The sequence below is a fragment of the Zingiber officinale genome, chromosome 5B (genome assembly GCF_018446385.1).
Source record: "Zingiber officinale cultivar Zhangliang chromosome 5B, Zo_v1.1, whole genome shotgun sequence".
Lineage (NCBI taxonomy): Eukaryota > Viridiplantae > Streptophyta > Magnoliopsida > Zingiberales > Zingiberaceae > Zingiber > Zingiber officinale.
Window position 1 is genome coordinate 7,375,074 of NC_055995.1, and position 72,089 is coordinate 7,447,162.

The window sequence follows — 72,089 nt, forward strand, 5'->3', positions numbered from 1 at the left end:
TTACAACCCTCCCACTATGACGGGGCACAGTCTGTGGTTGTGTATCATGTGTGACACGTGTTGCAGTCTCTTGTGGTACTTCATCTTGTATTGTTGGTACTAAAGTAGACATGCCCTCTCTAAGTTCTTCTAAAATAACTTTGCTACTGGACTTGTGATCCATTATATAGTCTTCTTCTAAAAACTGGGCATTGGTGCTAACAATGACCTTCTGGTCTTTAGGACTATAAAATAAACCACCTTTCGTTCCTTTGGGATACCCCACAAACACGCGAACTTCTGTACGAGATTCTAACTTATCAGCATCTGGTTTCAGCACATGTGCTGGACTACCCCAAATCCGAATATGTCTTAGACTGGGTTTTCGCCCATTCCACAATTCTGTGGGAGTAGAAGAAACTGATTTAGAAGGTACTAAGTTCAAAATGTACACTGCTGTTTCCAGAGCGTATCCCCAAAACGAATTTAGTAATTATGAGTAACTCATCATCGATCTAACCATCTCCATAAGAGTCCTATTCCTTCGTTCTGCCACACCATTCTGTTGGGGTGTACCAGGTGCAGACAGTTGGGATTGAATCCCAGCCTCTGATAAGTAATTCCTAAACTCTCCTAAGAGGTATTCGCCACCACGATCAGACCGTAGTGTCTTGATACTTTTACCTAGTCGTTTCTCCACATCAGCCTTGTATTCTTTGAACTTATCAAAGTACTCGGACTTGCGGCGCATTAGGTAAATGTATCCGTATCTTGAATAATCATCTATGAAAGAGAAAAAATATTCAAAACCACCTCTTGCCTGGACAGACATAGGACCACACAAATCAGAATGAACCAATTCTAACACTTCTTTGGCTCTATACCCTTTGGCCTTGAAAGGCCTTTTGGTCATTTTACCTTCCAAGCAAGATTCACAAGTTGGAAAATTTTCCAACTCTAATGAACTCAAAAGTCCATCGGTTATAAGCCTCTGAATCCTACTTAAGTTAATATGACCAAGCCTTAGATGCCAAAGATATGCTTGGTTCATTTCCGAAGGTTCTTTTCTCTTATTAGAGTTAGAAAATGAGTTATAAATTTCCATGTTTTGCTTTATGGGAGAAATTAGATTTAAATTATACAAATTGTCAACTAATGCACCAGAACAGATAATCACTTTATTTCTCTTAATAATTACATCATTACTAAAAGAAACTGAATATCCATCCAAAAACAGTTTAGAAACTGAAATTAAATTCTTTCTAAAACTGGGTACATAAAGACAATTTCTTAAAACCAAATTTCTATTTCTATTAAAAGATAAGTAGACATCTCCCACTGCAACAGCCGCCACCTTAGTAGCATTGCCCATGTAGACGGTAATCTCTCCTTCAGATAGTCGTCGAGTTTCCTGGAACCCCTGCAAGGAATTGCATACATGATCAGTGGCTCTCGTATCTACACACCAGGTGCTGGTAGATAACACCGCTAAACATGTTTCAACAACTAGAGCATGAGATATACCTTTGTTATTCTGATTCCTACGAGGACAGTCCTGACTGCTTGCAGATGAAGCACTTGCCCTTCGGCTTCTTCACTCCAGCTTTAGGTCCTGTACTCTGAGATTTATTCACTTTCTTTGCTGAACCAACTTGTTTCTTCTTCTTCTTTCCTTTCAGTTTAGAAGTAGAACCATTTTCATCATAGTGAATATGAGAATTGTGACGAAACAAACCTTTTGCTGCCTGAAGTTCTGTCAGTAGTTCCGCCAATGAATATACCCTTTTGTTCATATTATAATTCAGGCGAAATTGCTCAAAACTTCTAGGTAGTGTTTGGAGGATCATATCGATCTGGGTTTCCCCATCAATTTCTCCTCCAAGGATTTGTATTTCGTTCAGATAAGTCATCATCTTTAGGATATGATCCCTCACAGGAGTACCCTCTTACATGGTGGCTGTCATTATCTTTCTCATAGCTTCTTGCCTAGAAGCCCTATCCTGATGACCAAAGAGTTCCTTGAGATTGTTCATAATATCATAAGCTGTTGGTAAATCTTGATGCTAATGTTGCAATACATTTGACATTGAAGTCAAAATGTAACACCGCGCCATCTCATCTGCTTTTACCCATTTCCTATGATATTCAATCTCCTCTTGGGTAGATTCACCAGTGAGTGCATCAGGACAAGGCTCAGTCAGTACAAACTTATAGCTTTCAGCAGTAAGAACAATGTCTAGGTTCATTTTCCAATCTATGTAGTTAGGACCAGTAAGTCTATTCTGTTGTAGTATGATGGACAGTGGGTTGAAAGTCATTCTAAGAATCACAAATAACTTTTGGTCAGAACTCTAAATTTAGAATAATATTGATTCCTCAAACAATACTATTTTAAATTAACCAACACCTCAAAACACCGCGAATATTATATGCCATGATAGTGTGGACGTATACAAATTCAACATTTGTAAAAGGAGGGTTTTAACCCATTAATTTTATTATCTTGTCAACCTAACTTTTTGACAAATAAAATTAATAGTTGGTATCCTTTGGCCACACAAATAATAGCAGTGCCTCCGATGGGGAGGATACTATTAGATGTGCCTAAGTGTATACCATTACTTGACACTAAGTCCATTAATAAGATTGTGCCCCTTCCGATGGGGAAGATCACACGCTCTTAATTAATTTCCTATAGTCATCCTAAATGGAAGTTTGTTCTAGTGATCCACAAATAAGCTCATCCGATATGGAGGAAGGCACTCAGAGCCAATGCGCAAGCTTGTTTGCATCACTTACAAACCATTAATGGAGACCGTGGAATTTATTTAAAATTCCTCTCCCACATAGTTATTTATAAATGAGGAATTTTAACTATGCTAGTCTACTGGACATGTATACTAACACACAGCACAATATAAAAGCAATAAATGAAAAACTATTTTTCAACTATTATGACTTTTATCTATTGTTGTCCTCCATGTGTTGTCATCCCAAGCTGTTGCCATATTTGGCCACCGCCACCGGGTCTAGCTGTCGCATCCATCTTGCTCCTTGTTCCGCTGCGCCTCTGGTCCTCAAAAGGTTCCACGCCTTGCAAGATTCGATCCTCGACATAAATAGAATTTTACATTTTTCGATCCTATATTCCTCGAAGGAATGTACATGTAAACTAGATCGAACATAAAATAAAAATTTACATCCATCGATCCTATATTCCATAAAAGGAATGTACATGTAACTAGATCAAAAATAAAATCCTAATTAAAAACTAAATATAACTCCTGCTGTATTTTATAATACAATCATGCACACACATATAATTGCCCTTGACATGTCCAAGGGTCCAATCACACACATAAAGAAAACTATAAGCCATAATAGTTGGATCCTGCATCCACAAAGTTAGCACATCCTACTATTAACCTTCCTAAATTATGTATGACATGTGCATAATTAAACTAATACCAAATACACAGAGGTAAAACCCTAGCTCTGATACCAATTGTTGGTTTCTACTCGGAAAACCTATAGGTTCCACTGTACAAAAATTTTATACAAAGGTCTGAACATTTTTCCTAGCTACCATGTGTTCTTTTAAATTAAATTTCGGATCGCCTGCGGAACTTAACACGTTTGATCCAAAACTTAATTTATTTGTTCTTTTAGGTTTAGACTTGGATCTCATGCGGAACTTATCACGTTCGATCCAAATCACCCAAGTTATTAATTCCATTAAATATTAATTTCCATAATTGGTTCCCAGTACTGACATGGCGAGGCACATGACCTTCTTGGATATGGGAGCAACCACCACCGACTAGACAAAACCTTTTAAGGAAAGATAATATTTAATTTCCTAAAATAACTTTAGGTTAACCGAAAGGAACAATCAATTCACAAGGAAAAGTAAAAACAAAAGAACACAACATCAAAAAACATATTCGAAATACTAGAATCGTAAGCCTCTTGTATTTGGTATTTATTTCCAAAAATAACTAGTATGATGCGGAAAGGAAAAATTACTAGTTATACCTTTTAGAAAGACCTCTTGATCTTCTACCGTATTCCTCTTCTAACCTCGGACGTTGTGTGGGCAACGATCTTCCGAGATGAGAAATCACCAACACACCTTCTTCTCCTCCTTGCCAGGTTCGGCCAAAACAAGAGCTTCACCAAGGATGAAGAAAACCACCAACCAAGCTCCAAGGGATGCAAGCTTTCTCTCCTTCTTCTTCTTCTTCTTCTCCAAGTAGTATCCGGCCACCACAAGAGCTCCAAGGGAGATGAAGAATTCGGCCACCATAAAGAGGAAGAGAGAAAGAGAGGATGGCCGGCCACAACACCAAGGAAAAGAGGGAGAGAACAATAGAAGTTGTAACCCATGAAGGCACCCCTACCCCTTCTTTTATATTCCTTGGCTTTGGCAAATAAGGAAATTTATTTATAATAAAATTTCCTTAACTTTCCTTGACAACAATTAATTAAGAAAAATTAAATAAAATTTCTTAATCAATTAATCATGTCCGGCCACCTCAAATAGACAAATTAGGAGAGTTTCAATCAACAATAAAAACTTCCTTATTTGTCTTTGGAAATTTTAAAAGATAAAATTTCCCTTTAAAATCCCTTCATGGTTGATAAAAAGAAATTTCTATAATTTTAATTTTCAACATGTGAATAATTTTCAAAGAGAAAAAAATAAAATATCTTTCCAATCTACAAATAAGGAAAGAGATATAATCTCTTTCTTTTAATCTTTTGTAGATCCTTTAAAGAGAGATATTTTAATTTTAATTCTCTGTAATAAATTATATCTTCCACATAATAAAAATTAAAATTAAAAATCTTTTTAATTTTATTATGGCCGGCCCCCTTCTAGCTTGGGTTCAAGCTAGGGCCGGCCACCCATAAACCAAGCTTAGGCCGGCCCTAGCTTGATTCCCAAGCTAGCTTGGCCGCCCCCCTTTAGGTGGGTATAGAAGGTGGGTATAGGTGGGTATAGTACTCTATAAATAAGAGGCTACGATAGGGACCGAGAGGAGGAATTGATTTTGGTCTCCCGATAAAATTAAGCATCCCGTGTTCGCCCCGAACACACAACTTAATTTTATCAATAATAATTCATTCCACTAGAGAACTATTATTGAACTACCGCACCAATCCCAAATTACATTTTTGGACTCCTTCTTATTATGAGTGTGTTAGTCTCCCTGTGTTTAAGATGTCGAATGTCCACTAATTAAGTGAGTTACTGACAACTCATTTAATTAATATCTTAATCTAGGAATAGTACCACTCAACCTTATTGTCATGTCGGACTAAGTCCACCTGCAGGGTTTAACATGACAATCTTTATGAGCTCATCTTGGGGACATTATCAACCTAAATTACTAGGACACAGTTTCCTTCTATAATCAACAACACACACTATAAGTGATATCATTTCCCAACTTATCGGGCTTATTGATTCATCGAACTAAATCTCACCCTTTGATATATTAAAGAAATAAATATCAAATATATGTGCTTGTTATTATATTAGGATTAAGAGCACACACTTCCATAATAACTGAGGTCTTTGTTATTTTATAAAGTCAGTATAAAAGAAAACGACCTCTGATGGTCCTACTCAATACACTCTTAGCGTACTAGTGTAATTATATAGTTAAGATAAACTAATTCCTAATTATACTACGACCTTCCAATGGCTTGTTCCTTTCCATTTTGGTCGTGAGCTACTGTTTATAATTTATAAGGTACTGATAACATCATCTTCTGTATGTGACACCACATACTATCTTATCTACAATATAAATTAATTGAACAACTGCAAACAAATGTAGATAATTTGACCAAATGTGATTCTTTATTCAAAATAAATGTTTACAAAAGCTTAGGCTTTTAGTATACACTCTAACACAACGACCTTCCAGGTCGGGTCCCAGACTCTCGCCTTAGTGCGAGTTATAAGTGAGTCTGCTCTCACGACTAATGACTTTCTCGGTCGGTATCTCCTACTCTCGCCTCAATGTGAAGCCGCGAGGTATACTTTCATGCTCAACAGATCTGCAGCCATACTTTTATCACCAATATGAGATGCAAACAGGCGAGTCCGTATGAACCACAACTTCCCACCCCTTATGGTAAGAAAAAGGTGTGGTAAGTAAATTGCCCTTTCTAAATTATATTTTCTAGCAAATTCTCTTGGGAACATGCGCATATGGAACGTGATAATAGGAAAGACAAGGAGATACAGACCCACAACTTAATAGGTAGATAAGGCAGAGAACAAGGTTTATTTAATAAGAGTTGGGCAATATTTGTCAAGGGTTCACGCTATTACAAGAACAAGACGCCTGATTCCTCTTCGCTAGATGAGCCTGCACTTTAGCCAGTTCTTCCTTGATACATTAGATATTGCTTTGCAGATGGGTGATGATTTCATCTTTGATCCGGTTTTCCTCTTGCAGGAGGGTTACAGTATCCTCATGCTTTAATTTCAGATAGGCAATAAAATGAGTTAGACTCCTCATGTCTGAATGAGCCTTATGCTTGAGAACTACCTCGGCTCGAGTTTTGGATTTAGCCGCCAGCCAAATTTCTTCCATTTCCTGACGGAGAGAGGATTGAAGGTCCCTACTCTACATCATGTCAAGCAGAGCCTTATCTCTGTGAGTTAGCAACTGGGTCAAATGAGCGAGTTGATGGCGCATAGAAAATACCTCGTCTGATTCCATGAGTACAAAGGGAGCCTGAGGAAAGTGAAGGCAACAATATACGCGGTCCCTCTTTTAAAGGAGGGCAATGTGAAGAGTTAACTTCAGAACAAGCTAGATACCAAACCTGTGCTAAGGAATCCCACTTAACTAATGTAAAAAGAATTTTTAGATATTTAAAAGGAACACCAAATGTAGGAATTTGATATCCTAGAACACCTAATTTTGAATTAATAGGCTACTCAGACTCTTATTATGCATGTTGTAAACAAGATCATAAAAGTATAAGTGGTGGATGTCAATTACTTGGATCATCACTTGTTAACTGGTTTAGTAGAAAATAACACTGTATTACTTTATCTACTACTGAAGTCGAGTACATAGAAATGGATGAATGTATAGTACAACTGTTATGGATAATACACACATTAAAAGACTTTAACTTAGAATATAAAAAATGTAAAAATCTATATTGATAATATCAGTTCAATCAACTTAATCAGAAATCCAGTACATCATTCAAGAACCAAATATATTGAAATAAAATATCACTTTATTAGATATCACGTCGCCAAAAGAGACATTAAACTCAACTATGCCGAGTCTAAGTCAAATTTGGCTAACATCTTCACCAAACCATTACTAGAATCTGAATTCAGTAATTTACGAAGACGACTAGGAATGTGCATGATAGACTAGGACTTTTAATATCAAACAAATTTTCAAATGATTTGCAAATTCTAGGAAAAGTATTTACTTATGCTTTCTAAAAATTTTCATTTCTCTACTGTTGTAAAATTATTTTAGCCTTAGTTTAGATCAAATTCAAAGAAAGTATAATCCTATAGATCTAGGAAATGAGCATCCCATAAACACACTAGGTCTACCTTAGTTGTGTATTCAAAAATATAGAATGACGTAAGATGCGTAGGCCGCTTACCTGGACTTCAGATGCTGATATTTGTGTATCAACATAAGTATGGGCGTAAAGTACTAAAATACAGTGATCAAGTTAAGCAATCATTCTCAGTAAACAACAAGTTGGATCAAATCTTGCTTAACTTGACCAACCAAGTGAATACTGTTATCCTCTACATAGTTAGTTAGTAACAACGGTTAGATATGTACTAAAGATATTGATAACTAAATGATTATTTTTTAAATAAAGATATCAAATTAAGGGGGATGATTTATTCAGACAATTTAAAAAATGATTTCATTTTTTTTCACTTTAAACATCTTTCTAACTTTGAAAATTTTCCTTGTTTTTTTAGTTAGTACTTTAAAAATTAGTCATAAAAAGTTATTTCTTTAAAAGTACTTTGAATTTTTCTTAGAAAATTTTTCTTTGCAATTACTTGGCAAATAATTTCCTAGAAAAGTATTAAAGCATTGAAAATTACTTTTATAATCTCCCTTAGAAAAGTTTTTTTTAAATCACTTTGAAATTGTTACTTTGGAAATTATTTTGAAAATATTTTTAAAAATTTTTAAATTTGACAATCTTTTTTAGAAAAATATTCTTCAAACTTATTTTGAAAATTTTGACAAATTTAATTAGAAATCTTTGAAAAATCGGATCTTTTTGAAATCATGTACAAATTTTTTCTGAAATCTTTTTTTTTGAAGGTCTAAATGGTTTCAAGGAAATATTTCTTTTAAAGTCTTACTTAGAAAATAGTTTTTGCAAAAGCTTTACTTCAAAAATGCTCCTTAGAAGATTTTTTAAAAAGAAATTACATAGAAAATGTAGTTTTTGAAAATATTTTTAAGCCTCTCCCTAAAGACTGAGATATACAACATATGTGCTTACAGTTATATTGTTTGCATTTATGTCTGTCTTTTATATTTCTGGGATATAAAATTGTTGCCAATTTTGTCAGTACTTTTCCACTATTATGTTGTCTTCTATCTTAATATTTTTTTATGAATGTCAAAGGGGGAGGGTGATGGTTAATATAGAAAAATAAGCAAACTAACTAAGTAAAACCCATCAGTCGTTTGTATTTAACATATTATTTTTAGTATCGTTATTTTCTAACTTTAACCCAGGTCGTCATTACATCAAAAAGGGAGAGATTGTTGATGTAATTTGTACTAATGGTCTAACTCATATTTGGATGAATGATAAGGGGTCTAAAGTTATAGTGTTTTATTGTCTAACCTTTCTACCAAGTGTGCAGGAGTTGACTGGTCTGAAGGAACTGACATCAGGCTGAAATTCAACTAGGTATGCTGGACCCGATAGCTGATGGGAAGTCCAGATAGGTCCATGGGGCCCGATATCTGGCGAAAAGTCCAATTGGGTCCGCGGGACCTGACAACCGACTAAAGTCTAGTTGGGTCTATAGACATGACAACTGGAGGGAGGACTTGGTGGGTCAGAGGTAAGTCAAATGATTGCAAGTGGTAAGTGAAGGTAAGCAACTGGAGGAGAGATCCATTGAAGATGTGTTCCCCATTGAGGGAACTGTAGGCGTCAGTCCAGCTTAGGTCTATTTGGGAAGCCTAAGCTAAAACCTTGACTAGATCCTGATCTTAGAGAAACATGATCTAATTACTACTCATATTTTATTATATTGTGCTAACTCTATTTTGCAGGGTAAATGTTTTTTTATTGCCTAGACTAACCTTTTCTTATAAGGAGGAAACTGCTGAAGAAAAGGAGTTCGAGCGCCTGGAAGGGATATGGGCTCCTGAACTCTGAGTGCCTGGAATAGTCACACCTAGGCGGGTGCCGCGGGCACCCAGGCGCCCAAAGTTAGAATAAGCGCCCAGACCCGAAAAAATATCCACAAGCTGATGTATAGCGCGTTGATTGGCCGAGCCATGTGGTCCAGGCGCCCAGAGGGGTTCCAAGCTTCCGGAATGGACCTATTTAAAAGCCTTCGGCTAGGAGCTTCAGAACAATAACTACAATAATTTTATGGCTCTGAAAAAGCTCTGACGACACCACAAACAAGCGAACTTCTATACGTGATTCCAACTTATCAATGTCTCCCATCAGCACATGTGCTGGACTACCCAAAATCCAAATATGCTTCAGACTAGGCTTACACTCATTCCATAATTTTGTGGGAGTAGAGGGTACTGACTTAGAAGGTACCAAGTTTAGAATGCACACTGCCATTTCCAGAGCATATCCCCAAAACGAATTTGGTAATTCTGAATAACTCATCATTGATCTAACCATTTCCATAAAAGTCATATTCCTTCATTCTACCATGTCATTCTGTTGGGGTGTACCAGGTGCAGACAGTTAGGATTGAATCCTGACCTCTAATAAGTAACTCCTAAACTCTCCTAAGAGGTACTCACCACCACGATCAGACCGTAGTGTCTTGATACTTTTACCATGGCGTTTCTCCACATCAGCCTTGTACTCTTTGAACTTATCAAAGCACTCAGACTTGCGGCGCATCAAGTAAATGTGCCCGTATCTCAAATAGTCATCTATAAAAGAGACAAAATATTCAAAACTACCTCTTGCCTGGAAAGTCATAGGTCCACACAAATCAGAATGAACCAATTCTAACACATCTTTGGCTCTATACCCCTTGGTCTTAAAAGGTCTCTTGGTCATTTTTCCTTCCAAGCAAGATTTGTAGGTTGGAAAATTTTCCACCACTAATGAACCCAAAGGTCCATCAGCTATTAACCTTTGAATCCTACTTAAGTTAATATGACCTAGCCTTAGATGCCAAAGATATGTTTGATTCATTTCTGAAGGTTGCTTTCTCTTATTAGAATTAGAAGATGTGTTATTAATTTCCATTTGTTATATCATGGGGGTTATTGGATTTAGAGTATACAAATTGCCAACCAATGTACCAGAACAAATAACTTCCCTATTTTTCTTGACAACTACTTTATCATCAAAAGAAACAAAATATCCATCCATAAAGAGTTTAGAAAACTAAAATTAAGTTCTTTCTAAAACTTGGTACATAAAAATAATTTCTCAAAATCAATCTTTTATGCCTATCAAAAGACAAATAAACATCTTCCATTACAACAGCCGTCACTTTTGTAGCATTGCCCATGTGGATGGTAATCTCCCCTTCATGTAGTCGTTGAGTTTTCTGGAACCCCTGCAATGAATTGCAGACATGATCAGTGGCTCTTGTATCTACACACCAGATGTCGGTAGATAACACTACTAAACATGTTTCAACTACTAGAGAATAAGATATACCTCTATTGTTCTCCTTTCTACGAGGAAAGCCCACCTTTCAATCTCCAAACTGCTTGCATGTGAAGCACTTGCCCTTCGGCTTCTTCACACCTTCTTTCGGTCCAGTCCCTAGAGATCGATTCACTTTCTTTGCTGAACCAACTTGTTTCTTTTTCTTCTTTCAACCTTTCGGTTTAGAAGCAGAAACATTTTCAGTAATGTGAATTTGAGAGCTTTGACGAAATAACCCTTCTGCTACTTGAAGTTCTATCAGAAGTTCCGCCAATGAATAAACCCTTTTGTTCATGTTGTAGTTCAAGCGGAACTGCTCAAAACTTTTAGGCAATGTTCGGAGAATGATATCAACCTGGGTTTCCCCATCGATTTCAGCCCCAAGGATTTCTATCTCATTTAAATGAGCTATCATTTTGAGAATATGATCCCTTACGGATGTCCCCTCAGTCATGGTGGTCGTCAACAAGTTTCTCATAGCCAAGCAGTAGGCATGGCCTGATGTTGATGTTGCAATACATTTGACATAAAAGCCAAAATGTAACATCGCGCCATCTCATCTGCCCTGACCCATTTCTTATGACACTCAATCTCCTCTTCACTAGAATCACTATTAGGCAAGCTTGGATAGATCTCATAAATTACGAACTTGTAGCCTTCAGCAGTTAAGACAATGTCCAAGTTTCTCTTCCAATCTATATAATTGGGTCCAGTAAGTTTGTTCTCTTTCAATATAATAGCAACAGGATTGAAGGCCATTTGAAATCCTAAGAATCACAAAACCCCGTGAATTTTATATGTCGCGTTAGTGTAGATGTATACAAATTCAAACATTTGTAAGAGGGGGGTTTACCCATTAATTTTATTATCTTGTCAACCTAACTTTATGACAAATAAAATTAATAGTTGATTTTTCTTTGGTCACACAAATAATAGCAGTGACTCTGATGGGGAGGATACCATTAAATGCGCCTAAGTGTATATCATTACTTGGTACTTAGTCCATTAAATAGGATTGTGCCCCTTCAGATGGAGAAGATCACACAAACCTAAATAATTTCCTATAACCATCCATAAAGTAAGTTTAATCTAGTGATCCACAAATAAACTCATCCGATGTGGAGGAAGGCACTCAGAGCCAATGCGCAAGTTTGAATGCACCACTTACAAACCAGTAATGGAGACCATGAAATTTAAATAATTCCTCTCCCACTTAGTTATTTAAAACGAGGAATTTTAACATGCACACACACACGCAGCACATATAGACAGCATAAAAAGTAATAAATATGAAAAATAATTTTCCAACTATTATGACATCATCCATAGCTATCATCCGTGTGACACCAACCCTAGCTGCCGCCAACGAGTCATGTCATCGTGTCTATCTTACTTCCTTTTTCGCTGCGCCTCTGGCCCTCAAATAACACCATGCCTTGCAAGGATACGATCTGCAACAAAAATAAAATCTTACATTTATCGATCCTATATTCCACAAGGGAATGTACATGTAATCTAGATCGATCAAAATGTAAAATCCTAAAACTAATACAGCTTCTGCTATATTTAATAATTACAATCATGCACACACATAAAATGCCCTCGACATGCCCGAGGGTCCAATCACACACAAACACAATAGGGTCATAATAGTTAAAACTAGGATGTCTGCAACCACAGAGTTAATCTATTTACACATCCTACTATTATCCTGCTTAAATTTATATATGAACTATAAATAATTTAACTGAAAACTAAACACACAAAGGCAAATAACTATCTCTGATGCCAATTGTTGGATACTACTCGAAGTTCCGTTCTGCTTCCCCTGTACAAAAATTTGTACAAGCATGGAACTTTCCTAACAACCTATGTGTTCCTCATGAGTTAAACTTGAATTGAAAATGGAACTTAACATTTTTACTTCAAGTCCAACTTATATGTTCTTCAGTAGTTAAAATCTGGATTGCAAATGATACTTAACATTATTAATCCAAGTTCATCTCATGTTATAGAAGTTGATTAAATATCTATTTCAAGAATTGACTTCCAGGTTAAACATGGCGAGGCACTCGACCTTCTTGGGTATGGGATCATCCACCACTTCCTAGACAAAGCCTTTCAAAGAAATTGGATATTTAAACTTCTTACAATAACCCTAGGTTTAACTACAAAGACCTCAATAGAAGTACAAGATCAAAACACTAAATCAAAACACAAAAACCATAACACGAAATGCTAGCCTCTTGTGTTGGTATTTCAGGATCCATACAAAGAAAAACTAGTTTCACTGCGGAATTAAGAACTAGTTATACCTTTCTTTGTAACTTAAAGACCTCTTGATCTTCTGCTGTATTCCTCTCCTTCTCTTGGACATCATGTGGGCAACGATCTACCAACATGAAATCCACCCAAACAGCTTCTTCTTCTCCAAGAAATCCGACCACCAAGGGAAACCAAAATAGGAAACTTCCTACTCTTCTTCTTCCTCTCCAAGCAACCGGCCACAAGAAGACGCCACTTGATGTGCCGCTGGCCCTAAGGAAGCAAAAAAGAAAAAGAAGAGAAAAAGAGAGAGTGTCGACCACCAGTAGAATAGGAAGAGGAGGAGTCAACCCTTATGGAGCAAGAGAATTAAGAGATGTGTACATCCCAAAAGGCACCCTCTACCTCTCTTTTATAATCCTTGGTCATGGCATAAAAGGAAATTTTAATAACAATTAAAATCTCTCTCTTTTAAATTTCCTATTGTGATAGTTACAAAAGGAAAGTTTTAAAATTAATCACTCTCTTTTAAACATTGTAGATGACTACAAAAAAAAGAAAGATTAAAATTAAAATTTTTCTTTTAAATCATGGTTACAAAAAAGGAAAGTTTTATCAAAATTAAAATCTCTCTTTTAAACACTATAAATAAGGAAAGATTTTAATAAAATTAAAATCTATCTTTTAATCCTTTATAGATAGCTATAAAAGGAAAGATTTTAAAATTTAAAACTCTCTTTTAAAACCATGTGGATGGCTATAAAAGGAAAGATTTTAATAAAAATAAAATCCCCTTTTAATCCTAGTGGTCGGCCCCTAGCTTGGGCACCAAGCCATGCTTTGGCCGGCCACTTCTTGGGCTCCAAGCTAATGCTTGGCTGGCCCCCTTGCTGTTGGAATGTATACTAAAAGTCTAGCTTTTTGTATAAATATTTACTTAGAAATAAGAATCATATTGGTCAAATATCTACATTTATAAGCTAAGTGTAGTTGTTCAATTAATTTATATTATGGATAACATAGTGTGTGGTATCACACACAGAAGATAATGTTATCAATTCCTTATAAATTATAAACAGTAGCTTACGACTGAGATAGAAAGGAACAAACCATTGGAATAGTCGTAGTGTAATTAGGTATTAGTTTATCTTGACTGATAAATTACACTAGTACACTCTGAGTGTATTAAGTAGGACCATTTAAGGTAAGTTTTTTTTATACTGACTTAATAAAAGAACAAGACCTTAGTTATTATGGAAGTGTGTGCTCTTAATCCTAATATAATAACAAGCACATATATTTAGTATTTATTTCTTTGACTTATCAAAGGGTGAGATTTAGCTCGATAAATCAATAGACCCGATAAGTTGAGAAATGATATTACTTATAGTGTGTGTTGTTGATTATAGAAGAAAATTGTGTCCTAGTAATCTAGGTTAATAATGTCCCCAAGAGGAGCTCATAAGGATTGTCATGTTAAACCCTGCAGGTGGACTTAGTCCGACACGATAATAAGGTTGAGTGGTACTACTCTTGGACTAAGACATTAATTAAAATGAGTTGTCAGTAACTTAATCAATTAGTGGACATCCGACATCTTAAACATAGGGAGATTAACACACTCATGATAAGAAGGAGCCCAAAATATAATTTGGGATTGATGCAGTAGTTCAATAATAATTCTTTAGTGGAATGAATTATTATTGATGAAATTAAGTTGGGTGTTCAGGGTGAACACGGGAAGCTTAATTTCATCGGGAGACCAAAACCAATTCCTCCTCTCGGTCCCTATCGTAGCCTCTTATTAATAAAGTATTATACCCACCTATACCTACCTTTATACCCATCCTAAGGTGGTCGGCCAAGCAAGCTTGGAACCCAAGCTTGGGCCGGCCAAGCAAATAGGATGAGCCTAGTTGTGTGGTCTGCCCTAGCTTGAACAAGCTTAGTGTGGCCCACCACATTAAATTAAAAATGATTTTATTTTTTAAAATCTTTCTTATGTGGATACCATGGTTTTAAAAGAGAGTTTAAAATTTAAATCTTTCCTTTTATAGATTTCTACAAAAGATTAAGTGAAAGGTTTGATATCTTTCCTTATTTGTAGTTAAAAGAAAGATTTTAATTTTTGATAAAACTTTCATTTTATGAAACCATCCTCATGATTTTAAAAGAGAGTTTCAAAATTAAAATTTTCCTTTTATAGTTTTTACAAAAGATTAAGAAAAGATTTGATTTATTTGTAGATTGAAAAGGAAGATTTTAATTTTTGATAAAACTTTCCTTTTTTGTAACCATGTTCATGATTTAAAAAGAGAGTTTTAAAATTAAATATTTCCTTTTATAAGTTTCTACAAAAGATTAAGAAAAGATTTGATATCTTTCCTTATTTGTAGATTGAAAGGAAGATTTTAATTGTAGAGAAAACTTTCCTTTTTGGAAATCATCCACATGTTTTAATAGAGAGATTTTAATTTATAAAATTTCCTTTTATAACCAACCATGAAGGGAAAAATTATTAGAAAAATTTTTATTTTAAAATTTTCGGAAACAAATAAGAAAGTTTTAATTTTGTGTTTAAAACTTGCCTTATTTGGAGTATGAATAGGGGTCGACCATAGAAGGGGTTAAAAGGAATTTTTATTAAATTTTCCTTATTAACCAATGACAAGGAAAATAAAGGGAATTTTAATTATAATTAAATTTTCTTATTTGCCATGACCAATGATTATAAAAGAGAGGGTAGGGGTGCCTTCATGGGTGACAACTCTCTTCTATTTTTCCTCTCTCTTTTCTTCCTTGGTAGTGGCCGGCCATATGATCTCTCCATCTCCTCCTTTGCTTCCTCCTTAGTGGCTGAACCTCATCAACCTCTAGGAGCTTATTTTGGTGGCCAAATCTAGCTTGGAGAAGAAGAAGAGAAAGGAGGTTTTGTTTCCTAGTTTTACTTGGAGCTTGGTTGGTGGCCGAGACTTATAATTTCTTGAAGAAGCTTGCTTGGTCGAAACTTGGAAGAAGGAAGAAGAAGGGCTTTGGTGGTTCTTGTCTTGGAAGATCGTCGCCCACACGACGTCCGAGATAAGAAGAGGAATACGATAAAAGATCAAGAGGTTGTTGCATACAAAGAAAGGTATAACTAGTAATTATTTTCCGCATCATACTAGTTTTTTTTTGTATGAATTCCAAACACAAGAGGCTAGAGATTCTAGATATTCTGATTTGTTTCGAAGTTGTGTTTCTTTTATTTTTTGATCTTATGATTCGATTATTCTTTTTGGTTAAACCTAGAGTTATATAAGGAAATTAAATATTGAATTTCGTTAAGAGGCTTTGTCGAATCATTGGTGGATGTTCCCATACCCAAGAAGGCCAAGTGTCTCTCCATGTTTAACCTAGGAGCTGATTTTCGAAATAAATATTTTATTGAATTTGTAACGTAGGTGGATTTGGATCTATAATGTTAAGTATCATTTGCGATCCAAAGTCTAAACCTCTAAGAACAGATAAGTTAAATTTGGAATCAATAATGTTAAGTTCCGTTTGCAATCCCGAATTTAATTTCTAAAGAACATAATAGGTTGTTAGGAAAGGTTCAAGACTTGTATAAAATTTTTGTATAGGGGAACCAGTATGATATTCCTAGGACCAACCAACAATTGGTATCAGAGCTAGAGTTTGCCTCTGTGTGTTTGGTTTTCAGTTTAATTATGCACATGTCATACATAATTTAGGCAAGATAATAATAGGATGTGCTAACTCTGTGGTTGCAAGCTCCAACTATTATGGCTTATAGATATTGTGTGTGATTGGACCCTTGGACATGTCAAGGGCATTTTATTGTGTGTGCATGATTGTATTTAACTAATACAGCAGGAGCTATATTAGCCCTAGGATTTTACATTTATGTTCGATCTAGACTTGATGTATATTCCCTTATGGAATATAGGATCGATATATGTAAAATTTTATTTTTTCTGTCGCGGATCATATCCTTGTGAGGCATGGTGCTATTGGAGGACCAGAGACGCAACGGAAAATGAAGCTCGATGTACCGGACGGCATGAACCCTAGGGCTGGCAGCACGCGAAGGATAGTGATGGAAAAAGCCATAATAGTTAGAAAATTAATTTCCATATTTATTGCTTTTATTTACTGTGATGTGTGTGTGCATGTAATGTATGCTAGCATAGTTAAAATTCCTCACCTTAAATAACTAAGTGGGAGAGAGATTTTTAAATAAATTCCACGGTCTCCATTACTAGTTTGTAAGTGATGTAACAAGCTTGTGTAAAATACTAGAAAAATGACGAATATTAATAAGGGAATTTTCTAGAATTTTTGGATATTTTTCGGGAATTTTTCGGAGCTCGTATGGACGAGTTAGCGGGGACCGGAACGGGGCCCAGAAAAGCCTGTTTGGGCTACCCGATTTAAGTGAGGAATTGTTCCTTTAATAAATTCTTTTATTAAATATTTCTTATTTCTTTATTCTCTCTTATATCGCCGAATCCCTCAGCCCCGATCCGCACCTCATCTCTTCCCCGACGCCGCCGACTACTCCAAGCCCTAACCGCTGCCCTCTCCGCCGCCGAAGCCTTCACCCCTCGGTGCCCTAGCCACCCGGCGCCACCCGACCGCCTGCTTTCTGCCCACCGGCGCTGACGCCGAGCACCGCTCCTCCCCGCTGCGTACGGTGATCCCGACTCCTCTGTGCCGGCACCCGAGCCCTAGAGCCGACGACCACCTTGTGCCCTAGCCGACTCCTTCCCGACGCCACTGCCCTAGGTTTGGGCCACAGCTTTGCATTTCCTTTCCTCTGCCCTTTGCTGTGGAGTTTACAGCCGCCGACCACAAATTTGCATTTCCTCTGCCCTTGATTCATTCAGCACCGTCGGCCACAGTTTTCCTCAGCCTTCTCCACTGCACAGTGCTGACCACGACCTCACCTTGTGCCCTAGTGCTCTTTGCCTTTGATCAAGTCCACGGTGAGGTTTTGTTTGGTTGGAAATTTAGTAGGTGCAAGGATTTTTATTTTTGATCTGGTTTGCTTGTGGTGTGCTTTGGTCCAGCGATTCACCTGGTTGCCAGTAGCAATGAGCTTGGCAGAGGATCATCAGAAGAGGGGCTGTGAGGAAGAGGTAAGGTGTAGTAATTATGTTCATGAGTACTTGGATTTAGGTTTTTGGATTTCTATCTAATGGTTTGTTTAGAGGTAAGGTGTATAAATTTGTTCTGGTATCAGGTTCGTATTTGGGAGAGTTTAAGTTGATTTAGGTTTAGACCTAAATCAAATTTTATAGTGGAACGAATTAGGGTTCCGGTAAATAAGGAATTTTCTTTAGCTATGTGATATATATGTAGCTAAATTAAATGTGGTTATTACAGGACTGGTCGCGAGACGAGCATCTCGATATCGGATTGGACCTTTCTATTTTCGGAGGCGGGTACTTTTGACTTATTGTCTTTGATATGCTTAGTAATTAAATTAACAAGATGCATTAATTGTGTTTCTTACTTGTTTCGGTTAATCACTGCCCAATACATGCTACCTGTTGATTGATTGTTTGTTTACATCTTGTATGGATATATACCTGATTCCACATGCTCATGGGTAGTGATATAACCATATTTTACCATGTCAGGACCTAGGTTTGATACCTTATAGGATCAGATACCTTGATATGATTCATTCAGTTTGGTGCACATTATGATATGTCCAGAGATTGGTTTAGTATATTACCATGTTTAGTGACATGCACCATTCGCATGATTGCATGCTAAGTGATTGATTGCTCCTTTATTGTCGAGCACTTTGCCAGTTTCATCTCTGTTCGGTTGTGGCGTTCGTGGGTAGCGGGACACAGCGTGGTAACACGTCGGTTTGCTCTTCCGGTGCTCCGTTGGTCCACTCATGGGTAGTGTGTGATGTATGCGTTAGAGATCCCTCCCGTCGCGTCTGGGAGTTGAGGCATTCGCTCCCCGTTTATGATTTGGGGTAGGAGTATGTATGTACTCGACAAATCCGTCCACTCGTGGGAGTAGTGATCGAGTGCGGTTGTCACCTACCCACTCGGTCCCATGTTGTTGTGAGTCGGTGGTGGCGTCGAGGTGACCGTGACATTGGCATCATATGCATGATGTTTATTGTTTGTGTTTGTGTTTGTTGCACTTATATGGCACGTTGCTTGGATACCTTGATTGGCGTACATCTGGTCTTATACCTTTCGGATTGTTGTCCTTTTCACAGGTCTGGTTAAATGCATTCTCTCCTGTCTTCTTGGTTTGTAGTTACCTTTATCTTTATCAGGAGATTGTGATTAGTGTTAGGTGTTATTTCTTTACTGTGCATATCAATTGTACTGCTGAGTGTTGGACTCACCCGCCTCCATTGTTGATATTTTCGGGTTGATCTGTGAGAGAGTTCCAGTTCTTGGTCCTGCAGACCTCGAGGATGTGATTAGTTTTTCGTTTGGTTTCCTTTTCTGTTCTAGACTATTTGCACTTGTTATGTTCTGGATTTATTTGCTTATGGACATGATATAGATTTTATTATATCGATGGATTTGGATTTGGTTTTTATTCTACTACATGCCTGCCTGGACGGCAGAAGAGGTGAGTTCGTCGGATTTGAGTTTTACGAGTGTAGTGGAGTAGGGTGGATTTCGAGTCAGAGTATTATTTTACTGTTTAATTATCTTAACTGCGTGGTTGTGACAGCCAGAGGCTGAATAGATTATATATAATTGCGTGGTGATGTTTTATTTTATTGTTATTATTCCAGCCGCCTGTGGCTGAGGTATTTGTGAGATGTAGAAAAGTTTCAGATTGTCCACCGTACAGGGGAGATGCTGCCGAAATTTTCTCGGACAGGGACTCCTCTGGGGCGTGACAGCTTGTGTGTTGGCTCTGAGTGCGTCCCTCCACAACAGATGGGTTTTGTTGCGGATCACTAGATCAAACTTCCTTTATGGATGGTTATAGGAAATTATTTAGGAGTGTGTGATCTTCTCCAACTGAAGGGGCACAATCCTATTTAATGGACTAAGTATCAAGTAATGGTATACACTTAGACGCATTCAATAGTATCCTCCCCAACGGAGTCATTGCTATTGTTTTGCGTGACCAAAGGAATACCAACTATTAATTTGTCATGAAGCTAGGTGAAACCCCCTCTGACAAATGTCTGAATTTGCATACGTCCTTACTAACGTAGCATACAAAATTCACGGTGTTTGAGATAATTTTATTTGTCATAAAGTTAGGTTGACAAATTAAAATGGGTAAAACCTCCTCTTACAAACAATTGAATTTGTATACGTCCACACTAACGTGACATATAAAATTCATGGTGTTTGAGGTAATATAAGGTTGACAAGATAATTAATGGGTAAGACCCTCCTCTTACAAATGTTTGAATTTGTATACGTCCACACTAACGTGTCATACAAAATTCACGGTGTTTGAGGTGTTGGTGAATTTAAATGATATTATTTTGAGAAATCAATATTATTTTAAATTCAAAGTTTTGACCAAATATTTGATCAGAGATAGACCAACTATTAATTTTATTTGTCATAAAGTTAGGTTGACGAGATAATAAAATTAATAGATAAAATCTCCTCTTTGATTTTATATAAGTCCACACTATCGTGGCATACAAAATTCACTGGGATTTTAAGGTGTTGGTCTTGACCAAATATTTTTGTGATTCTTAGGATTTCAAATGTTTGTCAATCCCCTAGTTGTTATACTATAGAATAGACTTAGTTGTCCCAATTATAATGATTGGAATAAGACTTGGGCATTAAGATGGACTGTCCTCTCAGAACTAAGAATAATATAGATGTATTTTATTCATTAGTTGTTAAAACATGTTTGGTGGTATCATCTATCGGTACCTGGTGTGTAGATATGAGGAGCCACTGATCATGTCTGCAATTCATTGCAGGGTTCCAGGAAACTCGACAACTATTTGAAAGGAAAAACACTGTCTACATAGGCACTACTGCAAAAGTAGCAACTATTGCAGTGGGAGATGTTTATCCTCTGATAGGAATAAAATATGGATTTTGAGAAATTATCTTTACGTACCAAGTTTAGAAAGAAGTAGATTTTAGTTTCTAAACTATTCAAAGAACTTGATATTCTATTTTTTTGATAACAAAGTTGTTATCAAGATAAATAGGGAAGTTATCTATTCTGGTACATTGGTTAATAATTTATAATCCAATAACTCCCACGATGCAACAAATGAAAATTAATAACACATCTTCTAAATCTTATAAGAGAAAGGAACCTTCGGAAATGAACCAATCATATCTTTGGCATCTAAGGCTAGGTCATATTAACTTAAGTAGGATTCAAAGGATAATAGCTGATGAACTTTTGGGTTCATTGGTGGTGGAAAACTTTCCAACCTACGAGTCTTGCTTGGAAGGAAAAATGACCGAGAGGCTTTTAAGTCTAAGGGGTATATAGCCAAAGATGTGTTTGAATTGGTTCATTCTGATTTGTGAGGACCTATGACTATCCAGGTAAGAGGTGATTTTGAATATTTCATCTCTTTTATAGACGACTATTCGAGATACGGTTACATTTACTTGATGCACCACAAATCTAAGTACTTTGATAAGTTCAAAGAGTACAGGGCTGATGCAAAGAAATGTCAAGGTAAAAGTATCAAGACACTACGGTGAGATCGTAGTGGCGAGTACCTCTTAGGAGAGTTTAGGAGACACTTATCAGAAGTCGGGATTAAATCCCAACTGATGGCACCTGGTACACCCCCAACAGAATAGTGTGGCGGAAAGAAGGTATAGGACTCTTATGGAAATGATTAGATCAATGATGAGTTATTCAAAATTACCAAATTCATTTTGAGGATATACTCTAGAAATGAAAGAGAACATAGTACCTTCTAAATCAGAACCCTCTACTCCCATAGAATTGTAGAATGGGCGTAAGCCTAGTCTAAAGCATATTCGGTTGGGGTAGTCCAGCACATGTGCTGAAGGGAGACAGTGATAAGTTGGATAGGAGTTCACTTGTTTGTGGGTTATCCTAGAGAAACTAAAGGAGGTTTATAGTCCTAAAAATTAGAAGGTTATTGTAAGCACCAATGCCCGATTTTTAGAAGAGGACTATGTAATGAACCACAAGCCCATAAGTAAATTTGTTCTTAAGAAAATAATAAAGGGCAAGTCTAATCTAGTACCAACTGTACAAGATGAAATATCACAAGAAACTGCAACACGTATCACAAATGATACACAATTGTAGAAAGTGCCTCGTCGTAGTGGGAGGGTTGTTAGTGTTAGCATTTCGGGCCGCAAAAACTACTTTTTGCGTTGCGGAAACCCCGAAGCTAGCCACGGATCTGTGTGAAGATATATTTAAAATTAAATCATGTACATGTTTCTACACTAGATCTACCTTAGATCTACATGAAAAGAGAGTATACCTTTGTAGCGAAGCCCTTCGCTTATCCCGCTCGTCCAAAAGTTGTCGGATCTCGTAGAGTATCAAGTGAACACTCCTCTACAAGTATCCACACAGACAAAAGGTGGAGAAGAATCACTTAGAGTGTGCTAGCACTCTTGGGTGGCTCGGCAATCACTACAACAAAAATGTTAAAAGACAACACCCCTACGACAACGGTTTTAAGAGAAAGCGTTGTGTATGCACTCAAAGACAACGGTTTTTGCCAAAACCGTTGTCTTTGAACTCCCCATTAAATATAAAAGACAACGGTTTTGTGAAAACTGTTGTCATTGAGCAACTTCTTTTTAAAACAACAACACTTTTTACAACGGTTTTATAAACCGTTGTCTTTAAGTGCGTTTTTAGGGGCTACGACAATAGTTTTGATAAAACCGTTGTCTTTGACTTTATTCGTTTCGTCATTTTCCCCCTGCAGTTTTGTTTTCCCTCTCTCCGAAAATCTTTTTAGCGCCGTGTTTCCCCTTCGCATTCTCGAACCCTAAGAAATTTTTCATTCCCTCTCCCTTTCCCATCCCCCCACTTCGCTCTCTCTATGTTCCATGGTGAGATGTGGACTGCAGTGTAAGAGTTGGAACCCTTGCTCACTGCCTGTCTAGCGATCTTAAGGTCTAAACTTGACACAAGGTGTGGTTTTACTCGCGCTTTGCTCCCATTTTTTGTCTTGTTTCTTGGGTTTCATCCTAGTTCTGCTGATGTCTGGTCTGGGAGGGCTGGATCTGCTTTCCTTGTGCTTCAGTGTTCACGATCCGGGCGTGCAACATTCTTTTTCGGCGTGATTTGTGTTATTTTGGGGCTTGCGACTCGTCTGCCATCAAAAGATGGTATTTTTATGTATTTGGGGTCGATTTATAATTTCCCTTTGTCTTTTTCCCCATATCTTTAGTTTCTCTTGGATTGATGAGATTTTTGGGGTTCCTTTAAAGAGAAAAGATACATTTATGTAATTCCAACTCATGATTGTTAGCATGTTGGCATGGAACTTGTGCCAAGAGCAGCTCCTTTTTCCTCAAGGAGAAGCCTGTGCTATGTGCAGATTATGATAATGTAGTATGTGCTTACATGTACTAATTTACATATTAACATGATTTTATACTCATACCATATAATTTGATAGAGATGCTCATATGGAACTTAACACTCTTCAGGTCATCAGCATGTGTGAAGGTTCAGCAACATATGCCTGAAAGCTTGCTGCAGAAGATTGGATAAATGTTGACGCTCTATTTAATTAATTCTTAATAAGTTGCATAGTTGCATCAACTAATTGCAAATATGGCTGGCAAGATTTCTTGCAAAATAACAGTTACTGGCCGAAGTGGATTTATAAGCTCATTCTCAAATGTATCACATTATACCGGATCAACATTTTGAGAAAGACCATTGGCTTTAAGAAACTATGAAATAATTCATTGTTGTTATTCTGAGTGAAATGTGATCGATATGGTATACTCTAGATTCTCTTTTTTTTTTTCTTTCATGTTTTTTTTACAATTAAACTTCTTTTGTAGTCTCTAGTTTAATTAATTAGCTTACTCATAACTAAATTGCTAATTCAAATGGTCATAGATGTATGGTCAGACTACATTTCTGTGCAACCTTTTGACTATGTCGCCATTTGTTTTGATATCATCTTTTCGCTTGTTTGTTATTGTTTTGCTTTGGTGATATTTTTCCATGGAATTTTTATGCACTAGTGGCATAACAAGACTAAATGATCGGGCACGCCAAGATGCTGCTGTTCTTCGACTTGGATTTCTTAAGCTTGATGGTATAACATCTTCTTTAGTCTATACTTTATCTGAATATAACAGAGTTTTCACTTGTTCTTTAGAGTTCCTTCAATAATTTTGAAGTGCTAACATTTATGTAATGTGGAAGCTCGTGCAAGGGAGGACACAAGGAAGATTGACCTTGGTGTTAAGGAAAAGGCTGCTCGGTTGAAGCATTTAGCCATTGTATGTTTTCTAGCTTAGCTTTTCCAATTTTAGCCAAAAATCTCTTTTTTATCTGCATGGCTTGATTTATTCATGCATATCTTGAAGGACAGCGCTCAATCTGATCTGAAGAGAGTAGCAGATCAGCATTGGAGTGATGGGGCCTTAGAGGTTTCTCTTTTTCTGTAGTATTTAACAGCAATTATTCAGTTTCTTTAGTCGTGATTTTCTACTTTTTCCTTCATTATTTATTTGGAAAAACCATCATCAAATTTTATTTTGAGTTGTAAAGAAGATCCTCTATATTCAATATTCTGGAATGAAAATTATTGTATTATTTCTCAATCTAAAAGGAAATTCCATTCAGAATGAAACTACAGTGGCTTCATAAGAATGAAGCAATCATCTGGAAAGTGTTTTGAACCAAACTTGATAGGGTAGATGTATTTCACAGCCATTTGAAATCTTTTTTAAATGTGAGGAATGGAAGGGTATTAAATCAGAGTGGAAGAGGGAGGGAAAACACAACATGTAGGCAAAAAAAAAAAAAACTGATGACCAGCCTTTATAATTTTAATTTTTTTTTGGAGGAATGGTTACTGAATAAAACTTTAACAAGCTACCAAAGTGTTTGTTGAAATGTGCTACATACTCCATTGTAGATTGCGTCCAAGGAATATATGAAATAGTTTAGTTTTGGTTGCTGAGCTAATATTCTGCTTGTTTTCTCATAATATTGCAAGTTAATTATTGTCCATAATATTATGTGTATATTGGATATCAAGTGTGGATTATAGTTTCTTTTATGAGTTAATGGAAGAAATTATGTGACTGTGTGACTATGGAGTTTGTGGAAGTTGTTATTGATGACCATAACAACCCTGTTAAAGTGTCTTTTGATATATTTATTTTACATCTAATTATAACTATATAATTTTCTTCAAAACATTTTGAGTTTGACCAGGCCGACTTACGACGAGCTGACTTCATATTTAGACGACGTGCCATGGAAGATGCATACATGGCATTGAAGCTAGAAGATGTACTGCTTTTTTTTCCAACATCGTTGTGGTGTAAGTTTAATCATGTATATTACTTGCATAAGTGTCATATGATTAACTAGTTTAAAAAATGTGGAGTCTAGTTTATATCCCATAAATTTTTTGAAATGATTATAATGTTCATTGTCCTTTGTTCTGTTGTTTTACTATAATTCAGTACACAAGATGCAAGTAATGTGAATAATCTATCTCTCTTGTGCAGTTTATAAGAAACATTCATGACATGATGGCAAACAAATTTTACCAATTGTAAGTCTTTCACCTCAATATCAAACTTTCTTACATGTAGTGACTCCTGTTAAAATTGTTTCTTGCACACTTTTGTGTTTATATGGCATTCATGATCAATCATTCATTTTGTTGAAACAATTCCTTGTAGTCCTTCAAATGAAAGGTCTTTCTCTCTCAAAGATAAAATGGGATTCATTACACTCAAAAAGAATGGGAAAGCTCTTGATCTATTTGCAGATGAGGTCACAACAGACCGTATGCAAGCCATTCAGGTGCTTTAATGTGCATACTTTTTTGTTCTATTTTTGTTTATGAATGCTTCATTTCACATGTTATTGTTTGTTTTAGGAAGCTTATTGGACTATGGCATCTGCCTTACTGCCATCTAGTCCATGATTCTAGCACAAGTCTTATGGCTCTGAGAACTATCATCTAACAGTTTTCACTAGGATGTAACTATCTTACAACGATGAGTCTCGAAGCTTCAATGCAGCTATTTGGTGATGCTAAGGCCAAATATCTAAATCCTTATCTATTTCATCCCGGTTTCTTATAAGTGTTCTTGGTGACATCGTACAACTAGTTTTAGTGATGTATAGACACTTCTCCTCAAATGACTAATCCAATTCGAGACTTCTGCTTCATTTGAACTTGTTTAAACCAAGGAACCATGCTGTTTTCCCTTGATGCTATGCTGAATTGCCTTGCTCTTGGATTCACTTTTCGGTTATTCAACAGGAATTGAGTGTTGTCCTGGAATTGCTTTATATTTTATGTAGATTTTATGTAGAATTTTCTCTTCCGTTTTATAGACATTGAGTGTTGTCCTGGAATTCTGGAAATCCTTCTCTCATGTCCAGGTATTAGAGCTATGCGAAATGTTTATTCTATAGTTATAGTTCAAGCAGTACTTACTACAATTATCTTTTTTCTTATATTTTATATTTTTCTTTGATAAGTTTTGTTTAATTTTTCTTTTGCAGGATGTAACTCGGGCAATTCGTGAGGCTTGAGATTTTGGATGCAAGGAGTGAGCTTTGTTAGGTTATAAATTGCCTTGCTAATGTGTAAAAGTCATATGAAGAACAGTAATGGAAAACATGTGATTTATGGTTTGATACTACTAAATTTGATGAATACAACTCATTTTGTATGTTTTGTATTGGTGGTTTGCTTATATTAAAAATATAATTGTTGGTTGGTATTATCACGTTACAACATGAACATTAAAGACAACGGTTAGAAACGTTGTAAAAAATACGTAAACCACAACGGTTTTTTTTTTTTTTTGTGAAAAGTGATAAAAGACAACGGTTTTATCAGTTGTAAAAGCATATTAAAATTATATTACAACAGTTTATAACTATTGTAAAATACAAAACGAGTAAATATTATCTACCACAACAGTTTATATCTGTTGTAAAAAGGGTCTACCACAACGGTTTATATTTGTTGTTGAAATTATCTACCACAACGGTTTTAAAACGTTGTCGTATCCTTCATAAACAAATTTTGAGCATATAAACAACAACGGATAAAAACCGTTGTCAAATGTCTACAAAGACAACGGATTCAAAACCGTTGTCGTAGGACAATACATTCTACAACACCCTCAGTTACAACAGATTTTTGACCCTACGACAACGGATAATATCCGTTGTCGTTTGCAATTTTTGTTGTAGTGAATGGAGGAGAGGCAGAGAACAAGAGAATGAGAGGAGGAAGAAGAAGACTTCAATGAGCACACAATTGCTTCAATTCACCATTAAAGTGGTCAGCCACTATTCTAGAGGTTTTTTACCTCCATGTAATACCAAGAGTCATGACTCTTGGTCTCCCTCATGAGGTGGCACACACTTGATGTAGCCTTGATGATGTGGACCATCATCATTGGTCGGCCCTATGCCAAGTCACAATGAGGTGACAATTGGTCAAGTCAAACTTGACCCTTCATCTTCCCCCTCAAGTCAAGTCAAACTTGACTCATTTATCTCCCATGGTTGATCAAATCTAACCATTGATTCAAGTCAATTTGATTTAATGAATCTCTAATCATTGAATTAAATTGATTCAATGAGTCATAATCTAAATTAGACTCATTTGACACATGAATCAAATTGAGTCCAACTCAATTAGTCTAATTTGGATTACTCTTAATCCAATTTGGTTCATCATATGAACCTAATCCTCTTGGTTCATCATATGAATCTATTCTCCATCTAATTGCCCTTTGTGTGTGACCCTATAAGTTCTTGTAACGTTGGCAATGCTCCTAAACCCATTAGAAGCGTAAGTAATGAGCGGTATCTAGCAACACATCATTACTACCCAAGTTACAAGAATGCTGAGATCCAACATCACCTTTGTGACTACTAATTGTGACTCTCACAATATGTGACAATGTTCTTCTATCCTTGACATCTAAATTGATCAAATGAGGCATAGACCGTGTCATCCTCTAATCAATTTATATCTTGAACTCCAAGTAGACTCACTCTAAACAAATGAGCTCAATATCTCATATTGACTCATTTGGGCATGGTCATGCACTTAGTTGTCTCACTCTATCAAGAATCATGATGTCACTCCCGTCATATAGGAGGGATAGATCCCATCTACATCACTCATATCCCTCCGCATAATTTGTTACATATCCAGTAATCGCCTTTATAGTCCACCCAGTTACGGGTGATGTTTGACGAAGCTAAAGTATGCAACTCCTTATGTAGGGAACCACGGTGACTTCAGGTCCAAGGACTGATAGTCATACTAATAGTCACATGAGAAAGTATATGACACTCATATAACGATCCATGATACTTTCTCATGGCGGGTCATTCAGTATACATTCTCCAATGCATACCCATGTGTCAACTTGATATCTCTATATCCATGACTTGTGAGTTTAAGTCATCGAGTTGACCTACATGCTAGTCTCATCGCATTAACATTGTCCCTGAATGTTAATACTTGACTAGGAATGATTAAGAGTAGTGTTCTCTATATCATCTCACTATCAATTCAACCAATCGATTGATATAGATAAGAACCTTCTACTCAAGGACGCTATTATAATTAGTTATTTGGAATCAATACAAGTAAGTATAATAACCATAAAGAAATACCTTTATAAGTATAAAGGAATATGATACATAGAGTACATACAACAATCATCATATGATTGGCTCTAGGGCTCTAACTAACAGTTAGGCAACCTGAAAGATTCATGTTTTGGGAGAGTCTTTGGACTAGAGCCCTTGTGAACATGAACCTGATCCCCGGACATATGATGAAGCACTCCAAGATAAAGATGCAGCATTTTGGCAAAGAGCAATGAATACTAAAATAGAATCTATGTAGAGTCTGGGAGCTTATAGAACCACCAAATGGTGTAAAAGTCATTGGGTAAAAATAAGTCTACAATAGAAAAAGAGGGACGGACGGGAAGGTGGAAACTTTCAAAGCAAGGCTTGTTGGAAAAGGGAAACCTTTTCACCGGTAACCATGCTTAAGTCTATCTGAATTCTTTTATCTATTGATGCTCATATGGATTATGAGATATGGCAAGTGGATGTCAAGACAGCTTTCCTTAAAGGAAGTCTTGAAAGCTTCCATATGAAGCAACCAGAGGGGTTCATTGCAAAGAGCAAAGAGCATCTTGTATGAAAGCTCAATCGGTCTATTTATCGACTGAAGCAAAGTTTCAAGGTCTTGGAACATCCAGTTTAATAAAGTAATCCAGACTTATGGATTTATTCAGTGATCGGATGAGTCTTGTGTATACAAGAAGTGTGATGGAAATGTGGTGGTATTTCTTATACTATACGTAGATAACATTTTTGGTAGTTGGAAACAATATCAAAGTGTTGTCGAAAGTAAGGGTATGGTTGTCCAAGCAATTCGATATGAAGGACTTAGGAGAATGTGCACATATTCTTGGGATCAAAGTAATAAGGGATCACAAGAAAAGAATATTATGCTTATCCCGAGCTTCATATATCGATACTATCCTAACTCATTTTAGCATGCAAGACTCCAAGAAAGGTTTTTCTACCTTTTTGGTATGAAGTATCTTTATCTAAAGAGATGTCTTCGAAGACATCAAAAGAGATAGAAAAGATGAAGGCAGATCCTTATGCTTCTACTGTAGGAAGCCTAATATATGTTATGCATGAGATAGGATATCTGTTTTGCCGTGGGCATGGTTAGCAGATATCAAAGTAATCCAAGGTCAGGACACTGGACTGCCGTAAAGCATATATTAAAGTACCTTAGAGGGACTAGAGATTATATGCTAGTTTACAAGGCAGATGATTTGCTCCCTATGGGTTACACGGATTCAGACATCCAATCGGATAGGGACAATAGTAAGTCAACCTTGGGGTTTTGTGTTTACTTTAAGAGGTGAAGCCATAACAATGGAGGAGTAGTAAGCATAGGTGCTTTTCCGGACTCCACCATAGAAGCTGAGTATGTGGCAGCCTCTGAGGCGGCCATAGAAGTTATATGGCTCAAAAATTTCATAATGGACTTAGACATGATTTCTATTTTGCCCAAAAATTATTACAATTTATTGCAATAATAGTGGTGCAGTAGCAAACTCGAAGAAACCATAAGTCCATAAGGCAAATAAATACAATAGATCGCAAGTACCACCCAATACGAGACATTGTATAACGAGGAGAAGTTGTTGCCGCCTAGATTACATCAGGTGATAACCTAGGAGATCCTTTCACTAAGGCCCCTAAGGCAAGAGCTTTTGATGGGCATGTTGAAGGGTTGGGAATCAGATGTATGGTAAGGTATATGGCAACATAGTCTTTTAGTATAAGTGGGAGATTATTGGAATGTATACTAAAAGCCTAGCTTTTTGTATAAATATTTACTTAGAAATAAGAACAAATTGGTCAAATATCTACATTTATAAGCTAAGTGTAGTTGTTCAATTAATTTATATTGTGAATAACATAGTGTGTGGTGTTACACACAGAAGATAATGTTATCAATTCCTAATAAATTATAAACAGTAGCTCACGATTGAGATGGAAAGGAATAACCATTGGAATAGTTATAGTGTAATTAGGTATTAGTTTATCTTGATTGATAAATTATACTAGTACACTCTGAGTGTATTGAGCAGGACCATTTAAGGTAAGTTTTTTTTATACTGACTTAATAAAAGAACAAGACCTTAGTTATTATGGAAGTGTGTGCTCTTAATCCTAATATAACAACAAGCACATATATTTAGTATTTATTTATTTGACTTATCAAAGGGTGAGATTTAGCTCGATAAATCAATAGGCCCAATAAGTTGAGAAATGATATTACTTGTAGTGTGTGTTGTTGATTATAGAAGAAAACTGTGTCCTAGTAATCTAGGTTGATAATATCCCCAAGAGGAGCACATAAGGATTGTCATGTTAAACCCTGCAGGTGGACTTAGTCCGACACAACAATAAGGTTGAGTGGTACTACTCTTGGACTAAGATATTAATTAAAATGAGTTGTCAGTAACTCAATCAATTAGTGGGCATCCGACATCTTAAACACAGGGAGATTAACACACTCATGATAAGAAGGAGCCCAAAATGTAATTTGGGATTGGTGCGGTAGTTCAATAATAATTCTTTAGTGGAATGAATTACTATTGATGAAATTAAGTTGGGTGTTCGAGGTGAACACGGGAAGCTTAATTTCATCAGGAGACCAAAACCAATTCCTCCTCTCGGTTCCTATCGTAGCCTATTATTAATAAAGTATTATACCCACCTATACCTACCTTTATACCCATCCTAAGGTGGTGGGCCAAGCAAGCTTGGAACCCAAGCTTGGGCCGGCCAAGCAAATAGGATGAGCCTAGTTGTGTGGTCGGCCCTAGCTTGAACAAGCTTAGTGTGGCCGACCACATTAAATTAAAAAAGATTTTATTTTTTTAAATCTTTCTTATGTGGATACCATGGTTTTAAAAGAGAGTTTAAAATTTAAATCTTTCCTTTTATAAATTTCTACAAAAGATTAAGTGAAAGGTTTGATATCTTTCCTTATTTGTAGTTAAAAGGAAGATTTTAATTTTTGATAAAACTTTCCTTTTACGAAACCATCCTCATGATTTTTAAGAGAGTTTTAAAATTAAATTTTTCCTTTTATAGTTTCTACAAAAGATTAAGAAAAGATTTGATATCTTTCCTTATTTGCAGATTGGAAAGGAAGATTTTAATTTTTGATAAAACTTTCCTTTTAAAACCATGTTGATGATTTTAAAAGAGAATTTTAAGATTAAATAATTCCTTTTATAAGTTTCTACAAAAGATTAAGAAAAAATTTGATATCTTTCCTTATTTGTAGATTGAAAGGAAGATTTTAATTGTAGAGAAAACTTTCCTTTTTGGAAATCATCCACATGTTTTAATAGAGAGATTTTAATTTATAAAATTTCCTTTTATAACCAACCATGAAGGGAAAAATTATTAGAGAAATTTTTATTTTAAAATTTCCAGAAACAAATAAGGAAGTTTTAATTTTGTGTTTAAAACTTGCCTTATTTGGAGCATGAATAGGGGCTGGCCATAGAAGGGGTTAAAAGGAATTTTTATTAAATTTTCCTTATTAACCAATGGCAATGAAAATAAAGGGAATTTTAATTATAATTAAATTTCCTTATTTGCCATGACCAAGGATTATAAAAGAGAGAGTATGGGTGTCTTCTTGGGTGACAACTCTCTTCTATTTTTCCTCTCTCTTTTCTTCCTTGGTAGTGGTCGACCATATGATCTCTCCATCTCCTCCTTTTCTTCGTCCTTAGTGGCCGAACCTCATCAACCTCTAGGAGCTTGTTTTGGTGGTCGGATCTAGTTTGGAGAAGAAGAAGAGAAAGGAGGTTTTGTTTCCTAGTTTTCTTTGGAGCTTGGTTGGTGGCCGAGACTTATAATTTCTTGAAGAAGCTTGCTTGGCCAAAACTTAGAAGAAGGAAGAAGAAGGGCTTGGGTGGTTCTTGTCTTGAAAGTTCTTCGCCCACACGACATCCGAGATAAGAAGAGGAATACAGTAGAAGATCAAGAGGTTGTTGCATACAAAGAAAGGTATAACTAGTAATTATTTTCTGCATCATACTAGTTTTTCTTTATATGAATTCCAAACACAAGAGGCTAGAGATTCTAGATATTTGGATTTGTTTCGAAGTTGTGTTTCTTTTATTTTTTGATCTTGTGATTCGATTGTTCTTTTTGGTTAAACCTAGAGTTATATAAGGAAATTAAATATTGAATTTCGTTAAGAGGCTTTGTCGAGGCAGTGGTGGATGTTCCCATACCCAAGAAGGCCAAGTGCCTCGCCATGTTTAACCTGGAAGCTGATTTCCAAAATAAATATTTAATTGAATTTGTAATATAGGGGGATTTGGATCTATAATGTTAAGTATCGTTTGCGATCCAAAGTCTAAACCTCTAAGAATAGATAAGTTAAATTTGGAATCAATAATATTAAGTTCGGTTTGTGATTCCGAATTTAATTTCTAAAGAACACAATAGGTTGTTAGGAAAGGTTCAGGACTTGTACAAAATTTTTTTACAGGGGAACCGGTACGATATTCCTAGAACCAACCAACAGTTGCACCAAGCAAGGATGTGTCCGGCCCATTACTTGGGTAAGAAGTAGACTTGGTAGATATAAGGATTTACAGAGGCTACAACAGGGACCGAGAGGAGGAATTGGTTTTGGTCTCCCGATGTGCTTGAGCTTCCTATGTTTAACCCGAACACCCAACTCAAGTTCATCAATAATAACTCATACCACTAAAGAGTTATTATTGAACTACCACACCAATCTCATATTACATTATGGACTCCTTCTTATTATGAGTGCATTAATCTCCCTGTGTTTAAGATATCGAATGTCCATTAATTAAACGAGTTACTGACAACTCACTTAATTAATATCTAGCTCCAAGAGTAGTACCACTCAACTTCATTGTCATGTCGGACTAAATCCACCTGCAGGGTTTACATGACAATCCTTATAAGCTCTTCACGGGGGCATCATCAACCTAGATAACTAGGACACAGTTTCCTTCTATAATCAACAACACACCATATAAATAATATTATTTCCCAACTTATCAGGCCTATTGATTTAACGAATAAATCTCACCCATTGATAAATTAAAGAAATAAATACTAAGTATATGTGCTTGTTATTATATCGGAATTAAGAGTACATACATCCATAATAACAGAGGTTATGTTCTTTTATGCAGTTAGTATAAAAGGAACAACCTAAAAATGTTCCTACTCAATACACACATAGTGTACTAGTGTAATTTTATAGTCAAGATAAACTAATACCAAATTACACTACAACCATTCCAATGGTTTGTCCCAATCCATCTTGGTTGTGAGCTATTATTTATAATTTATAAGGAACTGATAACATGATCTTTTGTGTGACACCACACACCATGTTATCTACAATATAAATTAAATAGGCAACTACATTTAACATAAATACAGACATTTGACCAATGTGATTCTTATTACAAAATAAATGTTCATTCAATGAATGTTCATACAAAAAGCTAGGCTTTTAGTATACATCCTAACACACATATCCTTGAAATGACTTTTTAGTCAAATGATTTAGTAAATGGATCTGCAAGCATAGAACATGTAGGGATATACTCAAGAATTATCTTTTTCTTGTCAACAATATTCCTTACAAAATTATTCTTAATTTCTATATGTTTGTCTTTGTTGTGATATTTTACTATAAGAAAAAATAGTATTACTGATGGAATTTCCAACGGGATGAAATATCCGTCGGTATATTTAGGATTACCAACGGAATGAGCCTTTTTCATTGGTAATGGTCAAAAATTATCGATGGAGATGCTCTTTCCGTCGTAAATGGTTGTCGGATAGAGCCGCAAGTTAGTTGGTTTACTGACGGAATGTAAATTTTGTCGGTAAATCTTATGATTACCGACGGAAGAAATTAGTTCGTCGGTAATCATAAGATTTACCGATGGAATTGACATTTTGTCTGTAAATCCTATTAAATTAAGGCATGGGGCCGAACCTTTTTCCTTCATGCGCGTGGCTTCTCCTCTGATCTCTTGAGCTCCGGTGATTTGGTAAGTTCCCCTCTTTCTCCCTCTTCCCGATTCTTCCCGACACCGGTAGTGACTGACGGTCAGCACAGCACGCAGCTGGTATACTGTGTTGGCCTCCAGAATGCAATTGAAGGTTGCAGTTGCCGCCAACACGCGGCTGGCTACTATAGAGGCAACCAACATGCGGCTAGCGACTGTGCTGGCTGCCAGCACGCAGCGTTCGACGGCCGCCAGCATGCAGCGTTCGACGGTTGCCAGTACACAGCTCGCAGTGCCAATAGCTGCCACCAGCACGCGGTTGGCTTCTTTGTCAGCTGCTAGTGTGTAGGTTGGGAAGCCAACGGCTTGTTCATGTTGAATTTATCATAGCATGACATTTTTCTATTAATGTTAGCTAAATTGTATATCTTTTGTAGTATACTGTATTTGTTGTTGTTCTCCAATTGGACTACATCTATTCAGGTATAATTTACATGGTTGAATTTAAATGTAGGTTAAGTTAATATTTTGATATATAATATGATACAGTCATATGATGATTTTAGTGTTGGTAGATACTACATGTTCACTATATGAAAAAATAATATATGTTTCTTTTGGTTCACTAAGTTGAATGTTCAATAGAAAGTGAACGCTATGTCTGATCTAACTTATTATGTTGTTAAATGGAAACTACTCACACTATATTGTGTTTGATTACTTTATTTAAGGTTAAATTAAATTGTACAAGTTTAATAGTTTTTAAATTGTATTCCCATTAGGTGACAATATCTATGAACAAAGTATGGATGTACAATCGATTAGAAAAAGAATTTATTAGAGATGATTTTATTGCTAAAGTAGAACAATTTGTGAATTTTGCTAAGAGCCATCTAGAATGTATAAATGGAGCCGAGTTACGGTGTCCTTGTAATCACTCCAAATGTAGAAATAGAGCATTCTGTGATGAGGATACCGTGAAAGTACATATATGTAGAAATAGTTTTGTGCCAAATTATTACAATTGGTACTGTCACAGAGAGCCTTATTTGTATGAATCAATTAGGCCTTCTGGTGATTCTTCATCTGGTACAACTTTTACTGTGCCTGAATCACCAACTTTTACTGCACTTGAATCATCAACTTATAATATTGGAATGTAATCAATGGTTCACGATGCAATGAATGCAGCAGTTGATTATTCCAATATCATTGAAATACCAACACCTAAATATCAACAATTATATGAAATGTTAAAGACTGGTGAAAGAGAAGTGTGGGAAGGCATTTCCTCTGGTCATTCGCAATTATCAGCTACTGCAAGGTTATTAAATATGAAAACAGAACATCATTTTTCAGAAAGATGTTATGATGACATATGTCAATTAATGTTAGAGTTACTTCATGTTGACAACATAATGATTGATAGTTTTTACAGTATAAAGAAATTGGTTAGATGTTTAGGTTTACCTGTAGAGAAGATTGATTGTTATATTAACAAATGCATGATATTTTAGAATGAAGACAGCGAACTAAGTAATGAAAAATTTATACTCACCCTCGTTGTAAGCATCATACTCGCATACCAGGGAAGAAGAGGAAAAATATTGCTTGGAAAGTGATGTATTACTTTCCTTTAACTGCTAGACTTCAATGCTTGTATGCATCTGTCCCTACAGCTTTTCATATGATGTGGCCTCAGGAACATGAGCATGAAGGAGGAATTATGTATCATCCTTGTGATTCCCCTGTATGGAAATATCTTGATACTATATTTTCCTCCTTTGCAATGAAACCACGTAATGTGAGATTAGGACTTTTCGTAAATGAATTTTAGCCATTTAGTCAATCAAGATAGCAATATTTATCTTGGCCAGTTATATTAACCCCATACAATTTACCACCATGGATGTACATAAAAGATGAAGTTATGTTCCTTACTGTGCTTATTCATGTTCCAATAAATCTCAAAGAGAAGAGAGATATTTTCTTGCAACCGCTAATTGCTCAATTAAATGATTTATGGAATATAGGGTCGATGACTTATGATGTTGCAAGTAAAACTAATTTTAGATTTCATATTGTATTATTATGGATGATCAGTGATTTTCCAGCATACTCAATGTTGTCAGGGTGGAGCATGCTTGGTAAATTAGCTTGTCCATACTATGTGACATATTCTAATATATTTTCATTACCTTATAGTGGGAAAGTATCTTGATTTGATAATCACCATAAATTTTTACTTGTTGATCACCCTTTCAGAAAAAATAAAAAAAAACCTAAAGAATATTGTAGTCAGAAAACCTCCTTCAACAGTCCATACTTCAAGTGAAGAAATCATTGAACAAATACATAGTTATGGATTTCTACCAGTATCTCAGTCTAGTTCTGATGAGATAAATAAATATATTATTAGGATGTGCAAGTGTGATTGGAAGAAAAGGAGCATTGTTTGGGAGCTCCCCTAATTAATGGAAGTATCTACTCATTCGTCATAATTTTGATGTCATGCATGTTGAAAAAAAATTCCTCGATAATATCTTCAACATTGTGATAAATATGCCTAGAAGAACTAAAGATACTGTAAATCTCGTGAGGAATTAAAAGAACTAGTAAATGTACCAAAGTTGCGTCAAAATGAAACAACCAATAGATTTCCAAAGGTTTGTTATACATTGGACAAAGATGGTAAGTAGGCTTTATATAGTTGGTTGAAAGAAATAAAATTCCCAAATGGGTATGCCTCAAATATGGCTCAATGTGTGGATATAAACAGGTTAAAGATGTTTGGAATGAAGAGTCATGATTGTCATATATTCATGCAAAGACTTATTCCAATAGCTTTCCATGATTTACTTTCTCATAATATTTGGCAAGCACTCACAGAATTGAGTCTATTTTTTAGAGATTTGACAGTGAGGTGTATTATGATGGATGATATGCTTCAGCTAGAAATAGATATTCCTCTCATACTATGTAAGCTGGAGCGCATATTTCCACCTAATTTTTTTGATTCAATGGAACATCTACTAGTACATTTATCATACAAGGCACAAATAGCTGGTTCTGTGTAATACAGATGGATATATCCATTCGAACAATTTTTGAGAAAATTAAAAAATAATGTTCATAACAAAGCAAGAGTTGAGAGCTCAATATGTAATGCTTATCCGGTTGAAGAAACATTTTCTTTCTGCTCCTATTATTTTGCTGATAATGTGAAAACCAGACATCGCAAGTGTCCTAGAAATTCTGATGATGCTCAGGAAATAGACCATTTAATGCTTTCTATTTTTAAGTTCTAATGGGTGCATCTGTTTCTAGATTCTTAACTCCAAAAAATATCATACTGCAAGAATATACAAACTCCTAAACTGTGATGAGGTTAAACCATACATAAAGTAAGTTGGCTTCTCTAATAAAAAATTTATCCCTCGTTTAATTTTCTTGTTTAATATCTCAATTATCTTAAAATTACCTTCTTTCTTAGCTTGTATGAACAACAGCTATATCTACAAAATCCATCAATGGATGCAGGTGGGGTAACTAAAAAGTTAGAGGCCGAAATTGTATTATGGTTTGAAATATATGTAAGTTGGAGATTTTATCAAATCTTTAAGTTCATGTGTATTAAGAAGTGTTCTAATGTCTACTAATTTTATAGGCTAAAGATCTTAGAATATCAAATGTGGCAGATGATAGGATAATGAATCTTACATCAGGACCCCTTCGTAAAATAAAGATATACTCTAGTTACTATGTTAATAGCCTCAAATTCCATGTGGTACAATGAGATTCACGAAGATTAACATATAATTCTAGTGTTTGCGTCAAAGGATCTATGGACAATAATAACACTTAGTTTGATTACTATAGTAGACTTGAGGAAATCATAGACGTTGAATATCCTGCATTACCTATAAAGAGGTGTGTGTTATTCAAATGTTCATGGTATGATCCTACCCTAAGAACTGTTAGTTAGAGCCCTAGAGCCAATCATTTGATGATTGTATGGACTCATGTATATCATATTCTTATATTAATAAAGGCAATAGTTTGGTTATTATGCTTATTTGTTTTAGTGCCAAATAAACTAAGTATAGTAACGTCCTTGAGTAGATCGTTCTTACCTATATCAATCGATTGGTTGAATCGATAGTGAGATGATATAGGGAACACTACTCTTAATCATTCCTAGTCGAGTATTAACATTCAGGGACGATGTTAATGCAATAAGACTAGCATGTAGGTCAACTCGATGACTTGATCTCACAAGTCATGGATATGGAGATATCAAGTTGACACATGGGTATATATTGGAGAATGTATACTGAATGACCCGCCATGAGAAAGTATCATGGATCGTTATATGAGTGTCATATACTTTCTCATGTGGCTATTAGTATGACTATTAGTCCTTAGACCTAAAGTCACCATGGATCCCTACATAAGGAGTTATGTACTTTGGTTTCGTCAAACGTCACCCGTAACGGGGTGGACTATAAAGGCGATTACTGGGTATATAACGAATTATGCAGAGGGATGTGAGTGATGTAGATGGGATCTATCCCTCCCATATGACGGGAGCGACATCGCTATTCTTGATAGAGTGAGACCACTAAGTGCATGGCCATGCCCAAATGAGTCAACATTAGATGTTGAGCTCATTTGATCAAGTGTGTCTACTTGGAGTTCAAGATTTAGATTGATTAGAGGATGACACGGTCTATGCCTCACATTGATCAATCTAGATGTCTAGGATAGAAGGAAAATGTCACATATTGTGAGGAGTCACAATTAGTAGTCACAAGGTGATGTTGGATCTCAACATTTCTTGTAACTTGGGTAGCAATGATGTATTGCTAGATGCCGCTCATTGCTTATGTTTCTAAAAGAGTTTAGAAACATTGCCAACGTTACAAAAACCTATTGGGTCACACACAAAGAACATGTGGATGGAGATTAGGTTCATATGATGAACCAATAGGATTAGGTTCATATGATGAACCAAAGATTGGATTCGAATTAGACTTATTGAGTTAGACTCAATTAGATTCAATTGTTGAATGAGTCTAATTTATATTTGATTCATTGAGTCAATTTATATTAATGAATTGAGATTCATTAAATTAAAATTGACTTGAATCAAAGCTTGGATTTAACTCAACAAGGAAGAGATTGGGTCAAGTTTGACTTGACCAAATTGGAAGTTGAAATATCAAGTTTGACTTGATGCATTGCCACATCATGTAGGTTGACTCATCCTACATGGCATGACACATAGTTGCCACATCACCTCCACCTCATGAGGTGTGCCACCTCATTGGAGGTTACACTCTCCTTTCTTTAATGTGGCCGGCCACATTAATGAGAGGAGTTATGTGGCCGGCCACACTTAATGGTGTGGAGTTTTTTCATTTGTGTGTATTGATGTGGTTTTATTGTATCATCTTCCTTCTTGCTTTTTCTCTCCATGGCTGATGGTTGCCGTGCACTTCATTGGGAGGAGAGGTGTGAGTTAAGTCCAAGACAATAAGAGAGTGTGAAGGTCACAAAGGAGAAGACTACTAGAGGAGTGGTGAGATTCTTCTTGTTTTCTCTTCTTTTCTCTTCTTTCCAATCCCATCCGAGTGCATCTAGAGAGTGCTAGCACACGTGTGGTGCTCTCTCTTCCATCCTTGAGAGTTAGAGAACCTTCCTTGTTCGTGTGGATACCGAGAGAGGATTGTCTACGTTGACAATATTGAGATCCGACGATTTTGGACCTTGCGGGATTGCGAAAGGCACGCTACAAGGGTAAACATTTTTCTTCGTAGATCTAAGTAGTAGATCAGTTAATGAACTCGTACAAGAAATAGTTTTTCGAATTTTGTATACGAATCTTTGCACGGATCTACGGCTTTGGGTCCTTCGGGGTTTTCGCGACGCGAAAAAGCGGTTTTCGCGGCCCGAAGAACCCAACAGTGGTATCAGAGGCACGTGCAAAGACTTGTACGAGTTAGTTTTTGGTTTTTGGAAAACAAAAAGCTTCTGTGATTTTTTGTAAAAATTCAATTTTTATGTTTTTATGGGTAATTTTTCCTTATAGGCGAAGCACAAGTGTCTCGGCACTTGTAGGCTTCGGCTATCGGGAAGAATTTTCCCAAACGGCTTCGTTTCGACCCAAAATCTTTTGGGACAGCGGACTCGGGTGCCTTTAGATCGCAACGGAGCAACTCACGATGGTTAGATCATGGGTAGGGGCGCTGCCCCTAACCCCGCAAGGGGATTTGCTCCGCGATCGCACCCGAAATCGCTAAAAACGAACCCGTCGGGAAGATTTTTCCGAAACGGTAATGTCTCGGCCCAAATCATTTTGGGACAGCGGGTTTGGGCGCTGTTGGATCGCAATGGGACCCTCGCGATGGTTAGATCGCGGGTAGGGGCGCTGCCCCTGGCCCCGCAAGGGGATCCGTTCCGCGATTGCGCCCGAAACCGCTAACCGGGACCGCCGGGAAATTTTACTTGTAAAATTGTAAAAAAAAATTATTTTTAAAATTACAGAAAATAAGAAAATATATAATTTTGAATTATATATTAATTTTGTGATAGTCATGGCCCAAAACCCAATATGATTGGTTGTTGTATTTAGGGTTTAGGATGTGTTTTCGCGTGTTGTATTTATTTTATTATTCGCGACCTGCGCGTCGTGCCTCGTCTTTTATTCTTGTTGTAAATTAGATTTAGACTCGAATGTAACTCGAGTTTCAAATTGTAATGTACAAATTGGAGCGGTGGAGGGTCCACACGAGACGGAGTTCCGAGGCGGGCACGAGCAACACAAGGTGGTCAAAGGGAGGAGCTTGGAGAAGCTGTTGACCCTAGGTTGACCATTCGATCTTCTGATTAGATTGAGACGATCGTAGTAGGAACATGACTAAATCACAAATAGATTAATTAATTAATTATTATGTATCTGATGCATGTTTAATAGTTAATTAATTAATTAGTGCCTTAACGATTAGATTAGATCTAAGTCGTGCACATGATGCACCCTTGCGATTAGATTAGATCTAAGTCGTGCACAAGATGCATCCTTCTCGATTAGATTAGAGCTAGATCGAACCAACTCTAAATGCCTAACCGTGCCGTGATACCTATCACTATCTCGATCACATGTATTGTTGAATCTGCCAAAGCAGAGCAATACATATTATCTTGGTAGGGTACGGAGGGACAATCTTGGTCCCGCCTATCAACGCATGGGTGAATACAAACTCAATTAGATTGAGTATTCCTAGTTACTCGGTCGGATCGAGTCAACTATAGGCATTATTCCAACGGTTGGAAAAGATAGGTCAAAATCACATCTATATTAACTCTCGGGCGTATTAGCCGAAGCTAACTCGAGTTTTAATATAAATGCGGATATTGATTCTATAAACAAGAGTTGCATAGAGATGTAATTGGTAATCGTTACCTACCGATCATACTAAGCCTTGGGCGTATTAGCCAAAGCTAACTCAAGGGTTAGTATGATGTAGATCTTGTCCCACAAGAATTATAGAATTCAGTGGGAGCATCATTTAATTAAAGGCCTAATTAAATGATTTTAAAATAATATGATTTTCTGTAAATTTTTCTGTTGTAGATAACCATGACGTCAAATACGAACACTTTCTCCCTGCGATCTGTCCTTGAGAAGGACAAGCTCAATGGAGCAAATTTCCTGGACTGGTACAGGAACTTGAGAATAGTTCTCACCCAGGAGCGTTCTGGAGCAGCCCATTCCTGAGGCTCCTCCTGCCAATGCCCCGCGAGCCGACAAAGATGCTTATAAGAAGCATCAAGACGACGCATTAGATGTGTCCTGTCTAATGCTCGCGACCATGAACTCAGAGCTTCAGAAGCAACATGAGTTGATGGGCGCTTACGATATGGTTGAGCATCTTCGCCAACTATATCAGGGACAAGCGAGGCATGAGAGATTTGAGATCTCGAAGGCATTGTTTCAGTGCAAGATGTCAGACGGGGCTCCTGTAGGTCCTTATGTACTCAAGATGATTGGGTACATAGAGAACCTACAAAGACTGGGGTTCCCACTTGGCCAAGAGCTGGCCACTGACTTGATCTTGCAGTCCTTGCCAGATAGCTATAGTCAATTCGTTCTGAACTATAACATGAACGAGATTGACAAGCCACTGCCCGAGCTACTTAGTATGTTACGAACTGCTGAGATTAACCTTAAGAAGGTTAAGCCCATTCTGATGGTTCAGAAGCACAAGGGCAAGGGCAAGCCCAAAGGTAAGGGAAAGTCCCAAACCAAGGGCAAAGGCAAGGCACTGAAGCCTGGAGGAGGGGTCGCCAAGGATGCTACCTGCTTCCACTGCGGAAGAGGAACTGCAAGGTATACTTGGAGGATCTTAAGAAGAAGCGAAGTGACACTTCCACTTCAGGTATATATGTTATAGAAGTCAATCTATCTATTTCTACATCTTGGGTATTAGATACTGGATGTGCTTCTCACATTTGTATTGATGTGCAGGCGCTGAGAAATAGCAGAGCATTGACAAAGGGCGAGGTGGACCTACGAGAAGGCAATGGAGCACGGGTTGCTGCTGTTGCTGTAGGGATTTACTTTCTATCTCTGCCCTCTGGGCTTGTACTAGAGTTAGTCGATTGTTGTTATGTGCCTGCTCTTACTAAGAACATAGTTTCAGTTTCTTGTTTAGACAAGAAAGGATACTCTTTTATAATAAAAGACAAATGTTGTTCTGTTTATTTGAAAGATATGTTCTATTGTAGTGCACCACTAATAAACGGACTCTATATTCTAGACCTTGAGAGCCCTATCTATAACATTAGTACCAATTGGTTCAAGTCAAATGACATGAACCAAACATACCTCTGGCACTGTCGCTTAGGTCATATAAATGACAAGCGCTTATCCCAGCTCCATAAGGATGGTATGCTGGACTCATTTGATTTAGAATCATATGAGATATGCGAGTCATGCCTACGAGGCAAGATGACCAAGACCCCTTTAGTGGGCATAGCGAGAGAGCAACTGATTTGTTAGGACTCATACATAGTGATGTATGTGGCCCTTTCAATGTCGCTGCTAGAGGCGGTTATAGATACTTCATCACATTTACTGATGACTTCAGTAGATACGGTTATGTGTACTTGATAACACATAAATCTGAATCCTTTGAAAAGTTCAAGGAATTCAAGAATGAAGTACAGAACCAGCTTGGCAAGAGTATTAAAATACTTCGATCAGATCGAGGTGGTGAATACTTAAGCCATGAGTTTCGTGACTATCTAGCTGAGTGTGGGATCCTATCCTAACTCACTCCTCCTGGAACACCACAGTGGAATGGTGTATCCGAAAGGAGGAATCGCACTCTATTAGATATGGTATGATCTATGATGAGTCACACAGATCTTCCAACATATCTCTGGGGTTATGCTCTAGACACGGCAGCTTTCATTCTCAACTGAGTTCCATCCAAGGCCGTGATAAAGACACCATATAGGATATGGACTGGGAGAGATGCCCAGGTGTCTTTCATGAGGATTTGGGGCTGTGAGGCTTACGTACGACGTCAAGTCTCAGACAAATTAGGACCCAAATCTGACAAGTGCTATTTCATCGGATATCCCAAGTAAACTAAGGGATATTACTTCTACATTCCCAGTCAGCACAAAGTAGCTGTGGCAAAGACTGGGGTCTTTCTAGAAAGGGACTTTGTTTCTAGATAGACTAGTGGGAGCGCGTTCGATCTTGAAGAAGTTCAAGATGCGAACAATAGCACTGATGCCTCGATGGAAGTTGAACTGGAACCATAAAGTGTTGTGGATGATGTTGTTCCACAAGGAGTTGAGGAGCAACAACCAGTTCAAGTAGACATACCTCTTCGCAGGTCTGATAGGGTACATCGTCAGCCTGAGCGATATTCATTTCTCGTGTCTGACCATGATGACGTTGTGCTCATAGAGGATGAGCCTAACACCTATCAGGAAGCTGTGATGAGACCAGATTCCAAGATATGGCGGATGGATATCAAAAACCACGTTTCTGAATGGAAACATACTCGAGGATGTGTACATGACACAACCTGAGGGTTTTTGTAGTTCCACAGCCATAGGATCTATCATGTATGCCATGTTATGTACTCGACCTGATGTCTCGTATACTATGAGCATGACGAGCAGATACCAGTCAGATCCAGGTCAAAGTCACTGGATAGCGGTCAAGAATATTCTTAAGTACTTGAGAAGGACTAAAGAATATTTCTTGATATATGGAGGCGATGATGAGCTAACTGTAAAGGGTTACAGTGATGCTAGCCTCCAGACCGATCAGGATGATTACCGATCGCAGTCAGGGTTCGTGTTTTTCTTAAATGGTGGTGCTGTGAGCTGGAAGAGTTCGAAGCATGACACAGTAGCTGATTCTACAACAGAGGCCGAGTATATTGCTGCATCAGAGGCAGCAAAGGAGGCAGTTTGGATCCGCAAGTTCATCACTGAACTTGGGGTGGTTCCTAGCATCGCTGACCCAGTTGAGCTCTATTGTGACAACAATGGAGCTATAGCACAGGCAAAGGAACCTCGCTCACACCAGCGGACCAAGCACATACTACGGCACTTCCATCTCATTCGAGAGAGGAGATGTGAAGATTTGCAGAGTACCTACAGAGGCTAACATCGCAGATCCCTTGACCAAGGCTTTGGCACAGAGGAAGCATGACGGTCACACTAGGTCTTTAGGCCTTAGAGGCTATACTGATTGGCACTAGTGCTAGTGGGAGATTGTTAGTTAGAGCCCTATAGCCAATCATTTGATGATTGTATGGACTCATGTATATCATATTCTTATATTAATAAAGGCAATAGTTTGGTTATTATGCTTATTTGTTTTAGTGCCAAATAAACTAAGTATAGTAACATCCTTGAGTAGATCGTTCTTACCTATATCAATCGATTGGTTGAATCGATAGTGAGATGATATAGGGAACACTACTCTTAATCATTCCTAGTCGAGTATTAACATTCAGGGACGATGTTAATGCAATAAGACTAGCATGTAGGTCAACTCGATGACTTGATCTCACAAGTCATGGATATGGAGATATCAAGTTGACACATGGGTATATATTGGAGAATGTATACTGAATGACTCGCCATGAGAAAGTATCATGGATCGTTATATGAGTGTCATATACTTTCTCATGTGGCTATTAGTATGACTATTAGTCCTTAGACCTGAAGTCACCATGGATCCCTACATAAGGAGTTATGTACTTTGGTTTCGTCAAACGTCACCCGTAACGGGGTGGACTATAAAGGCGATTACTGGGTATATAACGAATTATGCAGAGGGATGTGAGTGATGTAGATGGGATCTATCCCTCCCATATGACGGGAGCGACATCGCTATTCTTGATAGAGTGAGACCACTAAGTGCATGGTCATGCCCAAATGAGTCAACATTAGATGTTGAGCTCATTTGATCAAGTGTGTCTACTTGGAGTTCAAGATTTAGATTGATTAGAGGATGACACGGTCTATGCCTCACATTGATCAATCTAGATGTCTAGGATAGAAGGACAATGTCACATATTGTGAGGAGTCACAATTAGTAGTCACAAGGTGATGTTGGATCTCAACATTTCTTGTAACTTGGGTAGCAATGATGTATTGCTAGATGCCGCTCATTGCTTATGTTTCTAAAAGAGTTTAGAAACATTGCCAACGTTACAAAAACCTATTGGGTCACACACAAAGAACATGTGGATGGAGATTAGGTTCATATGATGAACCAATAGGATTAGGTTCATATGATGAACCAAAGATTGGATTCGAATTAGACTTATTGAGTTAGACTCAATTAGATTCAATTGTTGAATGAGTCTAATTTACATTTGATTCATTGAGTCAATTTATATTAATGAATTGAGATTCATTAAATTAAAATTGACTTGAATCAAAGCTTGGATTTAACTCAACAAGGAAGAGATTGGGTCAAGTTTGACTTGACCAAATTGGAAGTTGAAACATCAAGTTTGACTTGATGCATTGCCACATCATGTAGGTTGACTCATCCTACATGGCATGACACATAGTTGCCACATCACCTCCACCTCATGAGGTGTGCCACCTCATTGGAGGTTACACTCTCCTTTCTTTAATGTGGCCGGCCACATTAATGAGAGGAGTTATGTGGCCGGCCACACTTAATGGTGTGGAGTTTTTTCATTTGTGTGTATTGATGTGGTTTTATTGTATCATCTTCCTTCTTGCTTTTTCTCTCCATGGCTGATGGTTGCCGTGCACTTCATTGGGAGGAGAGGTGTGAGTTAAGTCCAAGACAATAAGAGAGTGTGAAGGTCACAAAGGAGAAGACTACTAGAGGAGTGGTGAGATTCTTCTTGTTTTCTCTTGTTTTCTCTTCTTTCCAATCCCATCCGAGAGCATCTAGAGAGTGCTAGCACACGTGTGGTGCTCTCTCTTCCATCCTTGAGAGTTAGAGAACCCTCCTTGTTCGTGTGGATACCGAGAGAGGATTGTCTACGTTGACAATCTTGAGATCCGACGATTTTGGACCTTGCGGGATTGCGAAAGGCACTCTACAAGGGTAAACATTTTTCTTCGTAGATCTAAGTAGTAGATCAGTTAATGAACTCGTACAAGAAATAGTTTTTCGAATTTTGTATACGAATCTTTGCACGGATCTACGGCTTTGGGTCCTTCGGGGTTTCCGCGACGCGAAAAAGCGGTTTTCGCGGCCCGAAGAACCCAACAAGAACAGGGACCAAAATATATCCAAATTATAATTTAGTTGAGGTTAATGTAAACAAAAGGTTCAACAAGTTTGAACCATTTATTTTCGAGGTATAAAAGGGCAAGGTTTTCTATCTTAAATACCCTACAAAGATAAGAATGCCTAGTGAATGGTTGCCTGTTTATCAAATAAAGTCTTGCCCTACCATAGAAATGTCGAACACCATCACTGCTCAGAACCATGATGCTTTTCAGAATGACGAAGTGATGAGACATTCAGTTGATGCACAACTCCAATCCATATATCAATTACTTGTAGATGTTAATGTCACTTATGACGAGATAGATGATGGAAAGATCTCTAACAGTGAGGATGAAGTTGTACTAACAGAGTCTAATGATGAGGACTTAGAAACTTTTATTGTTGATTAGTCGGATATTAAAAATGATACAATATTATCACTATTGTTCATCAAATAAGTTATATTTTCATATTATTTTGTATTGATGTCATGCATGTTTGTAAACTTTAGTATATATGTTGTGTTGTAATATTATTTTGCAGATATTATTATGGCTGAGCAGCAGGAAATAGCACCCCGTGGCTATAAGGTTATTAGAGTTGTTGGAGACACGTAAGTATTTTTTTGTTATTAGTAATTCAATTTCATATATTACTTTAATAAATTTCATATCTACATATTTGTTTTTGCATATTCATTCCTGATAGCTACCGGATTGCATCTTACATTTTCAAAAAATTTAAAGAAAGAGTATGCGCTTCTGGTATTACATGGAGGCATGTAGGCTAGGACCTGATGACGTTTTACTATAATGAATTTGTAGTAAGTAATTTAATATATTTGGTATTCCATATTATATTTGTCCTTTCATATACTAAATGTTTAACTTATAATTGCATAAAAGATATACATGGGAAGAAGGCCAAGAAGAACATTTTAAGGCCACATGGAATAACTATTATGTCAAACTGTATAGAGACATGACATACTACATAAGAAAGAAGGGCACAAGACCGGCGTATGTTTCCGAGGTCATATAGAGAGTATGGATGGCCACCTGGGCTGCAAAGAGGTGGCAAGAAAATGCAGAAAAGGCTCGAATAAATAGAAATACAGAGTCAAGTGGCCCGAGCACCAACACCGTTCAGCATACATCGGGATCCAAATCCATCGTTGAGCATGCCATTAATCTGGTGAGTTTAATTTAAATTTAAATAAATAAATTTTTATTATTAAATTTATATAATTTTGTCTCAAATTATTTGTGTATGCAGGAACACAAACTAGCCCGCCAACATACTTATATGGAAGTCTTTCTTAAGACCCACAAGAAGAAGGATGGCACATTTATCTATCTCAGATTGAAGGTCATACACGTAAGATTATTTACTTTATTACATTTAACTTTTTTATCTTTATTAACTTTTGTAATTATGATTAAATTAAATTATAAAATACTGAAAAAGGGAAAATAACCATAAGAAAATTTTCAGAAAATTTTAGAAATTTTCTGAGAATTTTTCGGAGACCGTATGGCATAGGTTACAGAGATAAATATTGGGCCCCCGAAAAGCATGTTTAGGCTACCCCTTTGAACAAGGAAAAGTTGAATTTTTATTTTTATTTTTCTTTCTCTTTTTCTCTCTTCCCCGCATGCTCGAGCCATCCTCGACGCTGTCCCTTTCCTTCCTACCTTCCCCATTTCTCTTCGACTTCCTCAACCGGCGCCGCCTGCGACGCTTCTCCTCCAGCGCGTATAAAGCTTTCGGCTGAGGGAGTCATCCCGAGTCTTCTTCTTCCCCATTCCTTTTCCCTTCTTCTGTTCCCTAGCCATCTTCTCAGCTGCGTCTCCTCCTTCTCCTCTACTTGTCGCTGTTGACCCTCGCGGCTAGACGTCGACTGTTTGAGCCCTAGCACTAATGCCGCCGACCAGATCGCCACTCGGGTGCCACCCGATCTCCTCGTGCCTCCACCGTCACCAACCGATTATCTGACGTGGTGCCCTAGAGCTCGAGCCACCGTTGGCCAAGACTTCCCTCTGCCCTAGCGTTGATCGCTGTCGACCCTTATTCTTCTCCAGCTCGTCGTCACTAGTCGAGCCTAAACCTTCTCGCCGTGAGCCACAGTGTCGAGCGCCACCCTCCTCTGCTGCGATTTGGCAGCACAACACCCACCCCGAGCCCTAGGTTGATTCCTCACCACCGTCTCTCTCTTCCCTGAGGCGCCACCTTGCTCGGGTTGGTTTTGGACAGGAGCAAGGAATCCAAGCCCTAGTCTCACCCTCTGTTAAATCTTTGGTAGAGAGGAAGAACTTGGTATTGAGTTAGGTAAGACCTAATTGAGAATTTGGATTGGGATCCTGTGCTCAATTTGTTGGCTGATAATTGTGGTACTCGTCACTGTTTTTCCACAGCATCTTCTGTAAATTTCGGCAGTGGGTTCATCAGGATTGGTTCAGCGGCTGAGGCATCAATTTAGGGTGAGTTTTTGGATTGAGGTACATGCATTGATGTTAGTATGAAAAGGGTTACATAGTTAGATGTTATTCATCTTGTTAGTTAGGTTTAATCTGAATAATGGAATAACTAGGGTTAAAAGGTTGGATTTAATCTAAGCTTCAGGTTAGATCCGATTTATTTAATTAATCAAGATTAATGAATAAATTAGGGTTCCTAGTAAATAAGAATTTTGGTTTAGTTATCTTGTTAAAATAAAACTTAGCTAAACCGTATGATTTATTACAGGATTCGGATTCGGGACGAGCACTTCGACATAGAGGTTGATTAGCTCGATCTACATTGGAGGCGGGTACTTTGACTTATCTCTTTTGATATGTCATGTTGATATGCTTAGTAGATTTTTAACAAGTAGTAATAATTATGTTTATATCTGCATCGGTATGTCACTATTTGTTTCCTGAGCATGTTTTGTTTGTTACCTACTTGTTTTGCATACATGCCCTATTTATTATTTATGTTATAGAGGTAGTGACATACTATGCCTTATGATATACCGAACTAGTTAGTTACCATATATGACACGTGTACCTAGATCTGTTTATTTGATCCATTTATTTTTTCGTACATGTTTTATGGAAGTAGATATGGTCAGGATTTACATGCTTAGTGTCATGCATCATCTTGCATGATTGCATGTTGTGTGATTGGTAGCCCCATTATTATTGAGCTTATCGCTAGTTACATGGATCTACACATACAACTACTCATGGGTTAGTGGTATATCAGGTAGGGTGTGTGGCAGTTTGCTCTGTCAGTGCTCCGCTGGTCCACTCATGGGTAGCGTGACGCAGCGTGGTAGCATGTCAGGGATCCCTCCTCTGGATTGTCTCAGTGAGATGAGAGCATTGAGCTCCCCCACTTATGATTTGGGGTAGGAGGATAGGTGTACTCCGACAGCATGCCATCCACTCGGTCACTCATCAGGAGCAGTGATGCCAGAGTGCACGATTGTCATAGCTCTACCCACTCGGTCTTACCATCGTGTGTGAGATGGCTGACACAATTGCATGATTGCATTTATTGCTTATGTTTGCTGCACTTTATTTGCTGCATATTTGGTGGATGCATATTATTAACATGGATATGGGATCATGATACTCCACGGTATGACGACCTTGTTTACCTTATACCCAGGTCCTGGTTAGTACAGTTTCCCCCTTTATTTCAGTTTTGCATTGTTCCTTTATATATATATCCAGGAGGTTGTACTCATATTTATTACTAGTTGTTATCTCTTATTATGCATGTCAGCCGGTATCCGCTGAGGAGTTGACTCACCCCGTTGATTTATACTATTTCAGGTTGAAGCCGTCAGGAGTTCCAGCCGCTAGTCCCCCTCCAGATCGCAAGGATTTTCAATTGGTCTTTTGTTTTCCTATTATACTATCTAGTCTATGTTTCAAACTTGTATTGGTTTTGCACCATGGATTTTGTTTAGTCCTTTGTTTGTCGACGGGATTTATTCGATATGTTCTGCTACGTGCCTGCCCGGACGACAGAAGAGGTAAGTTGGATGTTGTTTATGGTTTTCGTTTTATGTTGACAGCTAGAGGCTGATATATATATATATATATATATATATATATATATATATATATATATATATATATATATATATATATATATATATATATATGTATTGCGTGGTTGTGGATTTATGTTTATTGTTATTGTTCCAGCCATGTTGGCCGAGGTATGTGTGGCCCTGAGGGCATGTAGTGAAGTCCCAGATTGTCACCCGTACAGGGGAGATGCTGCCGAAATTTCTTCTGACAGGAACTACCTGGGGTGTGACAATTTATTTGGTATCAGAGCAAGGTATACGATACTTGCTGTTTGTTTCGGATTTTTTTTTTAGTTAATCTAATACCAATTTATTTGGTATCAGAGCCCAGTTTTATGAGTCAATCGGGGTATTTTTGGATTTGTACGGATTTCCGTTATGTTCATGTTTCGAAATTCCGTTTCGGATTTGTATGGATTTCCGTCAATTTTCTCGTTTCAGAATTCTGAGATCATAAATGGGGACTGGACAGCGATGGAACATCTCTAGACGGTAAATAGGTAAAATGTTAATTTTTATAATTTTGATACTTGTGGTAATATTTGCGTCATAATTTAACATATATGAGGCGAGGTACACGTGTTCCCGTGTCAAGACATGGTGCAGGACGACCACGCAAGAGGACGTTGGAGTCCCTGGCAGTAGAGTCGCCAAAGAAGTCTATGGGGGTTGAGCATGTCGATCAGGGATAGACTCTTTATGGTGCTGCAGGTGCGTCGGGCTCCCAGACCCCGATGGTTGTTTTAGAGGTACCTACCTCGGTCGTACCTGTCGTACCCACTCCTACCGTATTTACGGTACCACCAGTGGTACCACCGGCATACCTGGCACCTACTATGGTCATGCCCACGGCATACCGAGCACCACCGCCACCAGTGCCTATGGCATACCCAGCACCACCGCCACCAATGCCTACGGCGTACCAAGCACCACCGCCACCGGTGCCTACTGCTCACCCGACACCCGCACCAGTAGTAGTAGTTGCTCCACCACCTACCACACCACCTACCACACCTCCAGCCACGCCCACTTATGTTGACCCTGCAGTGCCACCAACGGCACCTACCCCTGTTTATGCAGCAACACCGGGGATACCTCCCTCGACCTATCCAGCGGCAACGGTCCCTACTCACCTCACTGATATAGTTGCAGCACAAGCTCGGATCCCAACTTTGGCAGAATCGATGAAAAGTCGATTCACACTATTACACGGAGAGATCGATCCGAGTGTGGCCCAGTCCTGGATAGAGACTATGGAGTGGACCTTCTTCTACATGGCTTGCTCTGAGTGAGAGAAAGCAGAGCTGGCTACTTTCTATTTACGGGATGAGGCCGATATCTGGTGTGATACGCAGCGCTCCATCCTAGGCGAGCAGAACATTACATGGATGAGATTCTGAGAGGCTTTTGAGAGTCGGTACTTTTCACGGGCATATTAGACGACTCACCGATAGGATTTTCTGAGTCTACGGCAGAACAATCACACCGTGATAGAGTACAATGCTGAGTTTAATAGGTTGGCCAGATTTTGTCCAGAATTAGTTACTGAGGACAGATCTCGTATGCTTCAGTTTGTTCAGGGACTAGATGGACATCTGCAAGTAAAGCTTGTCGGTTTTGGGAATTCAACTTACATAGAAGCACTGGACAGAGCCCTTATGATTAAGTCAGCTCACCAGAGAGCGTATCTGGACAAGAAAAAGAAGCAGACTGATCGGACATCAGGATAGATTCAGCAACCACAGGCTACCAGACAACAGCAGAGTGGTCGCAGTCCGCCAAGGCAGGGTACTTTTGGGGCATCTTGTAGGCCTCAGAAGTCAGGGCGATCTTCATCAGGACATTTCTGGTCTCTTCAGTAGAACCAGAAATAGCCTGCCAGCGGCATTCACTGCACCAGATGTGAGGCTAGAGATCACATCACCTCAGCCTGCGGCCTGAGATAGTTAGTTTGCTATTACTGCAAACAGCCCGGGCACCTGAGCCGAGATTGTTCGCCGAAGGCTCAGCATATGGCTTCCAGAGTTACTGTTCATGAGGGACAGCACAGTAAGTCAGGGACTCGGCGAGGAGAGAAGAGAGCCCAATCTTCGCATAGCCAGCAAAAGACAGTTCCCCTTGCAGCAGTTGCATATGGCATGCATGGACAAGACCACTCCAGTGCCCTCATAGTACCACAAAGCTCTGTTCCGGGGTCACAATATTTGACTCAGGGGCAGTATCAGTTGCAGCCTCCACCACTAGTGCAGTATCAACTGCAACCCCAGCCTCAATCCCTAGTTCAGTACCAGTCACAGCCCCAGCTGCCGGTTCAGTATCAGTCGCAACCCACATATCCATCTCTGGCTCAGTACCCGACACTGTCATAGTGGCAGGCTCAGACTCAGGCGCAGCAGCCTTTGGCAGCACTACCACCTCCCCCACCGCCAGAGACCGGACGTATCACATGGTTACTAGAGAGGATGCGCAGCGGACCGATGGATCCGTTTTCTGTGGTATGATTTTACTTTATGCATTATTCGCTGATATGCTGATAGATACTGATAGCTCGCATTCTTTTATTTCTCGTGCCTTTATGAGGGACATAGGTAAACTACCTACTTTTAGACCACAGCGACTGACCGTCTTCCTACCGTTCGGTGATACATTGGACATCACTCAGGAGGTCAGAGGTTACCTGTTAGACTTTGGCAATATGATACTCATGGTTGATTTACTAGTACTGGAAATGGTCGAGTTCGATATTATCCTTGTCATGGATTGGCTGTCTGCATACCATGCCACGGTTGATTGCCAAACGAGGGTGGTCACATTCCGACCTCCGAACCAACCCTCGTGGGATTTCACTGGCATCAGGGATGACGACATATCGATCATTTCAGCGATTCAGGCTTAGATGCTGCTGTCACATGGCTGTCAGGGATTTCTTTTGTCTTTGATTAATACTGACGACAGCAATAGTACTCAACTCTCAGATCTTCCAATGGTCCGAGAGTATCCGAACCTATTTCCAGATGAGCTACCAGGTTTGCCTCCCAGAAGGCAAGTGGAGTTTGCTATTGAGCTGCTTCCGAGGACCGTGCTAGCATCGAAAGCTCCATATCGTATGGCGCCGAAAGAGTTCGACGAGCTAAAGGTCCAACTCCAGGAGTTATTAGACAGGGGATTTATTCGCCCTAGTGTATCTCCGTGAGGTTCTCCGGTGTTGTTTATTAAGAAAAAGGATGGTACTCTGAGGTTGTGCATCGATTATAGACAATTGAATGCAGTGACCGTCAGGAATAAGTACCCCTTACCACAGATCGAGGATTTATTTGATCAGCTCAAAGTTACATCAGTATATTCTAAGATTGATCTGTGGTCCGGATATCATCAGCTAAGAGTTAAAGATTCGGATATTCAGAAGACAGCATTTCGTACCAGATACAGACATTATTAATTTTTGGTAATGTCATTTGGGCTTACCAATGCTCCAGTGGTATTTATGGACTTGATGAACCGCATTTTTCTGGAGTATCTAGATCAGTTCGTTATTGCTTTCATCGACGGTATATTGATCTACTCGCGTTCCGAGGAGGAGCATGCACAACATCTTCGCATAGTTTTGGAGACTCTTCAACGACATCATCTATACACGAAGTTCAGCAAGTGTGACTTTTGGCTATCCTCAGTTGGTTTTCTGGGTCACATAGTTTCCAGCCGAGGTATTTCCGTAGACCCTCAGAAGATCGAGGATGTCACCAGCTGGGAACAGCCAAAATCAGTTCAGGAGATCCGTAGTTTTCTGGGATTGGCTAGATATTACAGACGGTTTGTTGAAGGTTTCTCGCGTATTGCTATACTACTGAAACGCCTGATCAGGAAAGACATGAAGTTCACTTGGACAGAAGCCTGCGAGACCAGCTTTCAGGAGTTGAAGCGTAGATTAGTGTCGGCACCAGTTTTGGTTTTACCTTCCGGAGAGGACGGATTCGTACTCTACACCGACACTTCTCTATAGGGTTTGGCCGTTGTTCTGATGCAGCACGGCAAGGTATTCTCTTATGCTTCTCGATAGTTGAAGGAGCATGAGAAGAACTACCCAGTACATGATTTGGAGTTGGCCACCATTATATTTTCTTTAAAGATTTGGCGGCATCATATGTATGGTATTACATTTGAGATTCTCACTGATCATAAGAGTCTCAAATATATTTTCACCCAGAAAGAGCTTAATCTCCGCCAGAGGAGATGGATGGAGTTTCTAAAGGATTATGACTGTACCATTAGCTACCACCCGGGGAAAGCTAATGTGGTTGTCAATGCACTTAGCTGGAAGTCCAGAGGGACTTTGGCTCGCCACCGAGCTTTAGTCACAGACTTGATTCAGAGTTTTTCCGAGTTGAGCCTTGAGGAGCAGGGACGGACAGAGCAGGGTATTCTGGTTACCATGGTTGCTCAGTCATCGATCAGGACGAGGATCCGAGAGGCCCAGGCCGATAATCAGCACTTACATCCCATTGGCAGCCAGATAGCTTCCGGGCAGCAGACAGAGTTCACCCGAGATGACGTGGGTATTATATATTTCTGAGGTCGATTATGCGTACCTCCATCTCACCCGGTAGGGAGGAGCTACTTCAGGAGGCTCATTGCTCCCGATTTACGATCCATCCAAAAGGAAACTGCATGTATTGAGATTTGAGGTGTTCCTATTGGTGGAACGGCATAAAGAACGACATCGCAGAATTTGTACCTAGATGTCTTGTCTGTCAGCAGGTGAAGGCTGAGAACCAGAGACCTGCCGGATTACTTCAGAGGATTTCGATTCCAGAGTGGAAATGGGAGCACATCACTATGGATTTTGTGGTGGGATTGCCTAGGACACGACGAGGCAATGACACGATTTAGGTAATCGTTGATCGATAAACTAAATCAGCACACTTCCTAGCAATTTGGAAGACTGACTCTCTGGACCGATTGGTAGAGCTGTATTGCAGAGAGGTCATTAGATTACATGGTGTTCCTGTTAGAGTGTATACTGAAAGCCTAAGCTTTTGTAGACATTTATTTTGAATAAAGAATCACATTTGATCAAATTATCTACATTTATTTGTAGTTGTTCAATTAATTTATATTGTAGATAACATAGTATGTGGTGTCACATACAGAAGATAATGTTATCAGTACCTTATAAATTATAAACAGTAGCTCACGACTAAGATGGAAAGGAACAAACCATTGGAAGGTCGTAGTGTAATTAGGAATTAGTTTATCTTAACTATATAATTACACTAGTACGCTAAGAGTGTATTGAGTAGGACCATTAGAGGTCGTTTCTTTATACTGACTTTATAAAGGAACAAAGACCTCAGTTATTATGAAAGTGTGTGCTCTTAATCTTAATATAATAACAAGCACATATATTTAATATTTATTTCTTTAATTTATCAATGGGTGAGATTTAGTTCGATGAATCAATAAGCCCGATAAGTTGGGAAATGATATCACTTATAGTGTGTGTTGTTGATTATAGAAGGAAACTGTGTCCTAGTGATCTAGGTTGATAATGTCCCCAAGAGGAGCTCATAAGGATTGTCATGTTAAACCCTGCAGGTGGACTTAGTCCGACATGACGAAAAGGTTGAGTGGTACTACTCTTGGACTAAGATATTAATTAAATGAGTTGTCAGTAACTCACTTAATTAGTGGACATTTGACATCTTAAACACAGGGAGACTAACACACTCATAATAAGAAGGAGCCCAAAATGTAATTTGGGATTGGTGCGGTAGTTCAATAATAGTTTTTTAGTAGAATAATTATTATTGATAAAATTAAGTTGTGTGTTCGGGGCGAACGCGAGATGCTTAATTTTACCAGGAGACCAAAACCAATTCCTCCTCTCGGTCCCTATCGTAGCCTCTTATTTATAGAGTACTATACCCACCTATACCCACCTTCATACCCATGTTATAGGGGTCGGCCAAGCTAGCTTGGGGACCAAGCTAGGGCCGGCCAAGCCTTGGTCCATGGGTGGCCGACCCTAGCTTGAACCCAAGTCTAGGTGGCCGACCATTATAAATACCAAAGGATTTTTAATTTTTAATTTTTTTCTTATGTGGAATACATGATTTAAAAGAGAGTTTAAAAATTAAAATATTTCCTTTTATAAGATTCTACAAAAGATTAAGAGAAGAGTTAAATCTCTTTCCTTATTTGTAGATTAAAAGGTTGATTTTAATTTTTGTAAAAACTTTACTTATTTATCATCCACATGTTGAAAAGTTAAATTTTAAAATTATAGAAATTTCCTTTTATAGCATCAATCATGAAGGGATTATTAAAGAGAAATTTTATTTTAAAATTTCTCCGGAAGTAAATTAGGAAGCTTTAATTTTTCTAGCGAAAAATTTCCTTGTTTGCTTATTTGTTGTGGCCGGCCATATACACTAAGAAAAGGATTTTAATTTTAATTAATTAAAAGTTTCCTTTTCAATGGCAATAGAGTTAAGGAATTTTTTATTAAATTTTCCTTATTTGTCAAGGCTAAAGGATTATAAAAGAGGGGGTTTGAGTGCCCTTGTGAGAATAACCTCTATTCTATTTTCTCCCTCTTTTCTTCCTTGGTGTGGCCGGCCCCTTCAAGTTCTCTTCTCTCCTTGTTGTGGACGAACCTCTCATCCTTCTTGGAGATCAAGTGGTGGCCGGATTTTAGCTTGGAGAAGAAGGAGAGAAAGCTTGCATCCCTTGGAGCTTGGTTGGTGGAAAAAGATCTTCATCCTTTGGAAGCTTTGTGCTTGGCCGAAACTTGAAGGAAGGAGAAGAAGGTACTAGGTGGTCCTCGTCTCGGAAGATCGTTGCCCACACAACGTCCGAGATTAGAAGAGGAATACGGTAGAAGATCAAGAGGTCATTATCTACTAAGAAAGGTATAACTAATATTGTTTAACGCATCATGTTAGTTTTATCTCCATGTAAAAATACCAAATACAAGAGGCATGCGATTCTAGTTTTTTGAATTAGTTTTCGAAATTGTGTTCTTTTATTTTTTTCTTTTCCTTGTGATTTGATTATTCTTAGAGGTTAACCTAGGGTTACTATGGGAAGGTTAAATATTTAATTTTCTTAAAAGGCTTTGTCTAGTCGGTGGTAGTTGCTCCCATATCCAAGAATGCCATGTGCCTCGCCATGCAGTACTGGAAGCCGATTTTGGAAATAGATATTTAATTGTCTTCGTGACCTAGGTGATTTGGATCGAACGTGTTAAGTTCCACAGGAGATCCAAGTCTAAACCTAAAAGAACAAATAAATTAAACTTAGGATCAAACGTGTTAAGTTCCGCAGGCGATCCAAGTTTAATTTAAAAGAACACATGGTAGCTAGGAAAAGGTTCAGACCTTTGTACAAAATTTTTGTACAGTGAAACCGTTAGGTTTTCCGAGTAGCAACCAACAATTGGTATCAGAGTTAGGGTTTTGCCTCTGTATATTTGGTATTAGTTTAATTATGCACATGTCATACATAATTTAGGCAGGATAATACTAAGATGTGCTAACTTTGTGGATGTAGGATCCAACTATTATGACTTATAGTTATTATGTGTGTGATTGGACCCTTAGACATGTCAAGGACATTTTATTGTGTGTGCATGATTGTATTATAAAATACAGCAGGAGCTGTATTTAGTTTTATTAGGATTTTATTTTTTGATCTAGATACATGTACATTCCTTCGAGGAATATAGGATCGAAAAATGTAAAATTCTATTTATGTCGCGAATCGAATCTAAGAAAGGCGTGGAACCTTTTGAGGACCAGAGATGCAGCGGAACAAGGAGCAAGATGGATGCGACAACTAGATCCGGTGGCGATGGCCAAAAATGGCAGCAGCTAGGGATGGCGACACACGGAGGACAATAATAGATAAAAGTCATAATAGTTGAAAATTAGTTTTTCTATTTTTTGCTTTTATGTTGTGTTGTGTGTGCTTGTTAGTATGCATGTTAAGTAGGCTAGCATAGTCAAAATTCCTCATTTTAAATAACTAAGTGGGAGAGAGATTTTAAATAAATTCCACGGTCTCCATTACTGGTTTGTAAGTGATGCAAACAAACTTGCGCGTTAGCTCTGAGTGTCTTCCTCCATATCGGATGAGTTTGTTTGTGGATCACTAGATCAAACTTCCATTATGGATGACAATAGGAAATTAATTAAGAGTGTGTGATCTTCCCCATCGGAAGGGGCACAATCTTATTAATGGACTTAGTGTCAAGTAATGGTATACACTTAGACGCGTCTAATAGTATCCTCCCCATCGGAGTCACTGCTATTATTCGTGTGACCAAAGGAAACCAACTGTTAATTTTATTTGTCAAAAAGTTAGGTTGACAAGATAATAAAATTAATGGGTTAAACCCTCCTTTTACAAATGTTGAATTTGTATACGTGCACACTATTGTGGCATACAAAATTCACGGTGTTTTGAGGTGTTGGTTAATTTAAAATAGTATTGTTTGAGGAATCAATATTATTCTAAATTTAAAGTTCTGACCAAAAGTTATTTGTGATTCTTAGGATGACTTTCAACCCACTGGCCATCATACTAAAATAGAACAGACTAACTGGTCCTAACTACATAGATTGGAAAAGGAACATGGACATTGTTCTTACTGCTGAAAGCTATAAGTTTGTACTGACTGAGTCTTGTCCTGATGCACCCACTGGTGAATCTACCCAAGAGGAGATTGAATATCATAAGAAATGGGTAAAAGCAGATGAGATGGCGCGGTGTTACATTTTGGCTTCAATGTCAAATGTATTGCAACATCAGCATCAAGATTTACCAACAGCTTATGATATTATGAACAATCTCAAGGAACTCTTTGGTCACCAGGATCGGGCCTCTAGGCAAGAAGCCATGAGAAAGACTATGACGGCCACCATGCAAGAGGGTACTCCCGTAAGGGATCATATCCTAAAGATGATGGCTTATCTAAATGAAATACAAATCCTTGGAGGAGAAATTGATGGGGAACCCCAGATCGATATGATCCTCCAAACGCTACCTAGAAGTTTTGAGCAATTCCGCTTGAATTACAATATGAATAAAAGGGTATATTCATTAGCGGAACTACTGACAGAAATTCAGGCAGCAGAAGGTTTGTTTCGTCATAATTCTCAGATTCACTATGCTGAAAATGGTTCTACTTCTAAACCGAAAGGAAAGAAGAAGAAGAAACAAGTTAGCTCAGCAAAGAAAGTGAATAAATCTTAGAGTACAGGACCTAAAGCTGGAGTGAAGAAGCCGAAGGGCAAGTGCTTCATCTGCAAGCAATCAGGGCATTGGAAGGTGGACTGTCCTCGTAGGAATCAAAACAACAAAGGTATATCTCATGCTCTGGTTGTTGAAACATGTTTAGCGGTGTTATCTACCTGCACCTGATGTGTAGATACGGGAGCCACTGATCATGTCTGCAATTCTTTGCAGGAGTTCCAGGAAACCCGACGACTATATGAAGGAGAGATAACCGTCTACATGGGTAATGCTACTAAGGTGGCGGTTGTTGCAGTGGGAGATGTCTACTTATCTTTTGATAGAAATAGAAAATTGGTTTTAAGAAATTATCTTTATGTACCCAGTTTTAGAAAGAATTTAATTTCAGTTTCTAAACTGTTTTTGGATGGATATTCTGTTTCCTTTAATAACAATGTAGTTATAAAGAGAAATAAAGTGATTATCTGTTCTGGTGCATTAGTTGGCAATTTATATACTTTAAATTCAATTTCTCCCACAAAGCAAAGTATGAAAATTTATAACACATCTTCTAACACTAATAATAGAAAACAACCTTCGGAAATGAACCAAGCATATCTTTGGCATCTAAGGCTTGGACATATTAACTTAAGTAGGATTCAAAGGCTTATAGCCGATGGACTCTTGGGTTCATTAGAGTTGGAAAATTTTCCAAATTGTGAATCTTGCTTGGAAGGTAAAATGACCAAGAGGCCTTTTAAGGCCAAGGGGTATAGAGCCAAAGAAGTATTATAATTGGTTCATTCTGATTTGTGTGGTCCTATGTCTATCCAGGCGAGAGGTGATTTTGAATATTTTGTCTCTTTTATAGATGATTATTCAAGATACGGATACATTTACCTAATGCACCGCAAGTCCGAGTGCTTTGATAAGTTCAAAGAGTACAAGGCTGATGTGGAGAAACGACTAGGTAAAAGTATCAAGACACTACGGTCTGATCGTGGTGGCGAATACCTCTTAGGAGAGTTTAGGAAATACTTATCAGAGGCCGGGATTCAATCCCAATTGTCCGCACCTGGTACACCCCAACAGAATGGTGTGGCAGAACGAAGGAATAAGACTCTTATGGAGATGGTTAGATCGATGATGAGTTATTCAGAATTACCAAATTCATTTTGGGGATACGCTCTGAAAACGACAGCGCACATTCTGAACTTAGTACCTTCTAAATCAGTATCTTCTACTCCCACAGAATTGTGGAATGGGCGAAAGCCCAGTCTAAGACATATTCGGATTTGGGGTAGTCCAGCACATGTGCTGAAACCAGATGCTGATAAGTTAGAATCTTGTACAGAAGTTCGCGTGTTTGTGGGTTATCCTAGAGGAACGAAAGGTGGTTTATTTTATAGTTCTAAAGACCAAAAGGTCATTAGTAGCACCAATGCCCAGTTTTTAGAAGAAGACTATATAATGGATCACAAGCCCAGTAGCAAAGTTGTTCTAGAAGAACTTAGAGAGGACATGTCTACTTTAGTACCAACAGTACAAGATGAAGTACCACAAGAGACTACAATACGTGTCACGCATGATACACAACCACAGACGATGCCTCGTCGTAGTGGGAGAGTTATGAGGGAACCTGAGAGATTCATGTTTTTGGGAGAGTTTTCGGACTTGATCCCGGGTAAACATGAACTTGATCCCCGAATATATGACGAAGCACTCCAAGATATAGATGCAGCATCTTGGCAAAAGACAATGAATTCTGAGATAGAGTCTATGTACTCTAATAAGGTCTGGGAGCTTGTAGAACCACCTGATGGTGTAAAAGTCGTTGGATGTAAGTGGATCTACAAAAGGAAAAGAGGGACAGACGGGAAGGTAGAAACCTTCAAAGCTAGGCTTGTTGCGAAAGGGTACACTCAGAAAGAGGAAATCAATTATGAGGAGACCTTTACACCGGTAGCCATGCTTAAGTCTATCCGGATACTCTTATCCATTGTCGCTCATATGGATTATGAGATTTGGAAAATGGATGTCAAGACAGCTTTCCTTAATGGAAGTCTTGAAGAAAACATTCATATGAAGCAACCAGAAGGGTTCATTGAAAAAGGCAAAGAGCATCTAGTGTGCAAGCTCAATCGGTCCATATATGGACTGAAGCAAGCTTCAAGGTCTTGGAACATCCGGTTTAATGAAGCAATCCAGTCATATGGATTTATTCAATGTCCGGATGAGTCTTGTAAATACAAGAAGTGTAACGGAAACGTGGTGGTATTTCTTGTACTATACGTAGATGATATTTTATTAATTGACAACAATGTCAAGGTATTATCGGACGTAAGGGTATGGTTGTCCAAACGATTTGATATGAAGGACTTAGGAGATTGTGCACACATTCTTGGGATCAAAGTTATAAGAGATCGCAAGAAAAGAATGTTGTGTCTATCCCAAGCTTCATATATAGATACAATCCTTGCTCGTTTTAGCATGCAGAATTCCAAGAAAGGTTTCTTACCTTTTAGGCATGGAGTAGCTCTATCTAAAGAGATGTCTCCGAAGACATCAAAGGAGATAGAGGACATGAAAGGAATTCCTTATGCTTCGGCTGTAGGAAGCCTTATGTATGCAATGTTGTGTACAAGACCTGATATCTATTTTTCCGTGGGCATGGTTAGCAGATATAAGAGTAATCCTGGACAAGGACATTGGACTATGGTAAAGCATATATTAAAGTACCTGAGAAGGACTAGAGATTATATGCTAGTTTACCAAGCAGACGATCTGCTCCCTGTGAGTTACACGGATTCAGATTTTTAATCAGATAGGGATAACAGTAAGTCTACATCAGGCTATGTGTTTACTTTAGGAGGTGGAGCCATTTCATGGAGGAGTGTTAAGCAGAAATGCGTTTCGGACTCAACCATGGAAGCTGAGTATGTAGCAGCCTCTGAGGCAGCTAAAGAAGCAGTATGGCTCAGGAACTTTCTAATGGACTTAGATGTGATTCCTGGTTTGCCCAAAATCATCACAATTTATTGTGATAATAGTGGTGCAGTTGCAAACTCGAAGGAACCACGAGCCCATAAGGCAAGTAAACATATAGAGCGCAAGTACCACCTGATACGAGATATCGTGAAGCGAGGAGAAGTTGTCATCGCCAAGATTGCATCAGCGGATAACCTGGCAGATCCTTTCACTAAGGCCCTTCCGGCGAAAGCTTTCGATCGGCATGTGGAGGGAATGAGAATCAGATGTATGGTAGAAGATATGGCAGCTTAGTCATTAGTATAAGTGGGAGATTGTTGGAGTGTATACTGAAAGCCTAAGCTTTTGTAGATATTTATTTTGAATAAAGAATCACATTTGGTCAAATTATCTACATTTGTTTGTAGTTGTTCAATTAATTTATATTGTAGATAACATAGTATGTGGTGTCACATACAGAAGATAATGTTATCAGTACCTTATAAATGATAAACAGTAGCTCACGACTAAGATGGAAAGGAACAAACCATTGGAAGGTCGTAGTGTAATTAGGAATTAATTTATCTTAACTATATAATTACACTAGTACGCTAAGAGTGTATTGAGTAGGACCATTAGAGGTCGTTTCTTTTATACTGACTTTATAAAGGAACAAAGACCTCAGTTATTATGGAAGTGTGTGCTCTTAATCCTAATATAATAACAAGCACATATATTTGATATTTATTTCTTTAATTTATCAATGGGTGAGATTTAGTTCGATGAATCAATAAGCCCAATAAGTTGGGAAATGATATCACTGTTAGGATCGATGATCGAGGCTAGAGAGGGGGGTGTGAATAGCCGACCCAAATCGTTCGTTTCTTTCTACAAATCAAGGTTAGCGCAGCGAAAAAATAATAACAGAAACGTAAATGGAGAAATCAAACCTCAAACACGATGATGTAACGAGGTTCGGAGATGATACTCCTACTCCTTGGCGTGTCCGTAAGGTGGACGAAGCCTATCAATCCGTCGGTGGATGAGACCCCGGAAAACCGGCTAATAACAACTCCTTCTGGGTGGAGAAACCTCGCCACAATAACTTGCAACAACAAGATAGAAATACAGCAAGAACTACAAACAATATGAATGTAAAACACCTTGCTTGCCTTCGACTGGTTTCCGTTGTCGAAGCAGCAACTTCACGGAAGAACAGCAGCAGCTGACCAGCCGGGGAAGCTCACACGAAGCTTCACAAATCAGAGAGCTCAGCAAAGCTCAAGTGCAGCAAGAAGCAGGGGCAAGAAGGAAGAAGTAACTCACTGGAACAGTAGCTCCTCAACCCCTTTTATAACCTGCGAAGAAGACACAGAAGAAACTAGCCGTTGCGTAACAACGGCTAGGACGTGGACCGATCAGGCTTCATCCTGATCGGTCCACAAGGGTCCTGATCGGTCACAAGACCGATCAGGCCCTTCCCTGATCGGTCATGTGGACCGATCAGGTCCTTCCCTGATCGGTCCCATGACCGATCAGGACCTTTCCCTCCCGAAGGTGATCTCCTTCTGATCGATCACTGATCGGTCTGCTGATCGATCACTGATCGGTCTGCTGACCGATCAGATAAGCAACAGAATGCTTCTGTTTGGTTATTGATCGGTCACCAGACCGATCAGATAACCCGGCGTATCACTGGATCGGTCACCAAACCGATCCAGGTTTAGAGCTCCCAGCCCTAAACCCTACTTGGTCCTGAGAACGAGCTACCGAGCCCTCTCCGACTTCGTCCGGTCCAGAGAACGAGCTACCGAGCCCTCTCTGACCTAGTCCGGAGAACGAGCTGCCGAGCCCTCTCCGACTTCGTCCGGTCCAGAGAACGAGCTACCGAGCCCTCTCTGACCTAGTCTGGAGAACGAGCTACCGAGCACTATCTGACTCCATCCGGTCCAGAGAACGAGCTACTGAGCCCTCTCTGACCTAGTCCGGAGAACGAGCTACCGAGCCCTCTCCGACTTCGCATGCCCAGCTTCCATACTTGGACTTTTCCCGTGCCAAGCTCCCTGCTTGGACTTTTCCGTGCCAAGACTCCATACTTGGGCTTTTCCCGTGCCAAGTCTCCATACTTGGACTTTTCACCAGATGTCTGGTCAACCTTGACCCATCTGGATTCCCCTTGCCTGGCTTCACTCACCAGGACTTCCGAACTGCCTAGCTTCACTCACTAGGTCTTTCCCCTGCCTGGCTTCACTCACCAGGTCTTTCCCAATTGCCTAGCTTCACTCACCAGGACTTTCTCCAACTGCCTGGCTTCACTCACCAGGACTTTCCGAACTGCCTGGCTTCACTCACCAGGACTTTCTGAACTGCCTAACATCCCAGTTAGGACTTCCCAGTCAAGTATCCGGTCAACCTTGACTTACTTGACTCTTCTTCATCCAACCTGATCAGACCCTGATCAGTATCTCTCCGCATGGACAACTGCACCTGCATTGTCCATGTCTACATATCTTTCTGTATTGTCAAACATCGAAACCATGACCAAGGTTTACGCTTGGTCAACTAGGTCAACCTTGACCTACTGGAAATTGCACCAACAATCTCCCCCTTTTTGATGTTTGACAATACATTTAAGTTAGGCTAATCCAATAGCCTCAACTTTACTCATGCCACTAGGTAATGAAACATAAGTTACAACCTTACATTCTCCTTCTAAGAAGGCAACCTCCTTCTTAGATAAAGAAGGCCTAACTTAAACCCTTCATTCTCCCCCTATTGGCACACATCAACAAACTCTCCCCCTGAAGAGTAAGTTATCGTTGTTCACAACTTCACTCGTCGTGATCAACAAACTCTCCCACTAACTCCAATGTTCTTCCTTGAACATTCTCTAGACATTCTTCCCCTTTTTGACACACATCAAAAAGAGTGAATATCAAGGTCAAGAGTTTCTTCCTAATGAAAGTCTCATACCTTTCATTGAAACCCTTAATTTCCCCCTTGATACTAATGTCAATAGTCAATTTAGTGATAATCCCATATCACTCATGACAACTTTCCCTAAAGGTCAACTCCCCTTGACCAATAGGTAAAACTCCCCCTAAAGATCAACTCCCCCTTGACCATTGCACCAATAATGTCTTGGAGAGTTCCAAACCTAAAACACCACTTCCCGAGCTGAAATTTCAGACAACCAGTCCAATTTCAGCAAGTTGGCACGCCCTGATCGGTCACCGGACTGATCAGGCTTCCTCTGGATCGATCCAGTGACCGATCCACACAGACCTAGACCGATCAGAATCCTCTCTGATCGGTCCACAAGTCTGATATCAGAATTTCTGATTTTCCTCCCGAAATTCAGAAACTCCTAGAAAATTCCAGAAAATTCCAAAAATTGTAAAACTTTGAGGATACATTCCTCATAACATATATTATCAAGGAAAAATAGTTTTCTATGAAAATAACTTCCATTTTTCAATCTTGATACAAAGTTCACAAGTCTTTGAAATAGCTCAAAGTTAAGTCATCTTTGTATCAACTTGTTCAATGATGAAGGCTATTACTAGAAAAGCTTCATCAAGGTTTTTCAAATCAATTTTGAAATGATTTTAAACCATTTAATTTAGGACCACAATCTTAGGGCTAAATGTACATGACTTGTACATAAGCTTTCCCTATGATCCCTAATTTCGAATTAGGCTCATCTAGGTACAAGAACTATGCACCATGATCCTAACTCATAATCCTAATATCTCACACTCATCTAAGGTGTATCAAACACATTCAAGTCAATTTTGATGTGAGATATGGGTTTAGGTTAGCTTAATCTAAGTTCTCATGCATTTTTCTAAACAACAATTTGATCTCCATATCAAATTGTGTTTCTTATCCTTAAATCAAGTTAATTGATCATTAATGCACAAGATGATGACATGGCATATAATTGTATCATAAATGGAAACATGTGCCAATGTCATGATGTCATGGCATAAAGTATGAAACTTAAATAAAGCATGACATTTAACCAACCTAAGCATTATCATGACATTTTAAATGATCATGAATTAAATATGATGTCATGACATGACATATGGCAAACAATATATGGCAAATAACATGTCAAGGTATAGAAAATACCTAATTCTAGCCTTAGTTGCCATTTTTGATAATTTTGATCATTTTGCCATAAATTCTATATTCCTAAGTGTAATAGACCTAAAATCACATACCAAGGATGTTTAGATCACTATGTGTCAATTAAATTGACCTAAGAGAACTCCTCAAATGTGATTGGCACATCCTAATCACCTTAGGAATAATTTTCAATTTCATTTTCAAGGCTTGATTACACCTTGAAAATTCCTAAAGTGCCACCTTTTTCCATGATTAGGTTAACTACCTATTCAAGTAAGGTTGGCACACCCTAACTCATCTAGCGTGATGAAATCACGCTCCTAGAACCCAATACCTATTGGAGCTCATTGGGTTCACTAAATATTCACTAGGGATGACTTCCCTAGCAACCCTTCTAATGACCCTCCTAGGCTTTAAAGCCTTGGTCATTTGGGACTCATCAAGATCAACTCTAGGGGTGACACCCCTTGTGACCTTGGTGATGGTCTTTCTAGCCCTAGATTTTGTTCCATAATCGAATGGAACATTATGATAAGTGGGCTTGACCACTTGGGACTTAGGTTTGTGACCCAAACCTTTCTTGTCCTTGGACATTGGTTTTTGACCCTTAAACCCTAGAGATGACTTCTCCAAGTTCTTAAGAGCCTTTTCCAAAGTATCAAGTCTTAACCTCAAGACTTGATTCTCCTTCTCTAATACCTCAATTTTTAATTTTTCATTTTTCTTTGAGGTATTCCTAGGCATGTGTCTAGTTGTTTTGGGATTTCTACCTAGATTATCCTTAACCTTAGATGAGTTGATCCTAGGGTTGGCTTTCCTAGTTTTATCCTTATCTAGGCTCACATGTTGGGCACCTAAGCATGTGTATCGATTTCTATTGTTATCATGCCTATCATTATTAGCAATTGCAATCAAACTACTAGCATGCATCTTACTAGTATTGCAATAATGAGCCTTAAAGGTTACCTTAGGGTTTGCCTTAGCTCCCCCTATCGATGTGCTTGGTTTCTTGTCCTTGTGAGGTTGCCTCCCCCTCGGACATTGGCTCCGATAATGTCCCCTTCGCTTGCATTGGAAGCACACCACGTGCTCCTTGCTCTTGCGTATTGGGACTCCGGCTTCCTTGATCTTTGGCGCCGGTGGAGTCTTCCTAACCCTCTTTGAACATTTACTCTTGTAGTGTCCAAATTCCCTACACTCAAAGCACATTATGTGTAATTTATTTGAAATTGAAATGCTTGAGTTACCTAGGTTTGAGAGTGGATGAGAGCTCTCTTCTTCATCCCTTCCAGAGGTAGACGCTTCTTCTTCTTGCTCCGAACTTGAAGAAGAACTCTTCTCCTCTTCTTCTTTAGATGTTGGGTGACCCTCAACTTCTAAATCCATTCCTCCATGAAATGAGCTCCTTGGCTCACTTGACTCCTCTTCATGACTTGAAGTGAAGTTCTCCTCATGGAGCTTTGCCAAGTTATTCCACAACTCCTTGGCATCGTTATATCCACCTATCCTACACAAAACATCATTAGGTAAAGAAAATTCAATGATTTTCGTTACCTCATCGTTGATGGTTGATTGGTGGATTTGCTCCTTCGTCCACCTCTTCTTCTTGAGAGGTTTTCCTTCTTCATCCTCCGGAGGAGTGAAACCTACTTGCACACACCTCCAATTCTCAAGATTAGTCATAAGAAAATATTTCATTCTTACCTTCCAAAACGCGAAGTCGTCGCGATCGTAGAAGGGTGGAATCGTGATGTCCTCTCCGAGTTGATCCATCTCTAGCTTGTGCTCCCTCGGGTGTTAATCCGGCGAAGAGCGACCTCGCTCTAATACCACTTGTTAGGATCGATGATCGCGGCTAGAGAGGGGGGTGTGAATAGCTGACCCAAATCGTTCGTTTCTTTCTACAAATCAAGGTTAGCGCAGCGGAAAAATAATAACAGAAACGTAAATGGAGAAATCAAACCTCAAACACGATGATGTAATGAGGTTCGGAGATGATACTCCTACTCCTCGGCGTGTCCGTAAGGTGGACGAAGCCTATCAATCCGTCGGTGGATGAGACCCCGGAAAATCGGCTAATAACAACTCCTTCTGGGTGGAGAAACCTCGCCACAATAACTTGCAACAACAAGATAGAAATACAGCAAGAACTACAAACTATATGAATGTAAAACACCTTACTTGCCTTCGACTGGTTTCCGTTGTCGAAGCAGCAACTTCATGGAAGAACAGCAGCAGCTGACCAGCCGGGGAAGCTCACACGAAGCTTCACGAATCAGAGAGCTCAGCAAAGCTCAAGTGCAGCAAGAAGCAGGGGCAAGAAGGAAGAAGTAACTCACTGGAACAATAGCTCCTCAACCCCTTTTATAACCTGCGAAGAAGACACAGAAGAAACTATCCGTTGCTATGCAACGGCTAGGACGTGGACTGATCAGGCTTCATCCTGATCGGTCCACAAGGGTCCTGATCGGTCACAAGACCGATCAGGCCCTTCCCTGATCGGTCATGTGGACCGATCAGGTCCTTCCCTGATCAGTCCCATGACCGATCAGGACCTTTCCCTCCCGAAGGTGATCTCCTTCTGATCGATCACTGATCGGTCTGCTGACCGATCAGATAAGCAACAGAATGCTTCTGTTTGGTTACTGATCGGTCACCAAACCGATCAGATAACCCAGCGTATCACTGGATCGGTCACCAGACCGATCCAGGTTTAGAGCTCCCAACCCTAAACCCTACTTGGTCCTGAGAACGAGCTACCGAGCCCTCTCCGACCTAGTCCGGAGAACGAGCTGCCGAGCCCTCTCCGACTTCGTCCGGTCCAGAGAACGAGCTACCGAGCCCTCTCTGACCTAGTCTGGAGAACAAGCTACCGAGCCCTCTCCGACTCCATCCGGTCCAGAGAACGAGCTACCGAGCCCTCTCTGACCTAGTCCGGAGAACGAGCTACCGAGCCCTCTCCGACTTCGCATGCCAAGCTTCCATACTTGGACTTTTCCCGTGCCAAGCTCCCTGCTTGGACTTTTCCGTGCCAAGACTCCATACTTGGGCTTTTCCCGTGCCAAGTCTCCATACTTGGACTTTTCACCAGATGTCTAGTCAACCTTGACCCATCTGGATTCCCCTTGCCTGGCTTCACTCACCAGGACTTCCGAACTGCCTAGCTTCACTCACTAGGTCTTTCCCCTGCCTAGCTTCACTCACCAGGTCTTTCCCAATTGTCTAGCTTCACTCACCAGGACTTTCTCCAACTGCCTGGCTTCACTCACCAGGACTTCCCGACTGCCTGGCTTCACTCACCAGGACTTTCCGAACTACCTGGCTTCACTCACCAGGACTTTTCGAACTGCCTAACATCCCAGTTAGGACTTCCCAGTCAAGTATCAGGTCAACCTTGACCTACTTGACTCTTCTTCATCCAACCTGATCAGTATCTCTCCGCATGGACAACTGCACCTGCATTGTCCATGTCTACATATCTTTCTGTATTGTCAAACATCGAAACCATGACCAAGGTTTACGCTTGGTCAACTAGGTCAACCTTGACCTACTGGAAATTGCACCAACAATCACTTATAGTGTGTGTTGTTGATTATAGAAGGAAACTGTGTCCTAGTGATCTAGGTGTTGGTGCAGTTAGCACTAACGATTTAACCCAGGTTTTGATGAATGACAAATAGGTTAAGTTAAGTTTATTGTTGATCTAACACTCTGATCGAGTGTGCAGGATAAGTCCAGACAGGTCGACGGGCTGATCGGATGTCTGGCACGAAGCCCAGCTAGGTCGACGGGCTGACCAGATAGATGGCACGAAGTCCAAGCGGGTCGACGGGCTGACCGGACACTTAGGCACGAAGCCCAGCTAGGTCGACGGGCTAACCGGATAGCTAGCACGAAGTCCAGACGGGTCGACGGGCTG

General features: G+C 38.7%; 1 protein-coding gene and 1 long non-coding RNA gene across 2 annotated transcripts; both read left to right on the plus strand.

The window, feature by feature from the left end:
* The first annotated feature begins 17,652 nt into the window (after positions 1-17,652).
* On the plus strand, positions 17,653-18,574 carry LOC121987229. The gene is made up of 3 exons (XR_006113446.1): positions 17,653-18,134; positions 18,219-18,287; positions 18,535-18,574. It is a non-coding gene; the product is annotated as an uncharacterized LOC121987229 (long non-coding RNA).
* Positions 18,575-24,692: 6,118 nt separating this feature from the next.
* On the plus strand, positions 24,693-26,614 carry LOC121987230 (senescence-associated protein OSA15, chloroplastic-like). Its single transcript, XM_042541118.1, has 5 exons — positions 24,693-24,755; positions 25,549-25,657; positions 25,848-25,894; positions 26,025-26,148; positions 26,225-26,614. Exons 2-5 carry the CDS (start codon positions 25,625-25,627, stop codon positions 26,270-26,272), a joined length of 252 nt encoding a protein of 83 aa, XP_042397052.1. The 5' UTR covers positions 24,693-24,755; positions 25,549-25,624; the 3' UTR covers positions 26,273-26,614.
* The last annotated feature ends 45,475 nt before the right edge of the window (positions 26,615-72,089 follow it).

Excerpts from the sequence above, each read along its gene's own strand:
- LOC121987230 (XM_042541118.1), top strand. The coding sequence starts at position 25,625 with ATGTACTGCTTTTTTTTCCAACATCGTTGTGGT. Across the intron at positions 25,895-26,024 it reads GCAAACAAATTTTACCAATT|TCCTTCAAATGAAAGGTCTT; the intron begins GTAAGTCTTTCA and ends AATTCCTTGTAG. Across the intron at positions 26,149-26,224 it reads ACCGTATGCAAGCCATTCAG|GAAGCTTATTGGACTATGGC; the intron begins GTGCTTTAATGT and ends TGTTTGTTTTAG.